The following is a 72,089-nucleotide window of genomic DNA, read 5'->3' as shown; positions in this document are numbered from 1 at the left end:
GTCTTTAAATATTCAGTTTCACTCTTTTTTTGATCTCTTCATTCTTTATAGTAAGGGGAATATCTCTCTTAGTGTTGGACTGCCTAGAGTTTAAGAGAGCTGTATTTACCTGCATTGTTGGGAATGTAAAGATAGTGTGATGGCTGGGTGGGCTCACTCCTGCTGTTGCCGCCACGACTGTCCTCAAACACTCCGGAGGGGCCTGCTGGGTGACAGGGAGATGTTCTTGTGGAGTCCACCTGTGAACAATCCCCTCCTTCCCTGTGAGCCTCAGCTCTCACCTGCAAGGGAAACCAACAACTGGGATGAAGAAAACTGAAAAACCTGGATTTGTCCATATGATAGAGACTTTTAAGGTAATTAGAAAATAAAACCAGTGCTGCAGTCCAGCTTCTTAAACGACATTTCATATTAAAATCAATCACTTTTTATTGCACACCAAATAGTCACTGCTCTGATTAACCCTCTTCCCATCAAATAACCCTGAAGTCTGCCAGCAAAGTGCAGCACCAAAGCTTGAACTACCTCTCCGTGAAACCATCTTACAATGAAAAATGAGACTTTTCCAGTTACCACGGCTGTGTAGCCTGCTTAATCACTAAGGTTTTCCAATAATCAAATATCCTCAACATCACTAATCTCAATCTGTAATTACACTGATGATTACTTATCCTCATCAGCAAGCATGCAGTATTTGATATTTCTAATTTAATGGTCTCCTGTCCTGAATTACTAAAATCTGATTGTGAAGGCAATGTTGCCCTGCAATCACATTACTGCACTGAACCAGAACAATAAAGCTGCTCCCAGTCAGTCCTTAGCAAAATGAAAAGAAGTGAATATTAAACACTTATGTCTATTCTTTTCTCTGAACATGAAAAAAAAATCAAATATGACCTCACCTTGTGACTTTTCTTGAACAGTTGTTTTTTCACCACTGCCTCGTCTTCTTTTCCTTCCTCTCTCTTCCTCTTCCTTTGCTCCTCAGGTTCCAAACTGGGCGATCCCTGCCCTTCAGGCACCTCATTGGGCTTCTCTAGTGGCCGGTACAGCATGACCAGCGAGGGCTGAGACAGACTTGGCAAATAGGCCAAGCAGTTGGGAGGGGAAGAAGAGGTGAGCAGGTACTCGGACTGGAGGGGGGGTGCCAGTGGGGTGGACTGCATGGAGGAAGGGGCCAGCTGGACCTGCATTGCTGTACTGGACTTTTTACTGGTGGGAAACAAGAACAGGCAAGATGCTGACGTTTTATTACAAAGAAATGTTTCATTCTGAGCTTGGACATAATTTGGAATAAATCTGTTTTTTTACCAACACTGACTGATTGATTTCCACATTAAATGCATTAAACACTGTGGTGGTTTGGGCTTGTGCCCTTTGTTTTTCTAATTTAAAACCCCAGCGGCTTCCTGCATGTTTAAACAATTGTGACTGGAGCTCTGTCTCCGCTTTAATTAAACAGTCATAACTAAATTCAGAGACTGAATTGAAAGGAAATTTTTGTTTTTGTTTTCCACCTCATCTGAAGTATAAGATTCTGCAAATCAGTCCAATAACAGATTAAATAGCAGCTGGAGAAACAATTTCTGCAACAACAGTCACCTTTCCTCTGTGTCCACTGTGGACACTGTGGTGTGGTGTGTTATTCAAGTGGTTCGATTCGAAAGAGATCATCTTTCTAACAAATTTCAATTTTCAACGAATACACTTAGCTATCTCACACCTCACCCAGTCTCTCTCTTCGTTCTCTTGTTTTTTTAAAAATGTAATCATAAGGAAAGTCTGACCCATAACTGATTCCAGTGGCACTTTGCGCTTCTCTATTGTGTGGATGATGCAAAATGTATGAGCTTTGAATTTTGGACCTGACCAGTTGGCATCATACAGCTCCACAAGTAGAGGAGTGTGAACTGAACTACATTTTGTCAGTCAGTCTCCAGTAGAAACACAAGTAAAGGTCCTGATCCCCTCTAAATGTTTCCATGATAGGCGTGTACAACCTAGAACCCTCCCTCCTCCCAATTTGTCTCGCTGATGTGCAGATTTCGAACTGCCTAAATCCCCCAAAATAAATCAACCTTGGGCAACCACTGCCCCCAGTGGATTTTTTTAAACAAAACTTTGCCATTAAAATATTCATTTTCAACACACACCGCCATGCCACATCATCTCACTCTCCCCCTGTGGAAATAATACAAACTGCTGTGTACTGTCCAAGAAGCCAACATATACATTCATGGAAGACAATAAGAGGTCACATCTGCCACAATCAGCTCCTGTTACATGCAGCCTAAAACACAACATTGGCAAGTGCAAATACTTGTACAGGGTGCTAAATATTATGTGTGATAATTACCCCCTCCCCCCAAAATGATTGAAAAACCATAGCATCTCACCAGGCTGCGAATTACTGGTGCGAAAACCCATCTAAATGCAAGAGTGGAGCCTCAGTTTGAAAGCAGATGTGTTTTGAGATGAACAGTTCCTCTACTATTTTTATCTACAAACATCTACAGCAGCATCTGTTCTTGTTACAGACAGGTGATGTGGCTTCTCTTCAGTCTCTCCTGACAAAAGTGCTACAGGGAGCAGTAAATTCTCTGGTAGTAAATCAGTGATGGATGAGATGCATCCAAACCAGGGTAAAGCTGCAGTGATTACAGAGCGGAGTGTGTGTGTGTGTGTGTGTGGGCACGCGTGTGGACTCACTCAGAGCTGTTTCCAAACTGAAGTCGACACACTGCATTGCTGCTTGGTGACTTTTTGGAATAATCCAAAGGCTGATTGGACAGACCTGAAGTGTGAAGCAGACACAGATGTTGAAATGTAAACAGATGTGCAGTTTAACTGACCGCGTACGTCATTGTGTAGTGTAAAATTCAAGTCTCTTACTCGCCAGATCTTTTCGTGGGCTGCTCGGGGCAGAGTTGACTTGCCGTTGGACAGCCACAGAAGTTGGTGTGATATTGAAGGAGGCGTGGCGTGCCATCTTGGCTTTTCCAAGATGATGGTCCACCATTGGCTGCATGGCTTCTGTTGGCATGACAGCAGCCACATTCACAGGATTTCCTACAGGTTGAGTTAAAATGATGTCATGTATTTTGCAAAGGGACAGTGGCTTATTTTGATTCGTTTGTTCTTACTGGCATTTCCAGAATTGTTGAACTCGACTGGGCCGAGCCACTTGAAGGCTGGTTTCCTGCCTCTCTCCTCCCGAACGTGCACTTTCTTGATGAGGTTCAGGCTGGTCAGAACGTTGGCAATGTCATATAGTCGCCGCACCTTGGCTGAGGACACAAAGATGCTTCATTTTAATGACACCAGATTTGTATTACAGGATGTACAATGGCCAATTTGGATACCTACAAAATGCAAGCAATGCTCCATTTAATCATATAGGGATAAGAATTTCAGGACATGCTTGTCTGTGGTTGTGCTGGATTTCTTACTTTTGTACTTGCTGTGACTTGATGAGTCCTGGCTCTCCTCGATGAGGATCTTTGCTGCTGCATCCAGGGTCACCGTCTGAGTTTTGGACACCAGGAACAGCATGACAAACTTCTGGCTCATGATGCGCAGAGATTTGTCTTTCCTGTTGCCACCAACTGCAAACACCATGGTTACATCAAATATGTTATCAGATATCTTTTAGTTTCAGGACTCTGTACAACATGTGTCAGATTGTGATCTCAATGCACCATAGAAACCGGAATCATTGCAGTAGCAGCAGCTGCTATAACTAAAGTCATGACTTTAGTTATAGCAAAAAAATGCTACAATTATAAAAGATGTCTGCTGTTTCTGCTTCTCCTATTTCAGTTCTGACTTCTTCAGAGGTTCTAAAAATATATCAGACACCAGAATTTGCTAACTTATAATAAAACTGAACACTGATATAATATTTTTCTGTCTCACAGGCAAGATAGCCCAGAAAGAGCGTTGATTACTTGAGGAATAAAAATACGAAATGTCAACATCTGACTTCTCATGGCATTCAGGGTAGCACAATTCATCCTGAAATTATGAGCTTGAGAAACTGTTTTATTAGGAAGATCAGAAGATCACTAATATTCTACCTGAGTATTTTCTAAAGGTAAGATTCTGTAATGAATCCAAATGATCCATCTGCAAATGAACTTGTCAGTAAAAGCCTATTGACACCTTTTCCCTTGCCAGTCAAGAGTTTGGCTTTTTGTTCAGACTGAGGACGCACCAAAGTCATCACATGCACTTACAAAGCATACACACAGAGGTAGTGGAGAAAGCCTGAGCTGCTAGCTACCATGCAGACTGATAAAACAGGTTGCACCAAACATTGAAAGGTTGGAAGTGAAGTGTCAGGGCCTCATGTTGAAGCACTGCAATCAGTGATTGTGTGTTATCAAACTTTATTCATTTCAGGGCCCCCGGCTGGGCTACGTATTTGTGGTTAAAAATTATGTTCGGCAAGTAACACATTTATTTACTTAAAGATGTTACAAAAGAATGATTTAACTCATGTCTGAATTTAAAACTATAGCTTTTCCCTCACTGACGAAAGCAAACCGTGGGTTGTTTGACAAGTGGATAAATTATCTATAGAAATGGATATTTGAAGCATCAGAATCAACTTTCCTACTGTGACAACAGTTTAGTGTAAAGTTGAATGTTTCTGCGCAGAAAGGGAGATCGTAGGTGTTTAAATATGCAGCTGGTGCCCCAATAACATCTTCTCTTCTGCAGGTTTTAGTATTCAAACTGTCTGAGGTTTGTGTGTGTGTGTGTGTGTAAGTACTAAACCTGAGACCCAGGCTTGTATTCACTTGATGGCAGCTGCTCATGAAACTAAACCTGCTCTTAGATTTTTGGATGGCAACTGGTGCTAAACCTTTTAGTGTCTTCCTTCTGGAGGGTGATTTGTAATTCTAAACGCGTTTTAGATTTTATGATTCTAATCATTACCGATGCCAGTGTCCCCCTCACCACCATCATCCTCGCGCGCCAGCCCGGCCTCTCGGGCTTCCACAACCAGGTCCATCTGAAGGTGATAACCCTGCTTGCGCCCCTCTTGTTGCAGCTTCTGCAACGTAGCCTCTAGCTGCTGTCGTCCATGCCAGGTGTAGCTGTTTTTGGCTATACGACCGACGATCATTAAAGACTCCAGCACGTTGACGATGTCATATATACGCCGCCGCTCGACTCCTAACAATGAGAGCGAGTTCATATCGATTACAAAGACATTCATCAGAAATACTTCAATAAAAACAAATCCAATAACCACTAACAATCTGTATAATGCTCATGAGATGGACAGAGGCTGTTTCCATCATCATCATGGGTGTTTACAATTATATCACTGACTGAGCTGGGACCAGCCACAGCTCTTTGTTCCAGTGTTACTGGTTCCTACCCAGATTGGTTGCCACCTCGTCCAGTGAGATCGAGATGGGAATGTGCAGTGGAGGGTAATCAGGGTAGAGGGCCAGGAACTTCTGGCACAGCAGACCCAGACTCTTCTGCTTCCTGCTTGGCTTTTTCTCCGTCTCATCCTCTTCATCAACAGCTTCAAACTGGGCACACAGATACATACACAAATCAGTAAATAATGGCTTCTTAGTTTGGTATTTTACCTGTAATTTAGAGTTGATATCAGTTTTTGTGGTGTCTTCTGCTTCACAATCAGCCACAGGAACACAGACTCATGAGCTGCTTCTACTTATGTCTTCAAGGCCACATATTTTAACTAAAGTAAAGATACTGCTTAAGATACAGTAAAGATACTGAGAATGGAAAGATATTCACATTGTTGGATCAAACAAACAAATATTCCAAAAACTTAATTTATGAAGAGTAATTGAGGGATTTCATTTGTGCTTTTTAAAATTCCCTATCTTGAGAGTTAGGCTTTAAACATGAATATAAGGTTTGGGTGAAATCTAATTATCCTGGGAACTTTAGAGACGGCAAAAATCCTGGGTCTGTCATAGGAATTTACTATAACTACAATCATAAGGCTTTTTTCCCTTGTAAATTTGACAATTGAAAGACGTTTAATGCCTTATTGACAACTTTATAGACCCATGGAAATGTTTTGAAACATATGTAGCTCTTAGCCTCTGTCACTATCACATACCTGACAAGACTCGTCCACCTCTGTTTCCTCTGTCACTGTATCCGGACTTGCTGGCTTTTCCTTCTCGTTCTCTATAGGTCTAAACAGCACCTTTTTCAGCTCCCGGTCTCTAATATCTGGACTTGCTGCGCTGATTAGCATCTTCAGATTGGCGGTGGGTGTCCAAGGCTCAGCCAGGGCCACCCGTTTGATGGGGGTGATGTGGCCCAGGTCGGAGGTGGCAGCTTTTCTGCTTATTTGCAAAGTAGAAATGGTGGGCTCTGCAGATTTCAGTGGCGTGGATTTTCTCCTCTCTGTGCATATGTTTTCCTGTGATGGAGACAGTTGTGGGATTTAAGATGGCATTGTGAGCAACTACAACACGTAACCCTGTTGAAATGTGTAATTTTAAACTTTTGTGTTGCAACCCGTATCTCCCCCACAGTCTGTGTAGGATGACTACTACAGAGAGACTTGATGTAGGTGTAGTAATTGCATAATAAATCAAGTACTACCAACAAACCCACTGGATTTTTTTACACCACCTTGAAGCCTTTATACCCCCACTCATAGACTACCCATCAGCTTACAACTTCATCACTTTTGAGATTCCACCACATTGCTCTGAACGTTTCTGCTCTTTCCAACCTAACTCTTCTTTAGTTGTATTATCAAATGGACTAAAAGTGACGATGCTAAGACCACACCTAAGATCATGCAGTGATCCACCTTACCTTTTGTTCACTTTGGCCCCCATTCTCCTCCGACCCCACCGTGAAACTTTTCCTTGGACTTGTGAGGTCTTTGAGTGCGAGACATTCAACTTCCATCAGGAAAAACTGTAATCCAGAAAAAGTGCAGATGTAGAGAGAATCATCAATGGATCACTTGACCTATACTTGAGCGGGGTGCGTGGGGAAGTTGAGGAAGTTACAGCCAATATAGAAAACTTGAGAGGAATGGGCAGCTGAATTTGGCGCAAAGAAAACCAGCTAATTAGCTCTTAGCAGGCTAACAACTCCAAACTTAGCAAACGAGCAATCTCCCTCTTCAGCTCTATATCTCTACCAACACCACATGGAGATGTTGTGAGATGGAGGCAAACCATTTTGTTTCAAGATGATGTTCGATCATAAGAGGATTAAACTAAGTAACACAACAGGTAGCTCCGCCGTTATAACTTCGTATCGGGAAAATTCACCCAAACCGCTCCGTATTTGCACATTAGCCGAGCCAGTTAAATGGGCCGAGCGTCTCGCTGTCATTCATTTGGAGTTATATATCGTTTTTAAGCAGCTAGTTCGCTAACGCCATTAGCTCAGCTCCCCGGCATTGCCACAAGTTAGTTTTACATCAAGCAGGAAACCGCTGGAGGGAAATCGCTCGGTTACTCCTCACCTTTCTCTGCTGTTGAATGAATGAAATGTTCCTATGTGGGTCCGTGTCCGGGACTGTACAAACTTGTCAGGGCGCAGTCTCTTCAGAACACCATAGCAGTGGATTTTCCCTCTTCAAAATAAGCGGGCAGGTCTGCTGAGCCTGGACCTCCGGTCGGGTACTGCTGTCCGGTTCGCGGACTCCCTATACTGTCCCGGGGACACCACGGCATCACCCGCTCAAGCTTGTTTTCTGGCGCTCTCGGACATCTGGATCACTCTAGCCAATCAGAGCGCGGGAGAACGGCGCGTCACTTAGCTCTGGCCAATCGGCGTTGTCATAACCGGGTACGCGCCTCGGCTTCTACCAATGGGCGTGAACAGTGACCACGCCCTCGGGAGTTATGTTGGCGGGGCAACCGGCGCGTTCTGTAGGGGACTCCTTGGGGAGTCAAAGGAAGTGCAAAGACAAGACAGAGGTCTCACTCTACCGTTTTCTAGAATACCGGAGAAGCAACGTGGACCGTAAATTAGGCTTGCAATCCTCGGTGGGTTGTTCAGGCAGACTGACTCATTTAGGAAAGGTACCTATTTAAATTGAAGAAATTAAACATCTGTTTATCATATCATGAAAAGTATAGGAAGTTTAATCAGCCCGATATTTGGCTTTATATTGTTTTAACATTTTAATATGATTACTTATATAAAATCCACTACCATTTTCCGATTAATGGCGTTTAACTCGCTTTAGGCGGCTTATGACAAGGGGAGAGAGATCAGTGTGTTGTACTTTGAAAAACCAATAACCCCTCTCATTTGCGTACTTTAATTTGGGTTAATAAGGAGGCTCTCTTCGTTTCTCGAGGCGATCTTGGGCTTTCAGCTGAGGGCTGTGGCTTGGATAGGTGACAACTGCGGCGGCGGCATCTACTGCTCAGCCCCGCACTGAGAAATCTGCCACTAATACCTCTAACCTAATCACCAGGCCTTTTGTCTCTGCAGCTGGCTGTGTGATTAGCTCTGCGGCCGCAACAGACTGATGGCGAAGGTGGGGGGCAGTGGCGCTAACATTACCTGCTCCACAGCGCGAATAGATGTGGGGGAAAAGGGGGGTTAAGCGCCCTGCAAGCACACACCCACACAGACTGACTGAGGAGTTTACATAATAGTCCTCTGCGCAAAATCTGCCGCCAAATCGCCGCTTATTCAAAGTGGCAAGTAGAGACGGATGTAAACACTGATTTGAAATCGAGATCACATTTGACATCATCAGTATAACATTTCATACCCTAGTAGTTAGGCTTGAGGTTACCAACACAGTGGTGAAGGGTCAACAGCCACAGGACCAATTGGAGGATACCCAAAATGGATACTTTTTACCTCTTTGTGTTCCTGAAAATCATTCAAATAAAAGTGAGAAGAAAATCGGTCACTCATCTGTGAAAGTCCTACTTCATGACATAGGGACAGATGCATTTTGTTATGAAAGTTGTTGCAGGGAGATCATTGGGATGTTGATCTGCCAAACTACACTCATCAAGATTTTTAGACCGAAAGGCGTCAGATTTTAAAATGGAGGTTATGACTGAGGAAAATGACTTCACCCAACACAAACCAAATGTGACCAGCTGGGTTTCCAGACTCATGAAAAACAACATGCCAGGAGTGGCCAAATTCCAGCTTCTGACACTGACTTGATGCGCCACTTGGAGAAGCTGATTCTTTACCTGATATCAGGCCTGGTCAGCACCCCAAAACACACCAAGCAGCTGCAACTATATGCAATTAGCACTTTACTTGTTTGCATGGGGAGAACAGTAAGAGTGGACATATATATATATGGATATGCATTACAGTTTTCATAGGTACTATTCAGCACTTGTAAGTTAGTAGCTGGATATCACACTGTTATGATTATCTCAGAGTGGAGCAGAGAGATACATGTTTGCATGTTCAGACACCAGCTATTAAATCAAAAGTTAATCTTTCTTTGCTGTCCCCCTTGCGGGCTCACAGAGCTGATTGAGTCATTCCAACCACCTCTCCCACTGAAATGAATGTACTAACAGGATTGTTTGTGGCCACAGCTGACCCCTTTCAGCAGAGCTCTGTTTTGCAATGACAGTTTTACTCCTGATTACCTTTGACCTGGTAAAGCTCTCATCTATTAGTCATTGTTAAGCACTTTTGAAGCTTCTCACTATAACAGATAAAGCGCAGGGATCACAAACCCCACAACCGGTCACATGAAGTGATTTCAAACATCATCAGTTGGTTTCATACCTCTTATGTGCTGCCACACATGTGAGAGCTGCAGCTGGTGAAGCTGCTTTAGCTCTTACTAACATTGAAAAAAACATGTTCTGATTCATTAATTTTCAATAACGTCCTTGAGTGAACTTTGGCTTGTAAGATGACACATATCTAATAAAATGGTTGCTGCTGGATGGAAATGGAAAAATTAGACTGATGCAGTGAGGTACAGCAATGCTTTCACTTTGCCTTTTATGAATGGAAGACACTATTATCAGCTTTTGTTTTCGGCAGATAAAGGCCCTAAAATCAGACATTTAAAAAATCTATCATTATGGCTTCATTGCTTTATACATAATAAATATTTAGCAAGCACAAGCAGTTGGGGAATTATTTTCAATAGCTTACATCAGTAAACTAGCTTGTCAGGAGGACCTGACCAAACTACATGCATACACAGTATAATTATACATAATATTTTTTATAACGCTGTGGTTCAATTTCCAATGCTTGGTTTTCCCCTGCTCTGCATGCTAAATGACCTCATTTAAATGCAAAATCTCCTCTTAAGCACAAAAAACTAAATCAGATGCTCATGAGTCAGAATACAATAAAACTAACCTGGATTCAATCCCAGCAAATATTTTGCTATCAGTTTTTAATGCAAATGTGAAAAACTGGGCTGCTGCAGTCTGACATCAAAGAAAGAAACAGAACAAAAAGGCTGCAGTTTATTTTCCTGTTATTACTGTTAAAATGCCAGAATGTGTTGAGTATCACACAGATCAGGCACTTTATTACAGCTCCGAATGTCAAAGCCATTCTTCATACCCTTTCAAATACTATGTTATGCAGAAGGACTTTTCCCTTCATTGCTACTTGTAATAAGCTGAGAAATCGCCACAAGATTTGATGGGCATTAGCTCAAAGTAATGATCATTTTACTTAACATGCTGCTAATAATAAATTAATAAAACTCAGTGACCACAAAATGGCTCTGAAAATCCTTTTGTGTAATGTGCTGGCTCATTTTAGGATTTAAGTCAGTAGTTGAATTGAAGCCAATGTGAAGACTGAGGTAGTCTAGTAAAAACACAGACCAACACTTTAATATTGATCCTATTCCTTCTGTTTGAATTCATTCTATGGTGCCTCAGCACTGTTGGTGGTTGGCTGGATGGCACAGCTGGGAAACCAGTCCAGGGTGTGTCTGTGGTGTTCCTGATGCAAGGGATTCTAGGAAACAAATGCAGACATGAAATAGCCTGAAGAGGGGTTATCCATTAATGATGAGGATGGTGATCATTTTGATATCTGTCTTCCTCTCACCACCTTCTCCGTAGCCTCTTTTTCATGTCCTCATGCACTTTTATCACCCTGACATGTCTTGCATTTGTACTGCTTGTTGTTCAGACTGATCCTCTTTCACACTGGTTCCCTTGGTAATTTTTAAAATTCACACTGAGCTCTGGGCAGACCATTTATCATGCTGTATGTCTGATAATGACTTTTCGGAAAGGCATCACAGCCTGCCCTGTCACGTGGCATTTCAGTTTCATGATTGCCTTTGCCAATCTTGTTCACTAATCCTCATGTTCATAGCATAATGTCCATGCCGCCATGTTTTTTGCTTTTTTTTTTTTTTTTTTTTTTCAAATTGAACAGATGAGTTAATGGAAGAGATTAAATTAAAACTGAAACACAACAATGTTGAAGAGACTCAAAGAAAGAAAATGGCAAAGATGGCCATACTGTTACATGTGCCTGCTGGTGTGTCATTAACTGGAATGAGCAACAACTGTGTTTATAAAAATAAAGCTAAAACCATTGTAAAAGAGACAAAACTTCAGGTTCGGGTTGATCAACCAGCGTGAAGAAAGAAGTGGGCAAAACCAACAGGCCGCACTTTATTTAAATAAATAAGTTAATTAAAAGAAAATTAAGACAGGGACAAAATTGGGGCCTTTGAGATTGGATAAGAGGAGGCTAATAGCCAGTTCAGCTAAAGGATAAAGCCATCTGTGGCTGGGTGTGGTCAACTCTCCTCTTGGGTGGGGGCAAAGCCAAAACTCACACACCAAGGAGCTGGGGTGCCGTTGCCGGTTGCTGCCTTAAGGGTGGTCAGTTTCATTGTCAGGCCGTATGTTCTGATTCTGCCAGCCAGCTACCGCTCTGCGTCATGCAACTTTCTGTCATCCCAGCAGTGTCTCGTTGGTGACCAGCAACAGCCTCTGCATGCCCACTGCACACAGGAAACAAAGTGGCTCGTTAACAATTTACAAAACTGCAGCAGCAGGACATGCAAACAATCCGGTGCTGTCTACACAAAGGAAAAGAGCTCAATCACAAAAAGGAGTCGAAGGCCGCACCTGCACACAGCAGGATCAAACAAAGTGGCTGCCTCTAGCGTGTGTGTGGCTGGTTAAGTACTGATGAGGGTTTACAGTCTACCCTGTTACACCATCTCACCAATTCTAAATATAGCAAACTCATTTCGCAAGAAATGTTTCAGGAAACACAGAAATCTGAAGTAAAAGTGAAGTATTAGAAATAAATGTGATGATACATGGAAATGAAATGACACATAATAGCGGTAGTACCTAAACACATTTCAGAGCTTACTAACACGCAATTATCGCCTCTCTAATGTGTACTTGACAGGTTTATTTTGAAAATAAAGTTTTGAACCTGATATAAGAAAGGATTTTCCTCAGCAGGATTGACAGACCTTTGTCCAACAAACAGCTGCTCTGATGCAAACAGTTCGAAGGTTACGCATTGGGGGTTGGGGGATCGTCTGTGAGACAAGTATATGTATATTTAGAAAACATCAGATAACTGGCCACTAACTGATTTCTGTATTTGTGGAGTATGCAAAACTATACTGAGAATTTGCGTTCTTGAAAGTGGATGATGGTCTGAGTGTGCCTTTGTGTGCACCTCTAAGCTCAGCGTAAGCGCTAGGGTCCGTAATTGTGTGCGTGTGTCTGTGCGCTGAGCTGGGCAAGTTGTAACTTGTCCGTATCAGGTTGGGTAACACTCAGCTGAAGCTGGGCACCAACAGTCAAAGGTGACTCACAACTCCAGCTCTCACTGGTCTCGAATATTTGAATGTCACAGCAAAAGCTTTGTTCAGTGCTCCGCTCTGATTGGCTGGTGCAAGCTTTGTGCGTCCTGAGATACCCATCTGTCAAACAAGGAGATTTAAGCGTTGTTTGATCTTGGCATGTATGGGGGCAGACCTCCAATGTCCTTCCAGGAATGCTGTGGAGCACGTTAAACTTTGTAAGTTAGAAAGTGGTTTTAATGAGGTCCAAGATTCCCATTTATTCCACTGCAGGATGAATGGTAGTCAGTCTTTGTGATGTCTCTGACCATGGCTCTACTCAAATCCTTCATGTTATAGTAATACTCAAGCACAAAATACTCGAGCCAGAAGTGAAACTCATGTAATAAAAATCTTAAATGTAAAGTATTTTTGGAATATCTGATTTTATGCTTCTCCCATGCTTTTATACTCTTCGATTATATTGTTTGAATTTAATGAACTGCTTATGATAACGTAGAGAGTGACACTCACATGAATAAAGTAACAACTGCACAATGTAATGAGTATATGATGCAACTGTGACCTTCGACTAATTGCTGACTGAATGAAGGAGATACACGGGGGTTGTGGGGATTGTAGTTTGGGTCTGTTATTCTTCTCTCTAATGATCCGAAGAAGACTACACCCACGTACCTAATTTCCTTTGTGTAACAATAACATAAGCTGGGCCAGGGCACGATCGAGCATCAGACTTCGTGAACTGACGCTGGAATTGTCAGCTGGTCAGGGAGACATAGTGTGGTCCAGAGCTCTGTGAATGATCTCTTTTCTATAGTCTATTTTGCTGTTAGATGTTAATAAAGCATGCAAAAATGATTTCGACGTCTCCTGCATCCTTCATCAAATGATAGCATTCTGACAGCAACGGTGAAAGAGACATGAATTCAGGGAGAGAGGGCTGATGACATGCAGCAAATGTCAGCAGTTCAGTTCCTAAAACAGGCCACAGTGGTAAGAATGTGACCGAATGAGCCACCAAAGCACCCCTGCCAGTACTGGTTGGGGGGGTTTGCATTGTAAGGAGCAAAATAACTACTATTCACACCTGAAAACTTGAAACAGTCAAATGTAATTGTGTCAGTATAATTCGTTACTTTCCACAACTGAAATGGGCTGTGATGAATCATCCTTGCCAATAGACAAGGTAGGGGTGAGACAGACAGCATTGTTGTGACACATTTTGTAATGACAAGCTGAGAAAATACAACTCTCTCACCCAGAGAGGTGACAATAAGTTGCTGCCTGAGGTGTATTCAAAGTCAAGGTGTGGTATATTATAATGGGTGTAATGGGTACCTGCAGTGCATCTTATAATTGTATGCCAACATACAGATTAAACACCAGAGTTGAGCATTAGCAGTGTTTCAGTGTTTCTGTACGATTTCAATAAGGTCATTTACCTCCACAATGAGTCATTGGTCATTCATGAAGTGTTGTTGGAAGATGGATATGCTGTTAGAGACTGACCCTGCTGTAAATTTCCAAGCCTGTGCAGCAATGTGACCGTGTTCATTTTCATCCCTTTACTTTGGCCTGTCTCCAGAAACTGTCTTCACATACTTAGACTCCATTTCAATTTTCCTAAATTGACATTATGTTCACCGGGCTGAAGGTTGGCAGTAAATCAGTCTGTTGAAAGTTTTTGAAGTGAATGTCTCTTCCACGTCTCTTCTTGATGAATGACACACATAACAGCGTGATTCTCCTGCCCCTTCCCTCCACTCCTTTGCTTTCTCTTACTCTCCAAAGCATTTCCTCATAAGCAGACAGAAGATTGATTGCTCTCTGGGACTTCTGATAATGCTTTGATGTGCTTATTTAGATTACTAGAAGACTGACATTTGATGAATTCACCTTGTTCTCCTGGTGAATTCATTTAAACAGAAAGAAAAGCATCTGTTCTTTTTCTTCAGTCACAAGGTTGTTAAAATATTAATAAATTAAATCATCACTATTATTGTGGCTATAAACAGTGTAGACGTGGCAGGTTTTTATGTTGTCCAGAAAAAGAGATCAAGATAAATGATCTCAGAACTTTTTTCACTTTTAATGTGGCCTATAAACTGTACAATAAACTGAAAAAGAGCACCTTTTTAAATCTTTTGAAAAATACCTAGCAAGCTAGAATAATTAATATACATATCCTTTTATAATTGAAAGTAGTGCCTGTGTTCAGAATGAATCATGTTTAATATCATGTTAAATAGTAGTTACAACACATTTAGCATGAGTTTAAACACAGCCATCATTTAATGTAACTCTGACTAACCCCAAATAAAGTTCAAATTTTCTTGCATTAGCTTATCTTCCAGTAAATGCCATGATCCATGAAGGCCTTTTTGAGTGTCATAGGGATCCCATAGTTGAAAGGCATCAATCAGGAGAAGGTCCAGAATCCAAGGTATTTGATACCATGGATGTTAGGCTTCAGCTTGGGGTGACTGAGACATACATGAAGGAGCCCCATCTCCTCCAAGATCCAAAACAGCCACCAGGATACACAGTTGGAAAATAAGGAAAAAATGTTTTATTTTTACAATACAAGAGCGATAATAAACTAAGATAGACTTCAGGGCGGACCCTGGACCAGGGTGGAATAAAAGCAATACTGCACATCACAAAAAGGACACCATACCCATGGTGAAGCATGATGGTGGCAGCATCGTACTTTGGGGGTGCTTTGGGCTGGAACTGGGGATTTGGAGATTAAAACTGTTTTGGCGACAAACCTTCAGAGCCCTGCAAAAAACTGAAGATGAAGTGGAATTTCACCTTTCAGCATGATAATGACCCAAATCAATGTAAGAATGATTCCTTTTGTTCCTCTTGTTTTGGACCTTTGCAATGGCCAAATCAGGGCCCAGAATGTTAGCCAAATAAAACCCCTTGGGCTGACCTAAATAGTGCTGTGCAGTCCCCTTGCTTTCTGACCAATTTGCTGTATGTGAGGAGAAGATGTGCCATGCTAATAGGACTCCTACTCAAACGAACGGAATAAAAAGGTGACTCAACAAAGCATTAAGGATGTGTACATTTATGCACCAATAACAGGGTTATTGTAAATGTTGTTATTTTCGCCTCAAAGAGATTTGTCTTACAGTTAAATTGTTATAGGTCACTATTAAAGTGAATGTGGTATTTCTGAATTTATTGATAATGGTCTTATTTTCTTTTACATCACTCAAACCTGGGATTTTAACAGTGTTGTGTAGAACTTTATATCCATGGTGTAGTCTTCAAAATGAGCTCTTGTTTTTTTTCTGCCATCGGGAGATTTTAAAATATTCTGATCATGTCAAACAGTTTCCAGATGGAGTCCATAGTGACGAGCTGTCCTCACCAGTTAGTGTAGGATACTGTAAATAATGATTGGCTCATTAACTAACTGACACAATAACACAGAAAACTTTTGAGGAATATAAATGACATTCACATAGCCATGGTTGATGATTGTCTGCCATACATTGATCCTGTTTGCTTTTGGGATAGTTTGAATTTTACTGTTAGAGCGATACCAGCAAATCTCACTACATTTTTCTATAGAGCCAGTACAACTCAAAATATTTATCTTTGGCAAATTGGTGAATATTCCATCTTTTCTCCCACCAGCACTCCTGATCCAACATTATGACCAGTGACAAGTGAAGTGATTAACAGCGATTATCATGGCACCTGTCAGTAGGATTTAAATTCAGGAACATTTCATCCTGAAGTTGATGCTGAAACAGAAAAATGGTGTGCGAGGATGAGAGAGACTTTGTAAAGAACCGTGATGTCTAGATGACTGAGTCAGAGCGTGTTCTCCACTGCAGCCCTTTGGGATGTTCCTGGTCTGAAGTGGTCAGGGCCTAACAAAAGTGCTCCAAGGACGGAGAACCACTGGACCACAGGCTTATTGATGGTCATGGAGAGTGAAGGCTGGACTGGTCTGATCCAACAACCACTCAGGGACGTAATTTGGGGGGCAGGGGGGACATGTCCCCTGCTGTTTTTGCCGTCCAAAAACAATGTTATGCTATATTAAATGCAGACGGGTCACGTACTAGGACCAATGGGAAAATGGCCACTCAAACTAAAGCTCCCCTTTAGATCACCGCCCTACCGTACTTAAGATAGCTGCGTCCCACCCACTTCTGACGTCAAAATTCTTTGTTCACCAACAAAAACTCCTGCACGTGGAAAACATAACTGGACCATAGAGCAACGGAAGAAGGTAGTCTGGTCTGATGGATCAGGCTTTCTTTTACATCATGGATGCTGTCAATGCGTTGACTTGGCTCCAAATTCCCCAGATCTCAAGCTAACCCAGCATCTGTGGGATATACTGGGCGAATAAGTCCGATCCGTGGAGGACTAGCCTGTCCATGGCTCTTACTCAAAACCGACACACTGGTCCTACTTCTGATATTAGTTAATTCAAAGAGAATGTAAATCTTGAGCTCTTTACATTGATGATTAAACATCTTCAACCAAACATGAGTATACTGAAGAATGGTGGAGGGATTAGCCCTGAGGTGTCGCTGCACTGTGAATTTGGAAAAAATCGCTATAGATATAGTGCTTTGTAAAAATGACAACACAGGGAGGCCAGAGGCTGTATTACTGAGATGATACATACACAACATGAATCATCACAGATAAATAGTGTGGATGGAAAAGAAACCTGTTTATGTCTGAAAGCCATTCTCTGTCAAATGCTTCCCTCTCATTGAACGGGACTGATATCACTGATGTGATATCCACCAACAATGCAAGAAGAAAGCTATTTGGTGCAGTTTGGGACAGTGGCGGCAGCGCCAGTTGCTGGTTAGGATTCACATGTGTGATATATTAGCTGATAAAGAAAGAAGGCCGACTGCAGTAGGTTGATCTCTGGGAATTTATCCCAATGCTACAATGGAATGGATCATCAGCTGAAGGCTTCATTTGTTGTGGAGTATAAACACTCTGGAGACAGGCAGTGTTTTACTTGCAGTCTTTGGCGAGGCTTTTACTTCATAACATCAACACAGTACAAGAACGCAGATGATAAAAGCCCAGCGTATAAAAATTTCCATCACTTTTATAATCTTGAATGTGTGTGTTTGTGTGCATGTATGTGTGTGTATGTGAAGTATATGCAAGTGCCAAATGTTCAAACTGGGAGATGGTTGTGTCAAATTGCAAACAAAATGATGTTCACTTCTCCAGTGACTCAACACATCTTTGCACGCCAAATTTCCGAATACCACAGAGGCAGTACATCTCCCCGAATTCTTCAACACATTCATTTATGAAAGTAATACTGTCCCATTAGTACAGTCACAACAGTCCAATATCCATACCTGACAATATCTGGGTAAGAGTGACCTGGACACGAATACTACTCATTACTTCTCACATTCATCTCTCAGTCCCAGGGATCAGCAGCTCCCGTAGTGTGATCTGGTTTTGCTGACATGGTTATACTGCCTCTTCCAAGGAGGTTATGTTTTCACCATTGTGTGTCTCTTTGTGTATTTGGCTGTAGGGTTTCACTAAAAGAATGGAACTGATTTGCATCAAAACTTGTTGAGGGATGGGGGATGAGCCAGGGAGGAACCCAACAGAGTTTGGGACGGAACCAAACCATTTACTGTGATTTTATTTCTCTGAAGGCTGATGTACGTTGCCTAACTTGAACTTTGTAGATGTCTGCGCTTTTCCTATACCCTTCTAGTCTTGATTTATGTTTCCCAATAATCTGTATTGTAAATGTGTTTTGTCAAACCCGTAGTGCTGACTGCTTGAGTCTTTGGGGAAAGTAAATCAAGAACTGTTGAGGGCTTCTTTTTTCCCCCACAGATGCTTACAATTTTTTGCCTTACTACATATGTATAAAGATAGACGATGTCTCCGATGTCTTCTTGATTATAAAACTCTAAAAGTTCTCTATTAATACTGTGAAAACATCAAGGGCTCAGTTCTCATCTGTGCTAGGCCAACTGGACCCACCCTCCAACCTTACAGTATTTGGTTTCTCTGATGTCATGATCATTCTGACAAGGCTCTGCAGTTCACAGCTTTTATGTGTATTTGAGCCCATTGTTGTGACTTTTCCAACCCACAGATTTACTATCTCATTTCACTCCCACCACGCTCGTATAAAGTTAGGCTAACCCTAACTCCTGAAACAGCAGATAGACAAACAACTTCCTTTCTGCCTCTATACTGTCAATTCTACAATAATAATCTACTGAAACCTTATCGTGACTTAAAGAGCAGCAAACAGTATTTTGTGATCCTTTTAATCATTATACTGTATTCTGAGTAGAAATAAGGCAGTGATATTTCACTCGTGTCTTAATCCCATCAATAAGATTTCAAGAAAATCAAGGAGGAATACAAAAAACAAAAACTTGTCACAGATTTGCCCATACAGTTTGTGACAGGAGATGGCACACTGTGCCCTCTGGTGATGTGACTCCAGCATTGACAGTAATGATGGCAGCCTTTTAAAATTGCCTTGATTTTACTTACCCAATACTTTAATATGCACAGCAGGTATCCAGAGTATGAGTTAACCTGACAGGAGTTGATTTAGGGCACAATTTATATTCTGATGCTGGAGGCAAGGGACGGTGGTGGTCTTTTTAAAGTTGCCTCTGTGTGTTTCTCTAATGTAGTGGTTTGCTGTGAGAAGACTCTTTAAACTCATTTCAAGGATGAAGGTGCCCCTCCCTCCCCGCGTTTGTTTTTCCAAACTTCTGTTTGATATTTCGCAGTATATGGGTGGTTAAAGAAACCCCCTTCTGCTTTTTTTCAACCACTTCTTCCTATTGCATCCAGCATCACTGTGGAGACTTTTGGATTTCCGTCTGAAATGTATGTCTGGAAAGGAACACCAACTTCAACTAAATTTGTTATCCTGTTCAATCAGTCTCAACATCATCATTAATATTAACATTGTCTTCATCTCTTACCACAACCAAGGTCATAGGAAACCTGCCATCTGACCATTTTTTCGTCAGTGTCTCAGACATTACTTTGCTCTTAACAAAATTACAGTTTTCCTTTTGATGTCAGTGAAATCCTCAGAGAGGTTCCAGAATGCAGCAGCCTGTCTAGTCTTCAATTAGCCCAAAAGGTCCCATGTCGCTCCACTTCTCTTCCACCTGGTCACCTGAATCAAGTTCAAGAGCGTCTTCTGGGTCTGCACCATCTACTAGCACTTAGCCCATGTTCTTTCTTGACCACTATGTTCCTCAAAGGAATGTAATCTTCTTCCTTGATGAAGCAGCAAGGTCCTGAATCCTGTCAGAGCAGGGTCCCTCTGTCTTCAAGAAGCTCTTGAAAACTCATCTCCTCAAAGAGAATCTCATTTTCTAAAACCCAACATGTTTAGCTGGCACCATGCTACACTTTCTTATTGAATGTTGCACTTTTTTATGCAAGTTTAGGCAACTTTTTACAATATACAATATTTAATAGGTTCACCAACGCCTTGAACTGTGCTGAAGATTTTGGGACATCCCTCAGTATACAAAACTTGATTAAGTCTGCCACATGAGTAAACGTGAATGTGTTTGGGCTCATATCTGCATATGTGCATTATGGCTATAATGGCAGATACTGTGCAGCGTTTAATTAGAAATTGATAACCTGTGCTTTGATGTGTAAAAAATAGCAATTGGTGTAGCTGAGTGGCTCTGTAAATTGGTTTTGTAGGTATGATACAAAGAGAGCAGATTACATTGAGCAGGATTGTACTTTGGACATTGCTTTTGCATGTTATTAATGCAAATTAAAGCAGACAGTGAACCACAGCGGAAGTGGAAGTCCTAAACAGGCTGTGTCATGAACCAGGCTGCACGACAAGGGCAAAGAGGGAGACGTGTAAACAGAAAGCCAATTAAAGATTTTGATTGATTAAAGAATAAACATGAGAAAAAGAACCTAACTAAACATGGTGTGTGTAATCAGTAAAGTCAGTGGTGTAAGTGAGTGCGTGTGTGATATTGTAAGGTGTAGAAACTAAGAGACAACCAAACCCCAAACCAAATGCTGCCTCAGGAAGAAGAAGAGAAAGAGCTGTGAGCAGCCAGAGCTCTGAAAGGCTCTGAGGATCCTCAGCCATACCCAACACCACCTGCACAGCAAGGGCTTCCTTTTCACCCACTGAGTAATTTAACTGATGTCAATTCAACTTTTTTGAAAAGGAAATAACTGCCCTGTCAACTCCCTGCTGATCTGCCTGCATCAACACAGCCCCTGCTCCTGCATGGCTCTCACCTGAAAGAGAAGGTTGTTCAAAACAGGGTGCAGCCAGCACCATCCCAAGAAACCTCATGAGTTCCTCTTTAGCGGTAGGCTGCGGAAACTGTTGAAATGACAAGACTTTAGCATGCACAGGAGCCACCCACCCCTGCTAGACTATAACCCAGCTGTGGTTTGTCATTTTATTTTACTGTATTAGTATTATTAGCATTATTTCTGTTTGTATTATTTGAATGATTTGAGTGTAACGCCCTTTAAGGGTTACGACATCACATGATGACATTTTTACGACATGTCATGTGATTTACGATAGTGCCCATAGTGACCCTCGCGGGCTCAGATGATTAAAACCAGACAGTCTATGTTAAAGACACATCTATGGTTAAAACTGCAACATGTGTGTCACCTTTCTGCTCATTTCATCGCGTTGTGTCATATTTCCCTGCTAGGTGAGCATTATTGTTAAATGTGCCATGTCGCCAGTATTGTAAGAATTGTTGTGTGCATCACGGTTAAGTTTTAATGACCGAGTTAATATGCAAACAGCTAATCATGCTAATCGCTAACTAGCCACCCTGCTAAGCGGAGTTTTTTTTTTTTTTTTTTAACTTTGGTTCAGATGTGATTATGAATTCAGTCACCTCATAGCAGTGTTATCCTGCATTACGTCGTTGAATTAATAATTTTTTTTGAATAATGTGTTTTGGTGTCTGTTTCCACGTACTGTATATTATGTTAAATACTATACTGTGTGAAGTAGTCATGTGATTTATGATAGTAACATTCACACATACACCCCCCCATGCTTTCACAAATTATACATACATATACAAATAGCGTTTTATAAAAATTTTACTCTCTCTTCCTGGCCAGTACTGATTTTTTTTTTTTTTGCTAAGGACAATTAAAGGACAGTTGTTATATTTTTTTAGGGGGACTGATGACCGTTTCAGGTTTTATTTTCATTTCATGGACTGAGAAAGGACTCTTAAGTAAAAAGGGCAAGTAATAACTTGTTATAACTCATAAGTGCACTTGAGCAGAACAATCAGTTCATTATCAAAAGAGAATATATTTCATGTTGACTGTGTGTTGCTTTTAAAGCCCAAAGGGTAAAATTTTAGTTGTACTTATACAGAGAACTTGTTACTATGTATTGATTAACGGAAGTGTAATTTTCTATGTTTAGACTTCCAGTGTTATTAGAAGGTTGCAGTGAGGTGCATTTCAGTTCAGAAAATTATGAATAAATCTGGATCGATAGTAAACTGCTATCCGGGCTCTGATTGAATTCTGCTTATTGGTTACACAACCACCTGACATCACTGTGGACCACTAAATAAGATGTAAACTGCACAACCAGATAGCCCAGACACCACACGGTTAATAAAACGCTTAAAGGTTGCCAGTGCATTTCTCAACCAAAATTATGGGAGTACAGACCAGATGGAGTAATAAATCTTGCTGTGCTCTTTGGGACAAGGGCAACCACTAGTAATCCCTCAGCAGATCGAACTTATTGATGTACATAGCTGCACCCACCTGGTCTACACAATCCTTCGTTTGAGGAGGATTGTGTAGTTCTGCACCTGAGGACTGAGTGGAGCTTTATTCCAGCAAAACCAAGTTAGACATGCCTATAAAGCCTCAAAAGGAAGCCATCCAGGAGGCATCCTCATCAGATATCCGAGCCGCCTCAGCTGGCTCCTTTCAATGTGAAGCAGCAGCAGAGGCTCTACTCTGAGCTCCTCTGGATGTCCAAGCTTCTAATTCTATCTCGAAGGCTAAGCCCAGCCATCCTGTGGAGGAAACATAGTTCGGACACCATCATTTCATTCTTTCAGTCACTATCCAAAGCTCATGACCATAGGTTAGGGTTGGAACAAAAGTTGAGCAGTAAATCAAGAGTATCCCACTCCAACTTAGCCTAAGAAACTCTTCTAGCCGTGCCATTGACGATCCTCTGGCCAGGAGCCTCACCTAGATGTTCCTTTTCCATCCTGCATTCGATTTACATTTAGACTGTGATGCCAGGTGACCTGTGCATAGCTGCTGTAAAGCAAAACTGAGACCAGCTTTGTGTTATATCTCTGAAAGAGTGACAGAACAGTATGAATCTGAACCTAAATGCACAACTCTCGATAAAAAGCAAATTAATTGTTCATTTACAAAGTTCAACTCAAAATCACTTTTCAAGGAAACAAACTGATACAAAATGAAAAGCAAAAGTAGCAACAAAAGATGCAAGCAAATTCATGGAAATCAGTATAGAAATAGAAACAAAAGATGCAAGACAATGGTTAGTTCAACAAGGTATCAACAGAAATCTCAAGGCTAAGCTTGACAAAAGATCAAAGTATCAACATAAATCAGGAAACTTGACAGTGAAATGGTTTAGTTCTACAGCACAAGACATGATGAACTAGCACAGGACAATGGAAGAGGTAACGGGGAGCAGGTGGACACAATCTGGGCGGGGAACGACCATCAGACTTGCACATCAGAAAGGGCAAACAAACTGAAACACAAGGAGAGTAGACAACTAGGCAACACTGACACAAGATGACCCAGCGTTTCGGTACATGAGAAGGTAATCTGCAGGCTTGCAGTGGAGGTTTGGGCACAGCCTAGTAAAGGAAAATAGGGAGATTAGATTTGTGAGCCCAACAGTGATTATTCTACTTTATCTCTGGAATTAACGTTTCAAAAGGAAGTGCAGAGTATCTCAGATTTTCTTTTTTTTTATTTATTTTTAAGCATCCAGCTAACAGATGTGCTCTGCGGTGTTCAGACGAATAGAAGCTGCTCTATATAAATATATAAATGATGTTCAGCTGTGGCTATCTGTGGTTAGAGCCCCGTCTCCATTCAATCACAATAGCTGAACGTTTCTTCATCAATATGGATAGATTGGCTAGATGTGAAGTTTAGATCAAGTGCTGATATTTGCTAGTTATTTCTTCTGTTATACTGAACTAATAAGAAACGGATCAATTCATGTAACATTACAAGCCACATTTTCCATGTACACAGTTGCATGATAAAGTGCTAACAGAGGATTAGTGTAAGATATAGCAAAGAAATATCTCACATTGTGGTGTGTAGAGCTTTGTGTGTGGGCCTAGTTAGATACTGTTAGACTTCTGCCAGTGTGATCAATGGTATCTTACATCAGAGAAAGGTTGGAGACTCATGGCTCATGGATGAACAGCCATTCGGGCATAAACCTGTACATGCTTGGCTCAAGTCGCAAAGGCACCTCCATCAGCCACTGCTCCCCTTTTCCCCTCAGAACAGTGGCATTCTCTGGGGCTTAGAAACGCTTTAGGTGTCTGCCACCTTTGGCCATTAGTGTTGAGCTGGGCTGTCACTCTGTAAGAGATCTGAATTACCTACCAGCTTCATGGAGAGAGGGCATTATAGACCCAGTTTCAGCCTATATGGATGTTTTGGAATTGTATAACTCAACACTGAAGCCCCAGAGCATCCTGCTAACTTATGGTCTCATTAAAATGCAGGAAAGTATCCTGGAGGATTTCTGTATTTACACCTGATGTGTCATACCTGCTCAGCAGTCTGTGAAAAGGCAGGATGTTAACCAATCAACAGGATGTAGCTCTGGCTTCTGGCTTTAGGATCAAAACAGCTCAGTTATAGAGAGAAAAACGGGGAAGGGTGAGAGGAGAGTAAATTGATGACAGGAAATTGGAGAGAGAGAAACATGACATCAGAGTTTTTGCTGTTTAAGTCTAATGTCATAGTAACACCATTAGTATATAAGCACTATCAATCTCTGCAACCTTTTGTATGACTGTTCCTATTAAATAGATCAGGCTTACAAATTTGGCAGCCATAAAAGCTGGCATCAAAATATACAAAGCCACTTTTTTATTTTCAGACAGCTATGTGTTTCCACTTTTCTGGCGTCAATTCAAATGAATATGAATTTCTAACTGTGTGGGTGTTGTTGTGTTTTTTCCCCTGGTTATGTGTGTTTATTTGAAAGGAATTTGTTTTGGTCCATTACCCTGACCTTCGGTACCTTCACTGCAGTACTTTGTAGTTCCAGATGGTGCAACAGCTCAGCTAGAAAAGATGATCATTTATATCCTTTTTTCTTAAACATGATAAATGTGTAAATATAAACCCTGTCAGTCCGACAGGGTTTATATTTGTGCTGTATATTTGTGGCCCTGAAAGCCTTGTATGAGATGGGAAGATTTACGGCTAACATTCTTTTTGGATTCATAACACACACTCAGGCTTTATTTTTTTAAACATGGATTTCATATTTTCTCACACATGAGTAATACAATTCATTTTTATATAGAGACATAAATTCTGAATGATTGTTCATTGTGCCAAACGCTCTTATATCTCATCATATCAAATGTCATCAGTCAGGTGTGTAGGAGCGATCTAAATACTGCCTTGTAGAAGTGCAACAGTCAAAGAGTTAAACTACTCTGGGACCTTTCCTCCATGTACGCCCCCACCTCTGTCCCCTTGAGACAGTGAACTCTCACTCACTGACGTGCTGTCTTCACCTAGCCCATAATAACCCTTTTGGCTTCTGTTGCTGATCCTGAGTTTTCGTCCTGTGTCCCGCTGTCATGTTTGTCTGTGGCTGTGTTTTCCCCTGTTGGATATTGCTGTTTCCCAGTCTTTGTGCTGCAGTTTAGTCCCATATGGCCCATTACAGTTCATTCATTCATTCATCTTCCCCGAGGGTGGGGTATACCCTGGACAGGTTGTCAGTTCATCGCAGCCTTTACAGTACAACCTGGCCAAAAAATATGGACCCAGTACACACAGGAAGGCCACAGGGGTGACTCTAAAGGACAAAACAAGGTCTTGTTTGGCTTGTGTGCTTCGGAGTCTTGTCAGTTGGCAGCGACTATTCAGCAAGCTGTAGCTACATTAACTGCCCAGGTCCAGCAACGGACAGCTGCCATGACACAGGTGGCTGCCTTGGCTGGACCTGCCACCCAGCCATCACCATGTGCTGCTTCTTCTAGAGCAGGGTCGGTGCCTCAAGTGGGCACCCCAGAGAGTTATGCTGGAGATCCAGAAGACTCCTTTCACAACAAACTGTTTCATCCTGTTCTCCCTTCGACCCCACACGTTTGTCACACATTTAAAAATCTGACATCCTGCAGTGTGCTTACTGCATGTTAAAACCGTGTTGTAAAGCTTAATTACTATATTTGAGCTCTCTAGTGATACTGCTTGTACCTTTTGAATTTGATCTGATTGATCGTATTGGATCAGATATGAGGAGAGATATTGCTTCACTTCAACATCGTACTAATGGATGAATACTCTGCTTTACAGAGGGCACACTGCTCTAGTTGATCAAACTGAGAGCCCTGCAGATCAGAATCTTACAGATTTTTTTTTTTTTCACAATGTCCAGCCACAATCTTTTACTATACAAGTTAGTTTTAACTTGGCAGTTTAATTGGACCTGAGTAAAATAAATGCACTATAGTTAGTCTATAATGCGCTGACTTTTAATTACATGTATCACTGATGTCTCTATTAACAGTTAATTAGTAAATATTAACAATCATTTGGAGCAACTTTTGCACCACCAACATGAATATGTGTCCAAAAATAAAATCTATGCATTCTCAAGGTGCATTCAGGTGCTCGACCTACAACCCAGGAGGGTAAACGTTGCAAGAGGCAGCTGTCACTTATCCTACCCAGGGTGCAGAAAGAGGGCAAGACAGGGCCACAGTCCAGCACCAAGCAAAGCTTGAGAGCCACTGCCTCCACCACTAGTCAAGGAAAGAATGGGTTGGAAAGCCCAGTATGATTTTATTAACAAGGAATGTGAGGCTGCAATGTGCTGCCAGCCAGTGACTTTGCTTCCTTAAGAGGTGGCTGTGCAGTCAGCACATTTTTTTGATGGCACACTGAAATTTCTTATATTAACAAATGCAGTTCGCTAGCTGTGAAAATGAGCGTAGAGGCATCAATATTAGGACTGTTACTGGCAGCAAAATGGCGGAGACATTGCCTTTGTTTATCTTGTGATATTACTTTCAGTGAAGTTTCTGATTTCACGGTGCAATACAGGCAGCCCAGAGCTGCAAAGACTAATTAATTACACAAGTCAGTCCAGTCAGCAACAGAATCGGTTATTACTTTGGTATAAATGTCACAGCAATTTAGAGAATTTTGAAGCCAAGAAGTGAAGCTTAAAGGGATAATTCACAGCGGTAAGGATTCGCTGAAGTAGAATGCTTCCTCTTGAGACATAGGAACTATGACCCAGATCTGAAATTACTATTACTAGCAGAGACAAATGTCACCATATGACTGCAAATGTTGTGCATGAGTTATTAATTGTGTATTGTTTTCTGTGGTTGTCTATATAGCACAAGCTTCCCTGTCCAAAACACCCTGAGGTCATCAATATCAGGCGATCCCAGCAGTTCTCTGTAAATCTGCAGTGTGGAGGTTTGTGCTGTTTGTATTTATATTGTTAAGAAGTGGGACAAAACAATATGCAGTGTATATAAAATGAAAGTTTCTATCTACACAAAAGATATTACATCTATGTACTTTGCATGTAGCTTGTAACATAATCACACTGAATAATTTTAACGGTTGAATGATCACCATGTATAGATAATTGTGTTATGTAATTGTGATTACACCTGTATCAATGTTGTGAGATGTTTGACAGTACTTGTGTTGATGAGGTGGCGAAGAGGCAGGACCTCTGCTCAAACATCGTAATCGTCCATGTTTGGGTCATGGAGGAAGGCTGCAGCGGGCTGCGCATCGGAAAATCAGCTTCCACGAGCATGATGGCAGCCTGACCTTGTACAAGGATGGTAAGTGTGTGCTTTGTATGTTGTCAAAATATGACTGCCATGGTGTGGTTGTGGCATAATGGGAAATAAACAGCAGTGCACAATGACATAATTCATTCATTCACTAATTCATCTTCTACCGCCTATCCATTTCCAGGTTGCAGAGGGTGCTGTAGCTAATCCCAGTTTACATTGGGTGAGGGCAGGGTCACCAGTCCATCACAGGGCCAACACACGGAGGCCAACAACCACTCAGACTCACACTCAGACCTACGGACAATTTAGAGTCACTAGTTCACCCAAATATGATGTCTTTAGATGGTGGGAGGAAACCCATGCAGACATGGGGAGAACATGTAAACTCTGCACAGAAAGGCCCCAGAACGACAAGGTTGCAATTTCTGTATGTTTTCTGTTTGTTTCTTCTCCTGTTCTTGTTCTCTCTCATCCCTCTCTCTGCCCCCCACCCCCCTCTTTCAACCCAACCAGTCGAGGCAGATTGCTGCCCCGATAGCCCGGTTCTGCCTCTAAAAGGAAGTTTTCCCTTCCCACTGTCACCAAGTGTTTGCCCTTGGAGGGATGCACTGTGATGCGCACTGTGTGTAAAGTGCCTTGATGTAACTTGGTTATGATTTGGCGCTATATAAATGGATTTGATTTGATTTGCCCACAATGGGTTGACTGTGGTTAGCAGCTCTAGTTCCATATGTTCTTTCTGGTCTTCATTTCAATTAGGAAAAACAATTGATTGCATTTACTTTGCCTGCCCTGACCAATTTGGTGCCCAAGGCAAGATTTTAGCGAAAAATATCAATAAAAATGTTCATACACTGACAGAAGCTGCATTGCCTTCCAATTTTAATTACTTGAAATTATTACTTTTTGGAATAACTGACATGAAACAAATTCTGAATATAATATAATTAGGATGAAATTATTTCACACATTAAAAATATTATCAGCAAATGCAGTGTGTATAATGTAGCTACATAATGTGTTCCGCAGGAAAGAAAAATAGAAAACAAGTTATATAATTGCACACAATAACCTTTTAAAAAAAAAAAAAAAAAAAGAAAGAATAAGAACCTCTAACATGTTTTTACTGCTTCTTATCTGGACGCCAACAGAGGGAGCTGTCTAACTTTAGGTCGAAGTGCCAACTACACCTCAACCAGCTCACGTCACCTTCCTGCAGCTCGACTCTTCTAGCCTTTCAGTTATAACCATCACCATGTGACAGCGATTTTGGAAGCAGGTGGTTTATGCTAATGGTTGAAAAATCCAAGCAAACATTTTTACATTTTTGCTCAGTGGATAAGTTTTAATGGGTTTGAGGTAAGAGAAGTTTATGTCAGCAGCAGCTAATCCAACAAGAAGAGTAGGAGGGGTGCGCTGAGCAACTCACCTCCAACAAGACTGCAAAGACACAGCAATGTGCATTAAAAATGCATAGTATATTAAAGATATTGGAATGCTAATTGAAGATTTCAGGCTAGTCCTGCATCATTACAAGGGAAAGAGCATGTCTAGATCTTTTGTTGTCAATTAGCCTTGAATCCAAAGTTGGAACAGCTGGGGAACAACACTGCCCCTAAATAGAGCTGGTCGGTGACTGATTCGAATCTTAGTACTGAATCTCGAATCACAAATCCAAGGTCGCCATTAACCTGGATCCTTTGAGACCTCTGGTTGGCTACTGCTAAATACACAAGGCGAGTTGGTGGACTCAATGGAAACGATTCTGAATCAGATTGTTCATCATGAATCTGAATAAGTTAAAAAAGAATCACACCAGTGTTTGTAATTTTCTGCATATTTTTATTATTATTTTCAGTAGCAGTGATATAGACATATAGATCGCAGTATATTTTATTGTAAGCAAAACAACAAACACTCTTACACTAACAGCTAACTTGTGTGTGTGTGTGTGTGTGTGTGGGTGACTCAAGCTAACCAGATCACTTTAGGGTTAGGGTTAGGGTTTTAGGGTTTTATAGACTGACTCAGGTCTATAAAAGGAACAGAGTTAACCACCACTACCCCTAAAAGGCGTACCGTCAGTCTTTACAACAAGGGACTTAAGATTTCTGTTGTCCCACCAATAGGAAGCATGAAACTAGTGAAACATTCTCTCCACATCACTTGTTTTGTTCTTAGGTTCACACAGCACTTCAAAGCGTTGTTAAGGTCTTGTCCACTTACAAGATAGTTATTTAAGAAAGTCTCTTGGGCTCTTGGGACGGCAGATGTGAATTGATCGTACCGTACTGGCTGCACACTGTAATGTTTGGGAACATTTGGTTTGTCCATTTGGAAAGGAGGTGGACATTTACTGTGGCAATCTTCTTCCAGACAAGAAGCGAAGATCTTTCTGCGATCTGTGACTCTCAATTCAAGAGCTGATGATTATATGTTGGGTTGATCTCCTTAATTTGAATTCTGCATACAGAGTGCACTTCTACCCTTAATGTAATGGAAAGCTGCCCTCCAGGTATTATTTCCATATTATTACTATGAATGCTTCTGACTGCATCTCTATTCACTGGATGAGAGCAACCGGCAATGCTCCAACCCAGATCAGTTCACTGTATATGGATAATTTTCCTCAACGCGCAGGATGGCTCTTGGAAGAAGAGCCCGTTGGCAGTGATAGCCAATCAGAAGTTAGAAAGCCAGTAGATGGCTCAGTGGAATCTTGTCTGCCAGTTTTCTGAATGAAACCATTTTAGAGCTGTTTCAGTAGTTGGACTAAAATGCTGTGGTGAAAAGCGGAAAGGGAAAGAGAAGGCCTCTTCATTCGCTGGTTTTGATGTGGTTATAGCCTATTGTCAGTTGTTGTTGTTATAGAATAAAGAAACATTGAAAGTGAAACATTTAAAAAATGTATATATAGTATAATTTGTCCTTCAGTGTTGCGCAGGGAAGTTGTTTCGATCCATTCCTCTTTTGGCCATATAAAATTTCAGTTTATTCTGAATTGTGTTTGTGAACTTTTAACTGCCTTACTGAGTTTAATGTCTGAAAAATTGACTGGATTGCTGAAATGAAGCTCCACTCAGTCCTAAGGTGCAGCTTATGGGTTGATGGCCCTGCTGCTTTTCCCAGTGTCACGTTTCTGTTTGCTGTTGCCTTTGAGTAATCTCACCAGTGTTCTCTCCAGCGTAGCTGTGAGGAAACATTAGAACCAGAAATCCTTTGGAGTGAAATTCTGCTGTTTGGTCGTTTATCTTCGAATAGCTCAGGAGTTGTGGAGTCTGATGGCGGTGTTAAAGAATGATTTTCCCTCTGTGTGCATCGCTCCCCGACAGCCCTCAGTCAGTCTAAACTTGTTCCAATCACAGAGTCAGCTCAGTCCACCAGTTTGTCCAGCCACCTCGCACCATTTTGTTTTCTGCTGCCTCCCCAGCAGGATGCAGCATGACTGGTAACTGCATATACCAAATTTGCCAATAAAAACTGCTTGCAGACAACTGGTTACCATCATACCATCATAAAAGATATCTGTCTGTGGTAGCTGCATCATTTCCTCTTCCTACATAGTGCTGGTGGCATGTTTATAAGTGCTAATCAGAGGCTTCATCATATAGACTAGCATGCTCCACAGCAAGGGAATTAAAAAAAAAACAAGAAGTGCTTGCATTAGTCGACTGACTTGAATGACAAAGTCAACACAATGATGTACAGGCGATATAGTAAATGTTACATAATTGATGCCTGGAAAAGCAGGTTTATCATGAAAGCAACAGTCGAAAATCTCTTCTTTGTGCTGCATCGTCACCTTTCTCCTTCGTGGATGAAACAAGGTATAAGATGGCTCCGAATGCGACGTGTGTCAAATGCACAGTGCTGAGGAATGAAATCACCTCTGTGGTAACCGTGACAATGCAGGAGATGGAGAGAACATGGGTATTCTGCAGTTGGGACACAAACAGCCTAAATATTTCTTAGGTCTCTGTTTCTCCAGAGAGATGCTATAATATAACTGATGACAGAACAGTAGAGACTGAGTCAAGTGCGCTGTGTCTGCGGCTGATAACTGCTCAAATATTCCCAGATTAATGCTTCAAATGAAGCTGCCCTTCTCTCTGCTGGCTCCGCTCCAATCTTTGTCAATGGGTCATTGACACGCCCATGAAAATTCCACAAACAATTGGAACAATTATTGGACTTGGATATTTTTAGGTTTGGCTGCTCCCAACAGTTGTCAGTAATCATGTTCACTGGCGGAAGTTCCTGTGTGTTCACTGAGTTCTATGACCAGCTCCAGTATTTATGAGCTCATAAAACTCGAACTAAGCGATGCATCATTTGATCCTTTTCGAAGAAGCAATTAGATGGTGTTCTGTTGTCTCGCCTCCACTCCTTCCTGTTACTTCCTTTGGCCTCCACTGGGTGTTCAAGTCATGAAAAGATGCTAAAATCTCAGAATGAAAAATAAAAAATGGGCTCAGTTGTCTGTGATAGAAGTCCGAAAGCTACACTTGAGTCCACATTTCTTTGATACACTGAGCCACCACGTCCTCCAGTTTGTACCGAGTTGGCCCTTCTTAATGTGTCCTTATCCCATCCCCTCACCACCAGAGTCCCCACGGATCAGTACCAGCAACCGTCCTCTTTGTACTATACACAACTTCCGAGGCCTGATTATCCACTCATATCTCTTCTCATAGCACCTCTGCCACTCGAATAAAAGCGTCGCTCCTCCTAACTCGCAATGTATTGATATTCACTACAAATCCTTTGATGTCTTCAAGATCATGACCTTATTCTCTCCCTCTGACTTCAGTGCAATCTGTATTGTAGAATTCAATCAATGTTTTCTTTCCTGTGTTGCCAAGGAGCACTGTGTGGCCATTTTCATGCAGGAAGCCAAGACACATATACTGCACAACCCCGGTTAAACAAGAACGTTCGCCACGTATAAATCATCAGAGGCCCTAAATAACAGTCATTACGGCTGGCACAGCTGGTGTATTTGTACATGAATTTTCCTCTTACAATACAAGCCGACCAGAAGTTCGATCGCTGACAGCTGATATAGGAAAAGGGTTTGGCTGTAAATTCAGCTAGTTTCTGTCTGAGAGAACTGATACTGATAGAAGAAAGCTATTTGGTTTGGTGTTAAACCGGTTATACCAGCTTCTGGCAATAATTTGTTTGTGATGGCGAGAGCAGTGAGCATGCAGGAGGCTGAACTCACTGATAACAAAATAAACCCAGGACTCCATCTGTTGACATATTGGACAACAAGTTCTCCATACTGAATCCCACACACCAGCACATAGTGCAGTTTGGGTCGGTGGTTTCAACAGTATTTTCATATATTCATCCTGCAGACAAGATCTGACAAACTAAAAAGAACCGAATATATTTTTATTTTTTTTCCCGACTTTTTCTAAATTAGTTGTCTGATGTTTGGAGTCTGGGTATCACTTTTCAAGGCTCCATTTTAGGTCTGATCCAACAGAAAGCTGAATTGACAGATACCCTACTGCTAGTTTTTCTGTAATGAGCAGTTAAAATTTGATGTCAAATCAGGTCCAATGCATCAGAACGCCCCTCAATCCCATAATGTTCTCTTAATCTGTCCTCCACCGAGATTGATAAATGCATGTTGAAAAGGTCAACTGTCGTATTATCAGTTGATATAAGGCTTTGTCTTCTTACTGGATATTCTTTCGCCTGGGACAGATGTCCAGAAGATACACTTTACTTTTTGTAGTTGACTTTAAAAGTTTTGTTTGTTTTTTTTTTCTTACATTTCCTTCACAAATCCTTTGATGAGATTGTCCCTCCACCTGACTGGTGTGGCCTATTAAGCAGCTGATAGCACTGCACAGGTGTGACTGCAGTACACAAAGAGAGGCCACTTTAAAACATTCACTTTTATCGCAGAATTCAAAACCACAGATGCTGTATGGTTTCGAGCAGGTGACACGCTCAATGTACGCCAGAGCTGTTAATTGTGAAAAAAATGTGTCAGAAGGCTTCAGGCCAGTTTTAAAGACAAATCTTTTATTTCAACAATGAAAATAGGAGTTAAAACTAAAGTGTTGAAAGCATACTTTTTTAAATGCATAATAAAGACAAGAGGGGGCCGTTATCAGAAGAACAATTACATTATCCAGGCACTGCAACTGAAAAAGGCAGCAGGTGGCAGCTTTTTATTTGTAGTTTGTGAATACTGACTGATACTAAGACCTTTGATACTTTCACTGCATTTATGTAGATCTGATTTATGATCAGACTTTAGATGGAAATCTCATGACATGTGATAGCTGGTCAAGTTGTGAAGTCTTCTGCGTCACGATTCTATTGATTTTTTTTTTTTTTTAGATGCAACATAGTTCCAATCTGCACCAGATTTTGGTGAACAGGGGCCAATTTTAATCATGGCTCTTATAACGTATTGATGCTCATTTTGAAGTAGCTGCAGAAGGGTTCAGTTAGCTTTTGATATTAAGATACCCGAATGTGCCCAATAAATAATTTGAACTCTTAATATCCATTGAAGGTTTTTTTTTTTTTTTTTTTTTTTTTATGCTCATCTCTGCTCAGTGAAAGCAGCTATATCAGCAGCTGAAACAGATAGTTCTTTCAAATAAAATGTGCAACATGAGATAATAACTCCAACATCCCTTCATGTGTCGCTATTAATACCCAGAAACGCCATGTCTGGTAAATGTCCACATCCAGTTTGTAACCGTGTTCCCTGGTATAAATATGTCTCCGACGTTGCTTCAATTACTCTGCAGCTCTGCAGAGATAAATGAGGCAGTGTACTAAGACCAAAGTTAATGAATTTCGTAACGGTCAGTTAGCAAGCTCGTTAGCACGGCTCAGTTTCTAATGGGGCCATCATTTTACAAAGTTCAAACGAAGAATTTGTGTAATCTGCTAATATCTCAAAACTGTCTGAAAATGATTTCTCTTTGGTATAGCAGTTTTTACCCGAGTGCAGGAGGATAAGTTGATGTGCATTATGTTTCTTCGATGGTCAGTGGTGGTGAAGGTCTCGTGGAGTGTTTGGTTTTTAATTACTGGCCTTTTAACCATCTCTCTGCCTCACCCTCAGCGTTCAGCGTTAACTGAATTTGGACTTTTTTGTTGTTTGCCTCAAAAAGTCAGGTAAGCAGCAGCAAATATGGTCACAGTCTCCCATCCTGAGTTAGCAGAAGCGAATGTTTTTGTAGAACATGATGGTGTCACAGTGATTTTGACCTTTTTCCTTTTATATAGATATATGCAACTGCTTACATTGCTTTATGTTTGCTACTTCAAAAGGGAGGTTTCTATCAAAGTCCAAATTATCTCTCTGCCCTGCTGCATGTACTAAAGTTCACCAGTTCTCACTCTCCCAGGTTGCTGACAATTGCAGCTGTCAAGTGTTACAACCAAGTGAGGAAATTTCAAAATATAAGCACAACAACATTCCCAGTATACAAAACAATGCAATAAAAATAATTATAAAAACACAAAAACGAAACTACACATCAAAATCACAGATGCTGCAAATTAAAAATACACTGAGAGGCTTAAACTCCCACATACCATCATCTTTTATTTATTTATTGTTTTTTTCACTGTGTGACAATAACATGAGGGCACAATCACGACACAGCCACCAGGTTTCTGCCAGCAGAGTAGTAACAGGATGTTGTGTAGGTGCCAACCAACACATGCCACCTCCCCAGCCAAACCTGTGCTTCCTGCCAGTCCACGGATTCTCACACAACACACAACACAACACATGGTGAAAAACTAGATGCAGACAACAACATGCCAGTAACACCTGTTAAAACTTTTCCTGGTTGAATTAGAAAATGCTGTTTTGTTGTTTATGCATTTCATAGGTATCTTCCTGGTTCTGATTTCTGTTCTGACCTTAATAACCACTCTCAACTCTCTCAGCTGTATTTTTAAAAACAAAACTCTTTTCTATTCTGTTATATGCAGTTTTTTTTCCATCTAGTTTGCTCCCTAGCGAAGTGAATAAACATCTGACCACTCGAATTTATTTTTTTGTGTGTTCTACATACTCTTATTTAAGCTTCTAATGGAAAACTGCTGCATAGAAAATTGGGATGCTTTACTTTCAGCTGTAAGAAACAAACGTTCTGTCAAACTGAACTGCAACACCTGGAGAAAATTCCCTGTGGGCGAATTCCTAGTAAACAAGTAAGCTTTTATCATTGTGCGCAGAACAGGAGCGAAACCATGAGAAATTAGTTTTTATGGATCAGACCCCATCACAAGGTCATCATGTGTGAAAAGGGGTCCACACACTGGTGGCAATGGGAAGAAAAGAAGCTGGATCTCTGGATGTGAAGACTAGGTAGATGCAATGGAGCAGCGATACAGATGTAACACTAGATTGGGCTCGACAGAGACAATGTGATTGTGATGAAATCTGAGCAGTTAGATGAAGGAGTATGGTGAAAGAGGGGGAGCATGAGAAAGACTCATTAATGAAAGAGGCCAAAAGTCTCCCTGACTGAATTTAACTTCCTGTGGAGAGAAACATGTCTTTACTGACGGAGGATTGGCTGGGTGAGACTGGTAAGGTAACAATGCAGTGACTGCTGGAAGCAGGATCAGAGAAACTGAGCTGGGATTCCTAAGATTCTCTCCCAGTTTTACCCGAGTCAACGGAAACAGCAAAAAGAGAATGGAATTGCATCTGTTCCATTTTTATGCCCTGACGTGACATTTACACCTGTCATATTTTCCAACACTGTGAAAGTCACTTAAATGTTCCCGTATCTACACAGTGCTTTGTCATCAGAAAAATGTTCCATGCCAACTTATTCCCTTTCAGGGAAATTAAAGTCATCCAAGGAGACCTTCAGATAACTGAAACACAAACTCTTGGCTTCATGTGATGGCGCAGGTCGTTTTTGCAGTGAAGTCTACTTATTGTAGCAGGAAGTCAAACTCAAAAGATTTCCCTCAGTTTTTCCTCTTTACTCTGGGATTCACCATTAGTGAAAAGAGATTAGTTGAATGATATCTCGTCCACAATCAACAAAAAATGAAGATAAATTAGCTGTCATTTGTGCAGGAAGATATAATTACTTTGGACACTGACGTGCAGACATGTCTGGGTCGGGGACGAGGCTTGAAGCAGCAAGTCTTCAGCCTCCATTCACACGACAGATAGGCCACATAGACAGATAGAGCAGATAGAGTCATCAGTTTCATGGCTCTTCGATGTAGAGCCACAGTGATTCCTGGATTCCCTGTAAAGCCTCAAATCACATATGCACCTCTGTCAGCGCCTGCCACCCAGGACAGTGGCCTCCCCTGGGGCTTAGGAGTGCTGGAAGCGCCTACCAGCTTGCTGGGCTGAAGCAGAGGAAGGATTCAACCTCTAGCTCGAGGAGGAGACTCTGAAAGCAACTTGACAACACGCAGGCAGTTTTGGAAATTCAACCATCATCTCACTAGCTTCAGTGAGAGAGGCTCACTCGCTTAGGATGTCTAACAATAATTGTCACTGCATTGAATGGCACAATGCATGTTGGGTCAAGTCAGAGAGATAGGAGGCGCTCAGTTATAGAGCCAGGAGAGAGAAAATAAACTGGAGGGCAGAGACTTTGTAGAAAATGTGACTAGTTGTATTTATCAGCTTTTAGCTTAACGAATCTTTTATTAGTTATTTAATGGTCTTCAAACACTCCTCATAAATTAAGCATAAAGTCAGAGCAGGGGAAATATTCCACTTTTCTCAATTGTTGATTCTCCAGTGTACAAGGAAAATGGAGGGCTAAAAGGTGAAGGTGAAAGTTTCATTGTGTCCATTTCTCTGTGGAGTCATTGAGAACCACCACAGCTATACCAGCTGATACAAGTCCAAACCCTCAAAATGATATCTAGAACAAATTTTTTGGGATGTGCAAGGCGATGGTATCAGCATTAGTTCTGTTTTTTTTTTTTTTTTTGCCCCTGTTTGTATTACGATGTGCACATACAGTGACTGTGTGCTGATAAAGAGTATAAAATATTTTCCTTTAATATTGCATCATCATACAGCCAGTGATTTGAACCATCAAGCCCAGACACAAGGACACAAATGCAACTGCAAATCAACCAGCACCGCGCAAAATGACGTAAGCTTAATTTCTTCCTCCTCATGGGCAATATTTCAAATGGACATGACACGCTTACAATGTGCGAGTGTTTTGTGTTTGTTTTCTCTCCTGGTAGTTTTTATGTATTTATGTACAGAGGACTTGGTCCATTAGGTCCATTACTCTGACCTTCAGTATCTTTCCATGAGGCTATATGATTTGCAGATGGTGTAACAGCTCAGCTATGACAGATAAGGTCATCAATTTGTATTGTGAGTTTGTGTGGATGTGTGTGTGTGCGCTTGCTTTTGTTTTGATTAAATATGTAAAATATCTGTAGAAATGAGTCTGATGGGAGTTCTGAGCCTGAATTCATGCTGCAGATGGATGCTGTTAGTTTTCTTGTCTTGGAAGCTTCAGTAATAGAATCTAGCATTCCTCTCCAGACATTTTTTGAAACATACTACTAAAGTATGAACAAAATCTTGTTCAATGTATTTTTCCCATAAAAACAAAAGAGAGAGAAAAAAAAAAGGTGAATTTAAGAACCTGGGCTGCAATCTCATCTACTCTGACAGGTGAGAGAGCAGAAAGGAGGAATATATCATCACATGATATGAAAACTTCAGACACACGGCAGCAAAACCATTAACGTGATATAACGTGATATCAAATTGTAAAAACTCAGTTAGGTTCAGCACACTGTCGACAGTGGCTAGTCCTGTGGGAAGAGGAGGGATGTGTTGGTCTAGTGGCTGTGTGATATCCTGCTCTAGTGAGGTTGTGATGCGTGTGACCTGTTGCTACCTCGATGATCTTAGCAGCAGTGTTGGTGATGGTGCGAGTGGACGAGTGACAGATATCTTGCAGAATATTTTTGGCGTCTTTTATCTTTACGTTTACCTCCATTAGAAAATCAAAAGGCAATACTTCAATAATGCCCCAGTGAATACTGAAACTCCTAAGAACACTGTCCTTTCCATCAGTTGCACATTTGCAGCCTTTCTTTTGCAGCGTTGTGTGTTTGTGCCAGAAAATATATTTCTCGGAGCGGAGAAGGTATTTTTTCACATTGCCACTAAGTCGCTGTGTGAAGGCAGTCAGCACATTGGGCACTGTGATCAGATGTGTGTCGCACCTTGAGTCATCCCATTTTATTATTTCTCGCTGAGAGCTTGCCCTGGAGCGTGGGTGGAGCATAGACCATTTGGCTTGGCTTGCAATTTCCTCAAACCGCTACAGACAAATGGGTGTGCGATTTCCTACCACCACAGACAAAGGCAGGTGTGTTATTTCCTGAGACCAACATGTGTCTAAGAGTTAAAGTTCCCTTTGACAGTGTGTAATGGCTGTAGCGATGTGCTGCTGACAGAAGACTTTGAGGCTCTTGCATGACGTGCTGCTAGCTGAGTAATTTCATGGCTTTCATGATCTCTTGCTTGAAGAGCTACAGTCACGGGTAAAAAGTCATCTTCCTAAAGCATGGAAATATTATCTTTTAAAAAACGCTAAATGTATTTTGTCATCTCTCCTTTTTACTATTTATTGACCATGATCATTTTCAATTGTTGCTCTGTAGCACTTTTGAGATTTTTCATTTTCATTTTTCATATATTGCAGTTATCTAATTATATTTAGCATTATGATCAATGATAAAACAGGAAATATCAATTAAATTCATATTTCACCTCACCAAACATGCATGGGCAGCAAAGATAGCTCCCAGACCCTGCAACCCCATAAAATGATTTAGCGTAAATCTTTAATTCCTTGGTTTAGTAGTGAACTTGGATGTTAACAGGATGTTAAGAAACGTTAATAACCATACTGAAAAGTATCCAAAGCATCTTGGTTATCCATTGACTCATTTCGGCGCAACAGTTTTTCTCGTGGCATCATGCTGAGAAGATGTACATGGATGGCCTTAGATGTTCATGGTGCAGAGAGAATGCCATGTAGAAATTCACGCAGTGAAGCTGAAGTCATGGGAGTGGCACAAGGAGCACAGCGAGTACTTTCCTTCCCTCAGTCCGTCGTTACTTTGGAGATCGTAAAGGAGCTCTGGGAGTGAGCTCTTTCTTGAGCAGTTTGCGTTCAGACTCACAGTCTGGATTCAGAAAAGCTGTCAGGACTTCTGAAACCTTGTGATGATACAACAGAGCAGTCATTGCCTCCAGCCATTTCCCAGTCAGTCTACACATCTATGTAAGGCCAACACAATCCCAACACTAAGGAGAGTTTACTGAGTGTTTAGGCCGTCAGCCTCTGCTATTGTCTTTCTCACAGGCATTCATTCATTTTCTATACTGCTTATCTGTCAGGGTCGCCAATCCCAGCTAAGCCAAAATTTAGAGACACACAACCACTCACACTCACAGCCACCATTTCACCTAACCTGCCACATGCAAACTCCCAGGCTCGGGACTGAAACCTTCTATTTGTGATGCAGAAGCACGAACTACCATTTCCCTGTGTCGCCTTCTCTCATAGACATTTGAGTCTGATATGCACTTTCTGTAAGCAGCCATTTCCACTGCTTTTAGAGTGAATTACCCGGTACCCTGGTGTGCCGTGCCCCTCGCCCTGAATGTTGGCCAGGATTGGCTACAGCAGCCCCGTGACCCGGAAACGGAAAAGTGGTAGAAGATGGATGGATGGATGGAAAACTGAATGGATTCAGACAAGTTCCATGAGCAACATTGAAGAACAATTCTATTTTCTTTACATGATACTTGACAAAGAATTTCCAATGAGAGATTTATTTTCTCATCTCAGCTAAGACAAACAAGCTCTTAAACAATATACTAAACCAGCATAAAGCAGCAAAGACAGGAAATGATGATTCTGTATTTCAAGTATTTAATCACAAATTTTGCTAAGATGTGTAAAATGGACTGACTTTCCAGCGTCTGTGTTTATAAAACTAAATATAAGGTCCCAGATGTTAGTGGTTTGTAGATTTCCTGTGATGATTTTGATGCATTTGCGCTGACTTTGAGAATAACAACTGTTAGTAAGTTAGTTTTAAAGAAACAAAAAAGACTGGCAGCCTCACAAGTTATCAAATAGATCAGGACAAAAGCAAAACCAACTTCCTATCCAGTCGGGGTTTTCTTGTAGCTTCAAGGTATTCCTTTTGCATTGCTTTGCTTTGCTTTTGAAGTTTCTAAATGGGAGGTACTGCTTCATAAAAGTTGTCAAACCAGGTTAGTATTTCAAACGAAAGGTCAACAAGTAATGAACTAAAAATTTCCTTCTACCTTCCGAGAACATCCCACAGAACCAGTTTTGATGGAGATTAGGCATTGGTCTTGAGTATATAAATTAATCACCAGATGGGATGAGAGGCAGCAGCTCCACAGAGGCAGACTCTGAAATCCACACAAAGATCGTCCAGACTCAAACAGAGAGACATCATGAAAGCTGTTGCAGCCTTCCTGTTGGTGCTTTGTTACCTGGCTGGAAGTCAGGGTAAGTCACTTTCACACACGTTTTTTGGACACAGTTGATGGTTGGAGTAGTTTAAAGAGAAATTAATTAACACCTCCCCCCATTTCAGCCTGGAGATGCAGTGAGGCTCCACGCCTGAGTAATACTATACAGATTGATGCTGGACTTGGAAAAGTGGTGGCAGTGACCAAGTATAATCGAGCATATTTTCTCACTGGAGGAAGATGGTACAGTCTGGGCACTACCGGGCTCAGGCATGTCTCAGTGGGACCAGCAGGAATGTGGGCAACTGGCACCTCAAACAGACTATACAAGTACATCGCCGGAAAATTTCAAGTAGCCAGTGGTAACTATTGTTATTGCTATTTCCACATGAATAAATTCAGTCAGAGTGAGCCCACTTGCTCAAAGTCATGCAATCTTATGACAGTATTCATGAACCCGTGTGACATTGTATTCTCCAGGTTTGTCTCTGCAGCAGGTGGACGCTGGTGGTGATGGTCAAGTTGTTGGAATTCAATCCGGCAACCTTCTTGCCCGGTGTCTGAGAGACAGCTCTGCTTTGGCCTACAAGGGAGTGGGCTCCCTGTACTGGACTTCCCTCTCAAGGACAATGAGATACTACAGCTGCAGTCCTAACAACGGCTGCTGGGGAGTGGACAGCAGCTACAGAGTCTACTTCACACAGGTTGGGCACTGGAAAATCTGTGAAATCCCTTCATGATTTTAATCTCATTTATTCCTGGATCACAACTATTAGGTCTTCTCAGAAATCAGGTGAGGACCTAAATGCAGAGCACAGACCAGTCAGGTTGGATTGAAGCAATCTTTATTGGAAACCAGGTGGTGAACAGGGTAAAGGGATGTAGACAGCAGGGCTGGAGTGGTATGCTGCAGGTGATGCAGGCAAACCAGAAAGCGATGATGCAGAGAGCAGGAGATCCAAGGCAAGGAGTTGAACAGGCTGGTGTGGGCAGGTAGAAAGCAGTGATCCTGGACACACGGAGAACTACTAAGTCGAACTACACAGAAGCAAAAGCATGCAGTCAGAAAACGAACAATCTGGAATAATCTAAAAATGGTGAGGAGAGCTGGGGTTCTCACCCAGCAGGGTGGGTGAGGTGATGAGAAAGTGCTTCCAGGGCTCTGCAGGATGGCTCCCCCACACCCAAAACAGACAAGATAGCCAGGGGGAGACAGAGGAACCACGAGGGAAGGGAAACACAGGGAAAACACTAGAGACTCACAGCAGTGGAGGGGATGACCATGACACACAACAACATCACAATCTGCTTGTTACTTATGACAGAGGATCACACCAAGCAGCTGTGGAACCAGTGGCTGGGTGAATGTGCCAGGCCACACCATGACGATGATTGAAGTGTCGACTGATGGAAGTGTTTTTGGAGTGAATAGAACAGGCCAGGTGTACCAAAGGTAAGCCAGGAATCCTTATAGTAAAGCAATGACAAGTAACCTCCATGTTTGTTTTTTTTTTTTTGTTTGTTTTTTTTTATTAGACTTTATTTAAATGAGAAATCGTAAGCTCTGTGAAAAGCTACTGTTAATGAAAACAGAACTGATCTCAGATTTCTCTGGTTTTCTCTGAACAGACTTGGAATCTCCCGTAGCCGCCCTCAAGGCACAGCTTGGCGACTTGTCTCAATGTGCATGTCCATCCGCCACGTGTCCTATGACCTGGGCCAACTTTGGGCCGTAACAACCTCTGGTTTGATCATGCAATGCACACACTAATGTCAGCTGTGTGGCAGATGTTTAATCATCTTGTAATGTTCTATTTCTTCGCTAGAGTTTTCGGTGCACAGAGTAAAGACATAACTGAATAATTATTGAAAAAACTGTGTAAGAAGAAATGTTGCAAGCTAAACTGCTTTCTATCAAGATCTGCGTTCTGTGATTGTGCGTTTCACTTTCATTTCTGTCGTGTCTCTACTTCTGCTGAAGTTAGCTTGTCAATACCAATTCATTGTTGCATTTAGGCTTCTGCTTGTCCAGAAGTTATATTGTGAAGAGGACATTTTGTGTTGTAACCACAACAATGAGTAATTCTTTGCAGGACTGGTAAGCAAGCTGTTCTTTCATCTGTAGCAATTGCAAAATGCACAAATAGCTCCCTTAAAATGAGAAAAAGCAAAGCAGGTCCTTCCAAACTTGAACTTTTATTTTCTGGTTCTGTGTGATTCAAATGTATCTACAACTGTAAGTTCAAATCAAGAAATACAATAAAGTCAAGGAACAATATCGTTTTCACTGAACATGTCTGATGTCTTTTGTCGTCAAAGGCTTTTGTGCTAATGACCGGAAAAAGAGAAATATGTGAAATCTGAACCCTGAACTCTATAATCTGTAAGACTTCAAGTAATGCCACCCAGTGTAAGCACGTTATGTATGGAAGTGTGTGTTACCGTGCACTTTGGCATGTTAAATTTGAGACTCGCTGGGCAGAAACCCAAACCTGGCTATGTGAAGTGGATGATCCATTGTTTAGAACAATCAGGGGAATTTGTCACCAGCTTCAGGAAAATTTGGGACTGTATTCAGGAAGAGCCAGACGAAAAGCATGTTTAGAAGTGCATCGGAAATTTAAATCAAAACCAGATTCAATTTTAAAATATATAATGTACCTTTTATTCTCAAGGACATGTCTGCAATCCAACAACTCAATGCAAATGAACTGTGCCCTGTATCAGATTTTAAACTAACCCTGATCCCAACCCATCGAAACTATGATCTTTTTTTACCATCAGTGCCTTTGCAAAACAAGAAACAATTGTGAAAGCAAAATTGCCAGAGTCAAACATTACAAAGTTAAGGTAATTCCATTCAACTTTCTCATTTTACGTTATTCTATGAGCTCACTATTAGTTGTTAATAGGATAAACATTTCAGAATATGTGGGTTACATTCGTCTGTAGCGAAAGTGGTAGTCATTATAACAGTTACAGTCCACGGGCTTGTAGTGTATGTGCTACAAACAACACTTTCCTTTTAACTCAAGATACAAAAGGGAGGGGGGAGTGGCAAAACTGAGAAAGCCAAAGACAAATTCAAGAAGTAATTGAGATAGTGTTGTGACACATTTGTAAGAGCAAGAGCAGGTTTTGAGTCAAATGAGAGCAGAATCATGCTTTTATAGTTTTTTGAAGGCTCTTCTTTGCAAACAACAGCTGAAAAACAATTTCCCCAGGAGCCTAAAGGGAAGTGATTCCTGGTTTGGTCCTTTGTGCACAACCATAAGTTGACTCCAGAAACACTGTTATGAGATTCGAGTCCTACGATAATTATTTGTATTCTGGGGAAGCATGAAACCTGACAGTGCAGGGTATCTGGCATCAAGTCGCAATAAAAGGATATGGTACGGCATCCTGTGTTTGTAACACAAACACAGCTGTCATCGTTTTGACACTGCTGGATTCCCATAATAGGCAAACAGTGGAATGTGGTTGGACCAGAGAGGTTCATACTAGTTTTGGTGAACCTTTCTTATCTATGTCAATATTTGAGTTCTAAAAATTCACCCTGTATAGTTCTCACGACAGAGGAAATAAACCGAAGAGACCAAAATGTGTTTTTGCAAAAGAAACTGTTCATTTCTACTCTAAAGTTGCAGATTTGAACATGTGAGCCTGTGGGGACTGACTCATCCTTGGAGTCCAGCTCTAAAAGTCATTAGCGGTATTGTGGTTTTCAGCAGTACCTCATCTTTCTATCTCAATTATTTAATTGGATTTAATTTGTTTCCATCTAATTTTAATATACTATACTTAAAATCAAGTATGTAGAGGAAAATTAGAGGAACACTTTAAATATTAATTCTGTTCTCCTGATTGGATACTAATCAACAGCATTATAAATTGTATCCTCTTATTCGTCTAGCGACCGTTTTTTTCCCCTCTTACTGATGTGAAAGCATGCTAGAGAGTGCAGTTAAAATCTTAATACTAATCACTTATCAAATTTGTCAAGCCTTGATTCAGGGTGTGGACCAAGTCTTGTTAAACTGCTACTTCACGTGTCAAGCCTGGACTATGTTGTCCCAGTAAGGCTAAAAATGGACAGCGCTGGACTCAGGTCCATCTCCAGATCCTGCATTAGGATATATATTGTTGGTGTTGGTTCCTTCATGGGTGGATAGGAGAGGAGGATCTACCAAAACTTTGGAAATGTTTCTGCGTGTCTGTGACCTCTGTATTCAGGTGCGGATGTTGTAGAAAATTTTGCACTGGCTCCATCAAAATTAGTTTCCCTGGAAACCACATGCAAGAACTAACACAAGCCAAGTCGAAGCCTCATTAGGTTGCTATTCTGAATTGTGAATTAAAAGCACAACCATGTCCTGCAAGTACACAGGTCCGTCATGCATATCATGCATCATGCTGTTGTCAGGATAGAATGACTCCCTTTATTCTCATCCATATCCTCTGAACACAGTTTAAGGATTGATTTGATGATTGTGGTTGACAGTAGTTGGAGTAATAGTCTGGCACTTATTTATTATTAAATAAATGTGCATCAAGAGGCAGTTGCTGATTATGTGGTTACATTAGCAGGAAGTAGTTGAAAATAGTAGTAACGTCTTATGTGTATTCACATATTTTGATTTTGTTGTCTAGGTTGTTAGCCCTGTTGATGAAAAGGAATCAAAAACGTTGTGCATTGATATGAATACAAAACAAAGAAACACATCTTGTTTTGTATTCCATTTCATTTATGCAAACAAACTTCATCATTGGAGAACTGTTCATTCACGATAACTCAAGCAGTCTATTCATACATTCCAGATGTTCATCACAATGAAAACCAGGATTAATGAGTCAGTGCTTGCTGAGGTAACTTTTGATGTGCACCTTCGTGAGATGTCTGAATAAAGAGAAACACAAATTTTCCACAAAAAACTGCATAAAAGTTTTTAAAAAGATCAGATGGAAAATCCAATTTTTGCATGAATAAGACAAAAGGACAGAACATGAGGCAAGAAAAGCATGTACCCAAATACAACAAAATAGAGAAAATGTCTAAATATATATATGTATATATATGACAATCATTTTCCTTCAGTTTTGTTATTGATGGATGGTAAATCCTCCTTGAGAAGCAAGAAATCATTTTAACATAGATTTTATTATGTGACGATTACCAATATTGAAATGGGTGAAGGTATGGATTTTTCGACTTGTGCCATGATGCAAATCTTTGCTGTATGTTGTGTAACTCAAACATTTTTATGGATAAGACTGTAATTTTGCTGATTTTTCCATTTCCATTTATATTAAATGGAAATAATTCATTGGAAAAGGAAAATGTACACTGTGCAATTTGCAATGTGCAAATGTACACTCTCATTCCCTTTGTGTGTGTGTGTATTGAAAGACTAAAATCTAGAGAAACGCCAAATACTTAGTGCTTTACGTGGTTAGATTTTTTTGTCACAAAAACGTATTCATCTGAATCTGCTTCTCCCCTTTTTTAGCGACTAAATGTATTATCAACAGTATTAACAGATTGACCATAATATCAAAGTGTTGTTTTGCTCTTTTTCATTTTGTAGTTTTCATCTTAAACAACCTTTATCATTTAATAGAGAGGGTGATGTGGAAAACTGAACTGGACTGTTGTTGCCTCCCTTTACTTTGGTTGTGACTGCTAACAGCTGTGCTATTGATCGACACACACATATGAGCCAAATGACCTCTCACAGATGAAGTGCACTACACTGAATGTGCAATAACTCAGACATTTTAACATTCCCACAGGCTAACGTTTAGTTGTATTCACAAAACACTAAGTTGCTCCAAAGAGTATTCAATCAGTTCACAGACCTGTCTTTGTTGGCACTGTCACACTTTGAAGGATGTGTGGGATCTCTTGGAAATGCAGTATTACTTCTACAGAACTACATTATTGCCATGACCAGATTTTTACAGAGAGCATTATTAGTTTTAATTGAAAATAGATTACACAGCTTAATCACACATGGTAATAAAAACTTAAAGGAATTTCAGACAATCCCAGCTGACATGGGGCAAAGTACACACAGCTATATCACAGGAACATGTAAAAAGAAAAACAGTAATGCACACAAGTGCAAGGACGTATAATCCTCTATGTGAATGTGGAAAGTGGAGCGCCTGCAGGTAACCCACACAGGTCCAGTGTTCATGCCCAGTTGCCACACCTTGCTGTGAACCAACATGCCTGTGATCACCCCAGAAGCACGGAGAAAGAAGGGGCCTGTGGGATGATCTAAAAACACAATGGTATGGAGCCTTTAGTGGTGGGATAAATGGTCAGTTATAGTGAAATGCGATTGGGGCAGGAGGTTGAGCCATGTGTAAGTGTTTATTCTGTGAGACAGACAAGGCAAGGCAAAATAATGACAAAATATTTTTTCATTTTATTGTTCTTTAATGATGATAAACAAATAAATAAATAACCTATACTTACCCAAGCCAAAACTGAGCCTAAAAATTCAGGAAGGCGCCTGGTCCTAGATTCTTCCAAATACAGGGCAACTGCATACCTCCCTGTACTTGTTCTTCTGGGTAGCGCATCAGGACACGCCTGAGATCGCCCGGTCTGATAGTGAGGCCCCCACCGAGAGCCGCCCACCGATGAGGAGGTCCCTCATTCACAGACAGCCATCAGTGACTCTCAGGTCCAGGGCTGTAGTCCGGCCCCCCGGAAAACCAGAGAACGAAGAGGAGAAAGCCCACAGCTCGTATTTACACTACATTGTTCAAGTCTCTGACTCACTAAATATAAGCACTGTACTAAATGGCTGCAGTTAAATGCAGCGCCTACGGGAGTGTTAATCATTCTGAGAAACTATGTACACGAGTCCACGAAATAATGAAAAAAAAAAAACAACAACAAAAAACAAAAAAACTAATGAATTAAAAGTAAACAAAGTAATCCAAAAATACATGCAATTACAGCAACAGCAGAGAGAAGTAAAGGAGTTTGCCACGTTGTCATAATGTGACAGTTTGTGCTTCAATTCATTTCCTTGTGTGATGACGTAGGATCCCGTGCTGCATCGACGAAATCATGCAGGTCACTGTTTTCAAATCTGTAGTGTGTTCGTGTTGGAATACATGGAGCGGCCTTAATTAGTATACAAAAAACGTAATTCTGTTAAAGTTACAAGAAAATTGATGCAATCAGGTTACAGATACATTCATTAAAAATGTGGATTATTAGCAGGATTACATTTTAAAATGAAGAACGACATACCATCGTGCACATGCGCGCACATCACAACACGAGCCTCACGTTTACCGAGTGAAGCCGCAGAGTTGCTAAGCTATTACCATGGCAGCGAGTGAAAAAAGCCCTCCAGCTGTGAAAATGCTGTCATTATCCAAGCACTCGACATCTAATTTAAAGAAACGTTTACAGGTAAGACCAGCTGCTAACGTTATCTACGCTAAAGTTCACGTTCGTTAGCCGGCTAACCTGTCAGTACCGTTGTACGTGCATCCAACCTACCGAACATCACAGCTAAGGTTAGCTTAGCTGAGATGTGCTCAGGAACACGCAGCTCAGCAGAGAGGATCGTGCTTTTTTTTTTTTTTTAGGCTCACACTTTACCTTTTTAATTTGTTGTTTTCTAATGTTGCAATGTTCTGTTCTCTTGCACTTAATTAAAGGTGACCCTTTGGATATTTCTTTTCTCTGGTCTTTATTTCCATATTTGGTGTTGAGGTAATCCAAAAGTAACGGAAAGTAATCCAAGTTACATTTCTTTAATATTGTGATACTTGGATTACGTTACCGATTCCATTTTTAAATATGGAAGTATAATTGTATCGGGCTAAAATTTTAAAGTAACCCCCCGAACCCATTCCAGCCATCATTCATTGTACCATGCATTCACCGCTGAGACAGTAAAAAAAAAAAAAAAAATTATATGTACTGCACAATAAGAGTCTGACTGAACACCTCCAGAATGGGAAGTCGCACTTAATCTTACTTTCATTCAAACACTGTAACAAAAAATAAAGTGACACAAAGCAGAAAGGAAGTCCTTGATTCACACAATGACACTAGTCACTTAATATTTGTGCTGAGGGAACAGGATAAAGATAAAACAGTAAATTATAAATAAAAAAAACATAGATCCATATGAAATAAAGTTAACAGAGTAAAAATATGATCATGGTTGTGAATGTGAGGTTTTTTTTTGTTTTTTTTTGGTACTCTCGGACCGTCTCCCTCACGCCTCCACCGCCGGAGATAGGGTGTCGGACAGCGCCACCTGGTGCCGGGCTGAGCCGCTGCTCTCTCCCCGCTGAGCGCTCAGACCGGCTCGGCGCTCTGAGGTCTGCAGGCTGCCGATGCCGCCTCCTCTCTCTCTCTCTCTCTCTCTCTCTCTCTCGCTCTTTCCTTCTCACTCAGCCTGATCGCAGCTTTTTCTCCCCGCAGATATCCGTCCTGACAGCCGACCCTCTCCGCTGTTCAGGAACATCTTTTAGGAGACCCCTCGGCAGCTTTCTCCCCCCCCCCCTCAGTTGCCGTAGAGGAAAAGGAGCAGCATTGGTGTGAATGAGGAGCTGCGGGTACAGACAGAGAGCCTCCCTTCCTCTGCTGCGAGACACCAGGTGAGACAATTTGTCATCAATTTGTCCTGAGAAACGTGTGATTATTTTTTGCCACTTGGTGATGTGTTGCCAGTTTGTTCGAGCTCAGAGAGGCTTGTGGGGAATGAACAAAAGGACAATATGGATTATTCCAGAGAGACTGTACTTGATCCAAATGAGTGTGGCGTGCTTGTTGGGTGTAAATATTATAAAACCACTTCAGCAAGGTGCTGTCAAATCAACAAGGCGGTTCACTAATCATTATTTATGAAGCCACGTTCAAATGCATCAGCCATGACTGACATGAGCAAGTGACACAGCTGAGAGTAAGACGGAAGCTTTAATAAGAGTTACAGTTGGTTATTATTATCATGCTTTCAGATACCTCATCTCATATCACATCCATCCACATGATGCCTCTCAGTGAGATGCCATCATTATCATCGTTCAAAGTGAAATCTGGTCCAAACTGATTCTGGAGGATATAACCCTCCACTGGGCGACATCAGCCTGTTTTTGGTCCCTGTCTGCTTTGACTGTAACAAACTTTACATGGAGCTCTTGCAAACATACACTCCTGGGCTCTCAGACAGTGCAGCTGCTCCTTCATTAATCACACTGCCCCCCCCCCCCCACTCCCTCCATATTTTCTGCAGGTCCACCTCTACAATGCTGACGCTCTTTTGGTTTCATCATTTATGCTGCTGAAAAATTACCTTAGGGAGACCATTGTCTAAAGTCTGTCTTTACGAGAAACAGACGTTGATTAGGGCTCATCCTAATCTATTTAATACCACTCTCTGCCTTGTCTCATGAATGCCTAGAACATTTTTAGATAGATAGTTAAAGATAGATGAGTAGTTCCACTAGTTTGCAGCATCTATTTTGTCTGTATGTCTAATAAGAAAACCACTTGGGGCATATTTTCCTTTACAAGAAAATCCAGAGTTGCCACATTGGAAATTTGAAAATTGACTGATTTTTTTGAATACTGAACCCTATCTTTTCCAATGGGGAGGGGACCATGCCTTAGAATCATGTGTGAAAAGAAACCTTGTGAAACTTGTGAAAAATTGTGATTTTTTTTTTTTTTTTTTTTTTTCCATTCAGGTTAAAATAAATCCAATTTGCCCATGGGCATATTCCTCAAGCTTTGATTTCATGGGCTCCAACGAAATCTCATGTGGCATCCTTTGTATTTGTTCCAGAGAATAATAACAACTTCTTTATCGCCTTTAATTGAATTACACGCCCAAGTCAGGCGCACCAATTATTTCCTTGATTGTGTAACAAGTATGATGCTCCCGCATCTGGTGTCACTATCCCATAGGACCAGTGTGAGGCCAGAGCTGGCTGTGGGCCCATTGATGGTGTTAACCCCCTCATTCATTCAACCAGAAGCTGTGGAATTGAGAAGGCTCAGGATTTCACCCCCAGGGAATACAAATAACCTTACCATAGAGATTTGACTAAGCCTGGCTCACCAGCAGCCTAGTAGGCAGGAGTGTTGGCGTGCCAGGACTCTGCAGTCATGTTGGGGGTATGTAGAGTCTGGTGGGGGTGAATGGTCCTGCTTAAGTAAGCACTTTAATTTGCCCGGGAGAAGTCATTAACTGGTGAATGTCTCTCTGAGGTCCAGCAGATAGGCTGTGTGGATGCCAAGCTAGTGCTTTTAACAGGGCCATATTTTGGTCCAGTGTGTTTGAACCAGACTTTGTCGTTCTAATTTGATGATTCAAATCTTGGTTTGTTTCTAAGCATTTTAATTACACATCATAGTTAAAATTTTTTTCACTGCTAGATTTAGTAGATCTATTTTATTATAGTTATATTACTGAATAACTTAGGATTTGAAACCTGGCATTAACAGTATCTGAGAGACAAAATAGCATCTGTTTCTTTTTCTGATTTGAAAATCATTGCTTGCGATATCGATTAATCCTTGTAGCTCTGTACATTGATCAGTACATTTTTCTGTCATATCTGTTGCAGGAATAGCGATGTGTGAACTGTTCAAAGTAACTACTGTTAAATACTGACAGCTATTTTTCAGCTCAAGTCTTGATGACCCTCTTACTTTTTAAAAGTTTGAGCAAATTGCAACTAATGAGTATTTTGTTCTCCTTTAAACAAACGTTTGCAATTTGTTCAAAATTGCTTTTGCAAACTGAAGCATTTTTTAATAAATTTCGATTTAGTCTCATGGCTGGATTAAAGCTTGATCATTCTTTTTTTAATATTTGAGGCGACACAAACAGTTTTTTTTATTGCCAATGCTGGTTTTGTATCAAGTTTTATTTGCTCTGGTTTCTGTCTCTGTCTCAGCCCTGTTTGGATGTGGTATTGGCTTTGAACTCCAATGGAGCAGCTTTTTGAATTGACTTGGATTTGACTTGGGTCATCTTCTCTGTTTCTGTGCCTTTTAGACACTTTTCATCTGTGTCAAATGTTTTTCTGTGTTCTGCTTTCTTATTTACATGTATTCAGTCTCAGGTATTCCTTTCAAAGTGCTAAGGCTATGTATTGAACTTCATTGCAGACTGAACCATGTCCAAAGGTCCCTCTCCTGAGGATTGCATACAAATGCCTTGTCAGAGACATCTTTACTTATTGTTTCATCAAATGTTTCAGAACTTTTATTCTTGCCAACATCTTGTACACAATCTGTGTTTTAGTATTTAAGAACCTTGACTTCCTTTTTTTGCAAAATATTTCCAGGCAATTTGCACTTGCAGTACTCATTCATTTTGCTTGATTGATAGGTGCACCTGGATATTTTGGACAAGCTTTGAGGTTATGGTATGTGGTATGTGTTGAGGTTATACAGTTCACTGAGGTTGATTGCGAGCACTCAGCTGTGCAGCAAGAAGCTGACAGAGATGGCTCTGGGTCCCGAAGGGCTCAACCTCCATCTCCAGCCTTGCCCCTTCTATTCAGCTCTCTATTACCACTGTCACTCCAGCCGTTTGCACCTTCCAGGTTTCTGCACAGCTCTGATTGTACTTCCATTCAATCTCTACTTTTTTCTTTTTCACCCATTTACTTCAGTGCTCTTTTTTACTCCATGAATTCAATGCCACATGGAGGTGTTAGACAAAACTTTTTCTTGTCTCCTATCTCCTCCAATCTGTCCCCATTCGCATGCTGTGCTTCTCTTTATTGCCACAACTTTCATTGTGCAACTTCTCCCTGTGCCCGTGGGTCGTGTCTGCTTTGGGTCATGAGGATAGTCTTTCATTGAGATCAATGACGGCTGACGATATTTCATTTAAAGTGTCAGATTAAATTAGGATGAACCTCTGCATATGAGGGTTTAACAGCCTTGATGGCGAGTAGCGACATGCTCTCACATCAGCATTGATTAGCTATATTGCCATTTTAGGTGGGAGACTCTTTTGATTAATTGAGCCCTAAGTAGTACCTGGAGGTTTGCCATCTGATCCTTTTAGAGATTAATAACTAGTTTTTCCTCAAGACTGACTAATCAATAGAACATTCTTCTGCTACGTCATACTGCTGTATCTGGGCTAACCCATAAGCATCTGCTGTGTTTGCTACTACTTGTGGATGCTCAAAGAGTTACCTGCAAAGCAGTTTTGACACTACAAAAGCCTTAAGTATTAAAGGCTGTTACAAAGAGGAGGACAGAAGATGAAATCATAGTCAAAACACAGAGACAAGAGTGCAGGAAAAAGTAGCTGTTTCATCTGCTTTCTGTAGAGGGGAAAGGCTCACTATCTCTCCACACATGGACAATAGGGAATAATGAGATGTAGAGAGGGGTTGTAGCTGAGGGGAGGTGGTTATTTGTCACCAGTGAGTGTTCAGGGCAGACAGCTTCATGACACTGATGGCCTGTGAAGCTGCTCTTTGAGGATGGTGAATAACCTTGTCATGACAGATAGTGCCCTGCCTCCCTGGGCAGCTCGGAGCTGTGGATAGATTCAGCTCTACAATGAGAAATCGTTAGAGGTAGAGGTCTAAAATGAAGATCTAGACTCTGAAATGAAGGCTCTCACCTAATTCTTCCATTGGGAAGGGCTCAGTGGAAAGAGCTAGCTGAGGGACACTACAGGTGGTTGAGATTAATAAAATTTGTCAAGCAGTTTCCTTGTCTCTGTAACCTTTAATGGTTAGTAGCAGCGTAGGTAGATTCACCAGTTTGGTACATGCTGAAATATCACAACTAACCCAGGAAATTTTGCAAAGGAAATTAATTTTCCCCAGAGGATCAGTCCTTCTCGTTTTAGTGACTTTTCTCATAGTGACAGGCCACCATGTGTTTAACATTTGTGGTTTTGAGTGAAACTCTCTATTTTCTATTGGATTGCTTACCATAAAATTTAGTGGAGGCCCTCATGTTCCCCTCAGGCTTAATGATAATATCTTTGGTGAGCTGGACTTTTCATCTGGCAGCATCATCAGGTAAAAATTTCACTTTGGTTTCTATAATATATTTGGAAAACTAATGATGCTCTAGCCATCCTCAGTTGTACTTCATGGATATTTGTATACGATCAGGCAGTGGGGTGCACAAGTCTGAGTCCCCTTTTGTTTTCACTTGAATTTCTTCACCTGACTTGACAGGGCGATCCAATATCCAGAGCTACCATGAATCTCTCTCAAAGGGACCCAGCTGTAACCCAGTCTTAACTTTTTCAAGTGCAGAACAGAAGCTGTATAAAAAGAATCTCAGACTGCGATTAATGAAGGACAGTGCACTCTGCTTGTTTGATACTGGTCTTCCTAACTGCTGCTCCAGCAACCTACACTGGCACCTTGTCAACACCTTACACAGGCCTACATTTTCCTGGCTGACTGTCTAATTTAACCTTTAATGGTCCAGAGAAAGTCAACAGAGTGCATATTTTTCTTTGTCAGCACCAACTTACTTCACCTTCACACAGTCTCAGATATTGGATCTTCCCTACTGTTATGGCCTCGTCTGTTGAATGTGGAGCTGTTGAGTGCTCTTTGACTATTGTCAAGGGGAGCTGAAAAGAGAGCTTAATTTGCTCTCTCTTATAACAAGGAGATGGGGTTTGAGTTCAGTCTTAGTTATGCTGTAGCTATAGTTCAGCAGCTGGAATTTCTTTCTTTTTGTTCAAATTTGAATTAATGTCCCGTATAAGGTTGAATCATAGTTGACTTTTTGGTTTTGAAAACAACCTGATAGCTGAGTGATAAGGACATATACCATGTGAGCCTCTACTACGCAGACATCCCCACCTCTCTGCCACCCCACCCCCCGTCTCCCTTTACTACACTATCAAATAACTTCAAAAATTTGATTTCAATTCCGTAAGATGAATCAATACTGCTTAACTGCATTCATACATCACGCAGAATTTCAACTTTCATTTATGAGACTTTTGCTACTTTTTATAACCATTGACATAAAATATTGCTTTAAGTTTAAATTTAAATTAAAGTTTAAATTTAATCGGCAACTAATAATTCATTAACATTTCAACATTGAAGGTCAGTCACATACTCACTGGGTTTATTTCATCTATTGATGCCAATTGAATGTTCTAAACACTTTGATCATTCAGTAGCAAGCTGCTGTTTTCATCCAAAATAGCTGATACCTGAATTAATCTGAGTGCAATTCATTGCTAATATTAAGGTGCTGACGAGAGGCTTCACATTATTTTGCAATTATCAGAGCTGAAAATAGGATCTGTACTTTAATGCTTCAAATATCAGACATGTTAAGACCAGAAAAAAACTACAGCTGAACAGCTCAAGAAAATAAAGGATGAAAATAGACTCAAGCTTGAACCTGCAGAGGAGGAAGAGATAACGGAGCCTGAATCGACTTCCTCTTGTGTGTTGTAAGTATATCAGTGGGCCAAATGGGCCTTTTTCAGCCCCGGCTCATGCTAATGTGTTAATATGACACATCGCTGCTGTGCAGTGCACAAATGGTATGAATCTGCATGTTTATGCCATTTGCTGCAAGATTGATAACCCATCAGGGTGAGCATGGCGGGCTGAGCGCTAGGTAAGGAAAAAATATTCGAGCTTGGTTCTTATTTACATCCGGCTCATTCATCTCTCTACTCATTTGAAGCTGAGTTTGACATTGAAATAGATGTGCATTAAACACTTATAGAGGAGTCTCAGAAATGTTTCATGCCATTTTTTTCCTCCCTCCTAGGAGTGAATTGGAAATGATTAATGTCGTAGCAGTTTAATGATGTTGTAGCAGACAGGTGATAGCTGAATCAGGCACATTGCATGCTAACTGCAGGAAGATGAAAACAGAAAGCTCCTACCTCAATTAAAAGAATGATCTGCCCATTTACGTGTTCTGATTCAGGAAAAGTTCCACTAATGCACTTATGGGGAGCCTGCACAACCACACACAAAACTACGTCTCCACCTGATTACATATATGTTATTCTTATTGTTTTGAGCGAATATACTGGCAGTTCAACACATTTGTTGTTGCTCCCGCAGGGTTTGTCACTCTCAACCTGCTGTCTAACATACATATGCCCTCACACACCTACTCAGGGAAATTAAAAAAGGTAATTTACATTTTATAGGGCTCTTTTTTGTTTTTGCAAGCCCCATGGCTTACTCTCCCCAGGCAAAACTGCTCAACATCGCAGTCTTACATGACACGTCAGCTGGGAGCTTCAGTGCCAATTAGAATTTGGATCTTGAGGTTGGTTGTTGGTTGCATTCAAAAGCCCTTGAACAGATTTCATTAACCTAGTTGCCTCCTTGGGCTTTCTGTCTGTCTGTCTGTCTGTCTGTCTGTCTGTCTCAGCTTGTAAAGGTAGCAAAGCCTGAAGATTTCTGGAAGCTCTAATCTGCTTCCACTTCATTTGTCTGCTGCACAATGCAACATGTTATTATAAAAGTATTAAATCTTTTCTGTGCCCCTGAGGAGCCCTTTGGGCTCAGGGTTTGGAATTGTATTTAGAATTGTTTTATGTGCAAAAATTAGTTTTTGAATTCTTTTCTGCTAAGGCAACTAGCTCTGTGTGTGTGTGTGTGTCAATGTACTTGTATAACCGGTAGTGGTGCATGTGTGTCTGCGTGTCTTGGCGAAGACTTGGCTATAGCGCCGGCCAGGGAATGTTGCTGACACAAAGGAAGGCAACCACTTTTTCTCCTCATACAACAATCAGCATGGCATCAATCGTACCATCAAAGCAGTCGTGGGCTAGCGCGAGGGGTTAGCTGCGGGTAAACTGAACAGGGCTTCTATGAGTCATGAGGTTTTGGGGGGTCACATGAGTTCACTTTAGCTTAGTAATGCCACATGTTAATGTTTCAGTATCCATTTCAAAGCATGAGCTGTGCTGTAGGTGCCATAGGATGCAAACTCTGCTCAATGTTCATTACGGATTGAAAGCTAGAAGCATAGACAGCTTCTGATCTCAGAGCATGTTACAAAGCCTCAGTGCTCTGATATATGTTGTTTTCTACAATCGCAGTGAAGACGGTGGCGTTCCTCCAGCGTTCCTCTCCTTATAGACTGTAGGGACCCTTTAAGCAGCTATATTGTCTTGGTTTGTTTATTTCTGAGTGAAACTGGATGTGTGTGTGGTGGAGCAACAACAGTGGTTGAAATCAGAATTCATAGGATTTGATTTGTATTTCTAAGTAGTAAGTATTGCTCAGTAAACACAGCCCCAGATATAAACTGTCAAAAATAGGGAGCCAGAGAGGGTAATGGTTTACTCAGAACATGGAACGAGAAAGAAATTAAATATGATTTCAGTCACATTCTTCAGAAATGCAAACCCTTTTCTGACTTTTGACTCTCTCATAACTAAAACCCACCAAAATTTGTGTTTTATAAATTGGAATTCTAGACTCTTTCAATGACCATCTACTCACTACATACAGTAAGCTGAGTTGTATCAGGATTTGTCTGATTCAGCTCAGCAGCTGATTGGTTGATCAGCATGTCACGTCTTGGAAAAAGAAGTGCTTCTGCAACAGCGATACACAACCACAGATTTGTCCCAAATTCTATAGCTCATATATGGTTGGCTGTGCTCACTCCATTAGGCAGTTTCCTGGGGGACATCCTGCACACTGAAACAAAGTCGTCATCTTAATAAATGTATTCAAAACCACAGCAAATGCAGAGGTATACACTGCCAGTCAAAAGTTTGGACACACTTTCCTCTTCACTTACATGGGAATGTGTGCCCAAACGGTAGTGCATGTTTTGGTGACATTGAATTTGGAACAGTGCGTATAGCTGCGTCCTTCCAAAGTTATCCAAACCGGTCCACTTGGGTAATGTGGCTATATTTGCTTAAAAGATGTGAAAATGGCACAGACACACTATTTCTATGAAGCCCAGGGGCAACAACTCATGCATACAGAATGAACTCTAGTTTGTTTATTATTTCCCCTCATTCTGCTGGCGTTGCTGCTAATATCCCCAGGGTTCAGATGACACTGCAAAGCCTCTAATCGCCAACACACAAATACATAGGCATCCATGCATGCTCATACACACATCGCACAGCAAACATTTCGTCTAATTACTAATGCAGCATCACTCATTTTCCAAGACTCTTTGTTTTTGTCTGAAGATACTCATTGAAATTGAGCTCCCCGGTATATGGCTTTAAGACAGGCAGATTTTGTGTTGACTGGTTAAGGTTGGCATGTTGGAAATGTCTTGTTGTGGCCAGATATTCTTAGATTTGTGTATTTGCTTTGATTTGTGGGATGTTAAATGCATTCTAATCAGCAGAGGAAGTTGGCTGACTGAACTGAAGTTCAGCTCTTTTGTAGCACATATTTTCGAAGCCACACGTCAAACATACTGACTAATGAAACTGGTGAAACATATGGCATAGTTATCTCATGAATATTTACAAAAAAGGAGAACACATCAATGTGAGGCAGGTGTGTTGGAACAGGATTAACAACGTAGCACCGAACCCTGTAGAGCAGGCTGGTCCATGACGGCACAGTACTAGAAAAGGAGCTCCAGTAAAAAAAAAAATAGGCAGCAAGGAAGAAGAGAACCACCACAAAAATTACCAGGACAGCCATCTACAAATGCCCTCATTGCCACAGATCCTGTGGCTTAAGGATTGGCCTCCACAGCCCTCTCAAGACCCACAAATGTCCTGACCTAACAAGAGAAAACATCATACTTGACCTCGAATGACTGCCAATGATGACATAGCAATTGATTAGCCATTGCTCGACCATTACAAGAGTTTGGAATGTTTCAACAGCATTGTCTATTGCAAATTTAACAGTGTGAAAGACTTTTTAAAATTGGTTATTTATGGCACCAACTTATTTCAATCATCTGCTCTCAAATTGTGGTGTGCAAAAGTTCATGGTCTAATATGTGTCAGGTAAGACATGTACGATATGAACACATTTGAGAACCAATGGTTCAATTGAATGCTGTTGTGTCATTGTTAGTTAAATGTGAATATGCACATCAGCACATGAGAACAATGATTAAATGGAAGAGTCATCCAAACTAATGTCATAAATTATGTGACAAAAGCCCCATTTAGATGGGATTAACATAACAGTAAGACGTGTGGACAAAATATTCACTGTGCTCCTGGGTAATTTAGCATATGTTCTGGATGTCATTCTAAGCATCACGGAATTACAGGATGTCTTCTGTAATAGACATGGATGTTACAGAGGACAAAGCCAAGAAGGAAAGCCTCCCCAGGGAGCCATGAGAAAGCTGAAGAGGAGGTAAGGATAAGGCAATGACTCAAAACCTGCACTGCAATTAAAATAACTGATCAGTTCAGGTAATGTTAAAATCACTCCTAATCCCTGAGGAATACGCTGTGTAACGGGAAAAGGACATGATTTTGTACACCGCTCTCTTGTATCCTCTGCAGAACATACACTTCTACAGCATCTAAAGGCAGCATTATATGAATCTTAAATTGAAAGAAAATTAAAGATTTATAAGAAGATAATATATGAACACATATGAGGAAATGCACAGTGCCCCCACGTTTCTGGTCCCTTTATTGCATCTGTTTGGATTTGTTTGGTTCTTGTTGATTCTGTGCGTGTTTAACAGCAGGGGGGAAATTACTGTGCGGTGACAGCACTGTAATGGAAAGCATCTCACTCAACCATGCTATTTAAAAAAAAAAAAGACGAAAAAAAGGGACAACTTAGAGGCAAGTGAGTGATTTCTGAAACCCACTAAAGACAGAACCACAGAGGCCTGCAGAGGCAGTGGGAGCTAAATGACATCAGCAACCAGCAGTGAAAGGAGCTTTCCATGTTACATTTACATTTTTATGTCCACACCGTCTGCGTGTCTGCGTGATTCACGGCTTGAAACGATTCAGTAGTCACTTGATTGCCAGTCACATTACTCTCAGTTGCTTGGATAAAATGTCTAATATAAAAAATATCTAATATTAGGTTGTAGCCGCCGTGTCTAACCAGTGCTTGTCGAAGCAAAGAGTGGATCTGAGCATTCAAAGATTTCACCCACCCATGCAAGTGTGTTTGGTCACGCACTAAAAAAACTGGAGAGGCAGAGAGCAGGAAGGTCTCAGATAGAGAGGAGAACATTACGTATAGTCTTGGTTAAAGGTTTTAATGAAAGAAAGGCACAGTACTAAATAGCAACCCTCTTAGTCCTTGCGGTATAAGCAATTAAAAAAAAAAAAAATCCATTAAAAGTTCAGATTGCTTGTTTTGTTTAACCAATAGTTCAAACCCCGAAGGTTTTTAAACTCGCAAGGATATAAACATCAGCAAAACATCAGCCATTTGAGGAATCTAAACCGTCATACAAATATTTGAGATGCCTGATACTGCCTGTATATTGTACATTTATCAGATATTGAGTCTATCTGATACCATGTAATTTATTCATAGAGCAAAGGTTTTTTCCCTGGAACAAACATTTCTTCATTGCTCTAAACCAGTTGCCCACGCAGGTTGACGTGCTGTGGTGGCCACTGGCAACTAGTGAAGCTTAGCGTTGTTTAATCAGAAAATCATTTTCCTCCTTTTTCACTACCCTCCTGACTTCACATGTTCAGCAACCAATCAGATGTTAACATGATGTGAACCAGCCACCTGCTATCAGCTGCCCTTTCAGTGCATTTTGCTGCTACCCTCCTCCACACCATCCACTTCCAGCCTCATATCCCGGACCAAGCCCGGCTCAATCAGAGTCCTCATCACATCCAGATCCTCAGCTTCTCTTCTTCTTCCATCGCGAAGACGACCACCAGTGTTTAGATCTCTGGGGGTTTTCCATACTTCAATCAGCTTCACCCCCTTTTCACAAATGATGGCTTCACGATGGGGAGTGTTCATGAAAGAGTTTCATCTCTTTTGTTTTTTTCACACGACAATAAAAGTTTAATGGAACTGTTATAGAGTAGTAAAGTGGTATTTATTTTCGGTGAATAATGTAATGCTAGATACTGCCTGGGGATTAGCTAAGTGGTAGAGCACATGTTTTGCATGCAGAGGCCCGGGTTCAAACTCTAGCCACTAGGCAAATGAGTGGTACTATAGGCTTGTGCCAGTCAAAGCCCAGATAAATGGGGAGGGTTGCGACAGAGTGGGCATCTGACGTTAAAAATGTGATCAAATCAATCATACAAGTCACAGACCTGACCTGCTGTGGCATCTCCAAATGAGGAAAAAGCCAAAAGAGAGAGAGAAAAAGCTATGTATTGTAATTATATCTGTTGTTTAATCTTACTTTTATTTATTTATTTTTAGTTAAATCAAATTAGGTCATAAAAGAGTAATTTTATGGCATTTGTGTATTTCTGCAACTGATACCCTTTAAAGTCAATGGTCCTTGTATCAACAAATTCATAGGCTCAAGTAGCTAACTAGTATGGGAGACCAGGTATGGTTGGAACACTTTTTTGCTTCAGTAACTGTAACTCACTGAATTTTTGAGCTATGGCTCTTAAATCTTTATGCGAAATACCCGCATAACCCTAACCCTTATTCAAAACCCTGCAAGAATATCATGGACTTCATGTGTTCATGTCAAATACTCAATACAACTCAGGTGGGTTGTAATACATGGACAAAAACAAATAACACAATGCACCTGTATGAAAATCACTCTTCCTTTGGCTTTGAGCAGTGTCTGCTCAGTCTTACATGGCAGACCATATGTTCCTTCAACACTCATCTGACTGACTTGCCCTTCCTTGTGACCTCATCAGATGCTTTTTTTAAAGCATCGGCAGGCACACCTCTCTCTGTCTGCCTAGGCATGCTGTAAAATGATTAAATTCAAGGAAGTCTTTTTAGTTAAAAATTTGTTTCTTTCTCAATAAAATGCATGCATCTTTTTCCAGCCTTCCAGCCTTGACAACCGCCAACCACCATGTGGGATTGGGAAAGAAGTGGGTAAATGCTAAAATAATCATATGACTTCTGTCTCTTTTCTAATCTGTTGGTGTTGTTACAACTCTCCCCACGTTACAACCTTACCCGCTCTCCCCTACATGGGAGTAAGAACATCTCTAGTATCCTTGACTTACAGAGTGTTTACATCCAATTTAATATCTGTTGCTGCTCTCCATGTCTTACTCTTTAATAAAGATGGTATTTATGGCTCTTTGAAGGGAGCTGGATCTTGAGGAGCCATTTCTTTCAAAGAGCTGTTCAAAAGACTGCCTTGTCGCTGTATTTATTGATTTATTAGAAGTCAACCACAGATAACGTTTTTTTTTTTTTTATTATCAAGGAAGCAGCAATTATAAGGTAGAATTTGGATCAGAGTAATTCAGTGGTGTCTGGCGGATTGTTAGGTGATGCTGGTGCTGAAGATTGAGTAATGGTCACCTGCACTATTACAATACCTGATGTGGAGGTAGAACTGGTTGAATCTGTGGAAGTCTAGAGGGTCTTTCAGTGAAGTGGTGCCGGAGCCTCACACCTGACCCTACTACTGTCAGGTGTTGAGTTTTTGTGGATCCAGACTTTTTTGAGATAAATTTTCCTGCAAATATTGGATTGTGCTTTCCCTTGCCAATTGTTCCCTTTGGCTCATTTTGGCAGTGTTTTGTTTTTTTTGCTGTTGTTTTTTTTTTTTTCCACTTGCCACTCGCCCCTAGAGTCCCTGAGCAAGTCTTACCTTTATGTCCACCCGATCACCAGGAAATTATACTCCATCTAAAAAGCAATTATTTACCTGATATATTTAACCACGTCACCAGATACAGTCAGCCTAACCAGGTCAGAGTTCTACCAATTAATAGGACTTAAGTAAAATATAGATAGATTGAGAGAGGAGGTAGGAAAGGGGTTAGTACGAGGATTTCATGACAGTTGGAGGTCTGCACCACTGTTTATCAGCTCTCTGACCAAAGAAACATATCAGTAGTCCAGATTGTTTAGTACTGGCTTGTACCCACTTGGCAGAGGCCTCGGCTACATCACCCCCCATTTCCCTCCCTCTGTTCTCTCTGTGGTCCTTAGTTAATTATATGGTGGTTTACAGGCAAACCGTGGTGTGTTAAGGAATCAGGCAGCTCATAATGGCTTCATTAACCATTGTTAGAGGCAATTATTATAAAGATATCAATCTAAGAGGTCTTTTGAAAAATATGAAAAACAAAGTATCAACGTAATGTGTGGTTAGTGATTCTGTTTTCTGTATAACATTGTTAAATGGCTTGAGTTTGGGGGTTACTTCTCAGACCACATTCGTTTTTCCGAAAGCACTTTTAAAAGGTAATTTTACATTGAGATCACACAAACACACACATATCTACACACAAGTCAAGTAAAGGTCAATGGAGTAATCCAATCCAGATATTTCTTTTTTTTATTTTGCCATCTCTAGGCGGGTAAAAGGTTAGCAGACTTGGTGATTGGTCAGGAGTTGATAATTGGCCTGCGAAAACAAACACATCCAAGTGGAAGGAGCAGGAAAAAATGTCGTACTGAAAAAGAAGGTGGCTTTGGGTGGTGTGCCATGGACTCAGAGATGCCAACTTTGACTACTGGGCTGGAGTGAGATGTTAATGCCTTGGACTTAATTACACGCATGTGCACTAAATCACGGGCACATAATTGGACTCAATTACCAGCCAATGGCTTAAAAAAGCTAGCACGCGTCATGTTTTTGGTCTTCCTCCCTTTGGTCTTTTCTCATCATCCCTCAGTGACAACATCTTTCAACAAGACCAATCCTTCTGTTCGTCTAATAGCACAGATTAAATGACATTTGTATCCAAGAGATCAGATGGATACCTCACAAACTTAATGTGAATTTACAATATAACTACTGCCATGTAGAACTCAGAGGGCAAGTCATTCACATGTGGTTGTCTGATATTTGTTGGCTATTTCAGTCAGGCTTTGTCAGTATTAGCAACTCAATCAGGGAAGACAAATGTTCGTGCTTAAGTTGATTTCCTCTGTAGACGCCAATAAAGACGCAATAACCTTATAAATCAGAGTGAAAACTTTACTTCCACCCATTGGAACAGAAAGTAATGGGTTCTAACATCTTCGTAAAGTAGTTGTCTCTGTTCTAGGACATTTTGCAAGTACCGCTGAATGAAGAAATAACATGTCGTCCTGCATGTGGATCATCCTTTAGGAAACCCCGTCATTTTGAAATGGTGGATGGATAATTATGCTGGAAAAATGCATTTTCACTAACCATGTAATTGCAGTGTTTACGCAGTTTACTGATACCAGGTTTGGCCCGGGGTGGGGAGTATCTGACCTAATATTTGCCTGGACATTCTTCTTCATCATGAATCATCATCACATGGATCTGTGGTGTACCGTCTCATCTCAGCAAAATATAAGAAAAACTGGGATTGAAAAGAATACCAAACACAACTAAAGAAAAGTTCTGGAGTCACACATGCTCAGAATAGAATAGAAAAAGGAACAAAATAAACCAAAAATCACTGGTCTCACCAGGAGGCACTATAAATACACAAACTAAAAATGCTGGTCCACAAACAAATTGAAAAACGACTGGGAAAATGAACAACCACAGGTAAGTAACAAAAACCACCTTTCCACTGAAAGGGTGAGAATTGGCACAAAAGACACACTGCAGAGAACACACGCAGCAACACACTGGCCGCGGGTGTTGCCTCTCTCCCCCTTTTACCCTCCCCAGCCACTGATCAGGTGAAGGCCGAGCAACTGTATTGTGGGGCGGAGCATCTACCTGGGCTGGAGAGAGAGAGAGACAGAGAACACCAGAGCCACACATACACACACATTTGGCAGCACTAGGGTCCTAACAGTCCCTCTGGACTTATTTACTCCTATGCAGCCTGGATCTTATATTCATTAGAACTGATTTGTATACACCCCTTAGGCTGTTTTGAAAAATTCCAAAAGATGTGGCAAAGCTTTCATCACTGACCCTGCAGGCCTTGTCGGGGACCTTGCCTGTTCTTAAACTTCCTATTGAACACAGCAGAGGAAAAACAGGGGATTGGATTTCTTTGATGCATAATGTATTAAAGTCAGAGCAGCTGCCAGTCAGATTAACTGTAGACTTCTTGTCCAGCTTTCATGTACTTTTAAATTTTTCATTTATAGCATTTAATTGATGCGCTTATCTGTGGAGAGGGCAAGCTGGTGGGATTTAAGTTAATTACCAAGGCTACTCATAGATGCAGACTGTTACAGCGATCAAATTTGTGACCTTTTAGCTGCAGGATGCTGTCCTTACTCTTTATCATATCTCGATGTGCATTTAGATTGGAATTGGTTAGTGATCTTCCTTCAAGAGAACATGTCTCTATTTGACGTCATTACACCTAACCAGACAAGCTGTAAATATAATGTTTATCAAAGTCAATTGGAAGAAAGAAACATTCAAAATATCTAGGAAACTGGTCAATAGTTAATGCTAAACACCTTTTACCCGTCCAAATGACGGTCCATAACAATTTCATCAACTTTAGGAATGAATCAATTGTTTAATATTACCCATAGCCTTTGCAAATATGGGCTCATTAAAAAATAACTGATCAATCAGTTAGTTGTAATAAGTAATCAAGGGCTGTAACTACTGATTACATTCATAGGTTACTTTTTTTTCCTCATAACAGAATAATTATTCTAAACTAAAAATTTTATTGGCATGTTGGGCTGGGCACCATATGTAACAGGATGCTTGTAATGGTGACTACAAAGCTCCTGTCAGGCATTTCTGGACACTATTTATAAGACAGGCCTGTCATTTGGAAGCATGTTGGGGGTAGTTGGCATCAAGGAGGGGAAAGATGAAGGTAATTTGTTCTGTTTCTGCTCACTCACCCCACTCAGGTTTTTTCCACTCTTGAAAAATGGGGCCAGCAGCCATCTCTTGTTAACAACCAGTCCAACCTAAGGCTGAAGGATCAGAGTTGTCCAAAGGGACAGCTTTGCTCTTAAGTTTTCAGTCCAAGTCCACTGTATTGTTGACACTTTGCTGCAGTGCCACAGTAAGACTCAAACAGGTACTTTCACCATCAGACGCCTGACCCGTTTCATTTGTAATGCTACGATACCTCAGAGAACCTTGGCAGCTTTCACTGCATATGTTTTTGCTATGTGCCCACCCTTCCCTCCTTGTGCACAGGAACTGACTGCTTCAATATGCTCTCTCCCCTGTGATGTGCGGCAAAGCTGAAGGAAATGTTGTAAAGCTTCCACAGCTAGTGTGCACCGATTTTCCCATCAAATGAGTAATAATGACGTGATCAACTGTCAGTCACAGTGAGGCTGCCATTCATTTTGTGGTTTCTCACAGCTCTTTGTATTGAGCTTTTCACTCTTAAATTGAGCTGGAAACGCCTGCCACATTAAGAGCACATTTTTTTTCTGTCAATTAGTGAGCCGGAGATATTGAAGTTGGCCGGCAAATTATTATAAGCACAAAGAAAATGTGTGCTACAATACAATGTGTTAGACTGTTGGAATTTTAAAGCATGGAAAAACAACATTTTTACTGTAGTGAGTGTTCCCGATTAGGTTTGGGTTTGCTGTTTGTGTGTGAGCATGTGTGGGTGTTTTACTTATATTTTAAGGATTTAAATGATTTGAAGAGTTAGGGATGAAATCACCAGCTTGGTGATAAACAGCTCTGTTTTCCTCTTTAAGATTTGTTAATTTGTCTTTATTAGAAAGCCTGTGAAACTAATTGTATATGACGTTCTGTTTGTTTCTGATGAATTTTTGAAAGTCTCAAGAAGTAATCCTTATACTGATAATCGTAGTGGTCAAAATTATTTCAGTTTGGGCTTTGAGAAGACAAATTTACAGCAGAAAGCCTGCATAACAAACTTCTGGCAGGTTTGCATAGAGACGTGCTCTTATATTTTCACTTCTGTAACTTGTAAAAAATCTCTATGGTCTGCAGTCAAAAAATATATCTCACAACATAGGTTTATTGTTGTTGAAGCTGTGCACTGTGTGCTATGAATTGCATGAATATAGGTGTAAAAAGGCTGCTAATTGATATTAAGTGGGCATAATCTTAATTCTCTTTAAGTATGTCAGCTCCGGCTCCCACATAGAAAAGAATTTGTCTCTGGACCCCCTGAGTGTGTACTTTATTTTCTCTAATTGTATAAACTGCATCATGTCTGTCACCCACAAAGATGCATTTGGTGGGTTTTTAGATTTCCAATTTAGTAATACTCTTCTGCATGCAAGCAGCGGTGTAAAAGCAATTATGTTTTTATGTCCTTTCCTTATTGTAAAAAGTCTTATATCTGTGATGCCAAATATGGCTGATGTTTAGAAACCTTTAAAAAAAAAAAAAAAAAAAAAAAAAAAAGTGCCCTCATTACTCACAGCAAAATTCCCTTTAAAAAAAAACAAACAAACTCTCAAACAGTTTAAAGCTGCAGTAAACTATATTTTAAATTCTTAGTGGATCAGCTATCTGGGTTTCATGTGCAGTTAGTTGGCTACAATGACATACTCACCAAGAATTATTACCAAACTTCACTGCACAACACGTTTTAGTGTCCTTCAGCTCATTGATTTGGTTTATGTTAGCAGCTGGTTGGTCAGCATGAGCATGATATTTTCATTGAAAGTTGGTGGAAAGCAAAGGCATTTTTTTGTTCACCTCTAAATATATTTATAGTCCAATAGGATTAGAGCTGGAAACACATGTCCATGCTGCACATAATCCCAGCAGGAAGGCTGGCCCAAGCTAACACTATCCAATTATATTTCCATTGCTACCATAAGGGGGAAAAAATATACAATCATAGCACAGTGTGACACTTTCAATAAGGATATCCACCACATGGCACAATGAGGATGTGTGGCTAGTGTCTGATCAGTCTTGCTGCTTGTAAATATGAGATTGTTGACAGGAGAAGGCAGAAGTCCTCCCTATATGTCTCAGGGCTTTGCTCAGCCTTTTCCTCTCAAGCACCTGCCAGCTGTAACCTTGATCCATGCATAAGGTTTTGTATTCAAGTCAATTTTTTTAATACCTGGCAGAAAGGCAGGTGTGCTCGGATTTATTCTGAGTCATGAAATGTTAATGAGGGAGGGAAAAGGTGTGTGTGTGCGCCTTTGGGCTCATAGCCCCAAGGTAAGCTTTTTCTAAGTCTGCGGCTTGCTATGATACACTGTGATGTAATTGCTACTTGTGAGTAATTTGCAGTGAATGGCAAATGGGAATGACTTCATCTGTGTCTTTTTGCACTGATTTGTGAGAGCTGGCTGGTACCACTGATGGCACAGAGACAGGAGTGCTTTTACTCAAGATACACATGGATAAAAAACGTAGTGCTGATGTTTCCAATTTTCAAACTGCAAACTGCTGAGCTCACCGATTGACTCTGTCGTATGGTGACTTCATGGTTTTGGAGAGATTCCCTCTGCCAGGGGACAACGATTTAAAAATGTAACTTTTATTTATTTATTTTGATATCCATAAGAAATTTCTTTCTTAACATGTCCTTTTCATACAATGCAAAACATATCTTGAGGGAAATAATCAGTCAACACCAACAATGAGTATTTCCACCTTAAACTAACATTCCCTTTAAAAATGATTCAGATACTCAGATTGACATGTCACAAACCTAAATAGCTAATCCTTTCACTTTGTGGGGTGGGGCTAAATCAACCTGAAATTAAGGCTTAGAATTCGTAAAAATAGTAACACTGCGTCACTGAGAGTTACAAGCTACCCATCTGATTCAGGTCTGAACAGACCTCTGATCTGAGTCTGGGTCTGATTGAAGGTCAAACATGTGGCCGAGTCTCTGATGTCTCCTCTTCTGATCATCTTGATACTCTGACTTTCTCACTCTCACCTGTTAGACTGGAGCAAGGTGGGTGATGATAAAGGTTTGACAATGTTATTGAGCTTCAGACCCAGATTCCCCTGAAGTTTCTGTCTCTGCCTGATCATGAGCCATCTTCATTCTTCTGAACAGTATTCAAAGTCTCTAATGCTAAAATTATCTTATTCCATATGTTTCTATCTTTATAACTTAACTACAATAAATTTGGACCAACTTCTCCTCACTTTTGAGGTCAGAAAATTACAATGTAAATTAATTTACATTATAATTCAATCAACTGACAACTATGCTTCTGAATGAGATCCTGATGGGCTGTCTGGAACCAAGAGGTGTGCCTAATATAGCAATGGGACTTAGAATCCATCGAAGAACACACAGAAGTAAAGCAGCAATATTCCAGTCAAAGGGTTAGACTGAGCCACACAGAAACACATTGCTGACAAGTAGAATTAAAGGGAAAGCACCAAATTTGCAGTTTGTAGTTTAAGGAGAGGGGCAGCATGGAGGCATATTGGTTAGCGCTGTTGCCCCACAAAGAAAGTTGTGGGTTTGGTTCCCGGCCTGTGGCCTTTCTGTGTGAAGTTTGCATGTATTGTCTGTAGGTCTGAGTGTGAGTGCGAGTGGTTGTTGGTCTCTGTCTGTCTCTGTGTGTTGTCCCTGTGATGGACTGGTGACCTGTCCAGGGTGTACCCCACCCTCCAGATTGACTCCAGCACCAACCGTGACCTGGAAACAAATAAGTGAGTGAGTGGGTGAGTTTAAGGAGAAAATCCACATCAGGTAGCTCAACCCATTATATCAAAATTTTTCTCAAAAGACATTATGATATTTGGATGCATTTACTAAAATATAAATTTTTCCATGTTCTAAAAACATCTCTGTAGAGAAATTAAAGGCTGACGATGTTGATATTTGTTTTCGCTCATCACTTCATCATTGCACCAACTGGTGACTACATGTGGTCTTCTGGTGGTGATGTTCTTTCTAAACCATGAAATTGTGATCATAAACCACAGTACTTTCTTTGGTTAGGAGTAGTGTTGACTTTGCTATGAAGCTATTTTAATACGCATCTCATTAATACCACGATCCATCTTAAGTAAAAACAATCAGTGTTTTTTTAAGAAGCCGATGGATAATAATATGTTGCATGTTTTTTTTTTTAACTTTCACAGTAATCAGTACGTGCAGAATTCTGAAGAACTTAAACACTCATTCAGAATGGCACTGTGGTTGAAAAGCTGAGCTATGTGGGGAAAGTCATACGAAATTGCTCATTGTGATGAGTAAGTAGTGAATTTCAGGTTTCTGTTAGTACAGTCGTGATTATAATTTTAACCTTGATCTTCAGGTTTAATGCTTCCTCCTGATGAAATGAATTGCTTGGATGAGTGCAATGCAGCCCGGTGGTATCTCGGCCCGCAGACTGTGGAGTCTCAGCATGCAGTGTGACATCACAGCGGCAGAGCTCGTTTACGCCGTCATGCTCCAGACATGTCATGGGATTATGAGTAATGTGAATTATTTAGCAATGATACTGTGCACTTGTGCTCCAGCAGTGAGCATTAATACACTGTAATTGCATTAAGTGCGATTTGCATTCCAAAAAACAGAAAGGATTATTTTTGCAATGATATATCTCCTCACGCAGTACTTCCCATGCATTCATTACAACATGGAGCCATTGTCAGACTTTATACTATTAATAGTTGCAGCTGCAATTACCTAATTTCTCCCAGTGGCTCCCCATGGGAAATTTATCTTTAACCAGGGATGCATTATATTACTGTATTATATTGTATCACTTTGTGGATTCACAGATAGAATTACAGACATTTTTAACATGATTCTAATGTTAAAATGTTAATTTTAACAATCGCACCTCGGGGTTGTGTCAGAGTGTATTGCAGCAATTTATGTCAAGTTTTGTATTAAGTATTGTAGAGCTGTGATAAAATGGACACTGTTTTTTACACTGCAGAAGTGTCAGACTCGTTTTCCTTCTAGAGGACTTTCTTCATTGTTTTGTTTAAACAGTCTGCCTCATTACCACTGTCACACTTTCCCATAATTTACTAATCTAAAGCATTTTATCCAGATTCTCCTTATCTAGTCCTATCAGCAGGGTTAGTGTGACGCATTTAACGGCTGCCTCAAAAGCAAACTGGACTCAGGCGTCCTCTAGCTGCATTTCCTTTAGTCTCTGTTTTTCCCAAGGACATTTACAGTCCATTGGGGGCTTTCCACTAAACATGACTAATCTCTGCAGCCACAGAGGAGATCTTAATGGATTTCTCAGCGCGCTTCTGCTACGAAACTAACACTGTGTTGGAAGTAATGTGCCATAAGAGCCTGGACGCTGGAATGAAATCCTCTGATCTAAGCGAAACATTTAGTTACACTCTAAGAAGGAATCATCTTTTAACAATGACCTGTAGTGTCTTTGTGTTCTACTCAAGGTGTAGGTTTTCAAGAAGTCGCACAAGAACTGTTGATTTTTCAAACAATAGATTCTGGTTTTCTTATATACCTGTAGATATGATGTAAGAACTCTCTTCCTCTCAAATTTCTAGAACCCAGCCTCCATGCTTGCCTCTGAAGATCCAGGTTGTAGCCACAACACACACAGACCCATAGATCCCTGAAGGCAGGCCCCTCCCTGCTATTAGATTAATAGCAAGGAGTGGCCAAATACAGTCACATTAGAAATGTGACTGTGTGTCACATTAGAAATGTGACTGTATTAGTGTCCATCAATGAACATTTCTGTGAATATACGTATGATTTTTGTGGGTTAGTATGTGCAG

At 40.8% G+C, this 72,089-nt stretch overlaps 2 protein-coding genes across 4 annotated transcripts in view; one reads left to right on the top strand and one right to left on the bottom strand.

Annotated features, from left to right (window-relative positions):
• The window catches only part of LOC115036997 (transcription factor E2F7-like), a 10,913-nt gene extending 3,245 nt beyond the window's left edge, over nt 1-7,668 (bottom strand). The window contains exons 1-11 of one of the 3 annotated variants that reach the window (XM_029495446.1): nt 7,490-7,668; nt 6,826-6,930; nt 6,113-6,421; nt 5,390-5,549; nt 4,942-5,181; nt 3,450-3,605; nt 3,144-3,287; nt 2,893-3,069; nt 2,710-2,794; nt 903-1,212; nt 110-281 (exon numbers count right to left, since the gene is read on the bottom strand). In XM_029495446.1, the coding sequence (XP_029351306.1) occupies nt 110-281; nt 903-1,212; nt 2,710-2,794; nt 2,893-3,069; nt 3,144-3,287; nt 3,450-3,605; nt 4,942-5,181; nt 5,390-5,549; nt 6,113-6,421; nt 6,826-6,921 (1,849 nt within the window). In that variant the 5' untranslated portion in view covers nt 6,922-6,930; nt 7,490-7,668. The remainder of the gene's footprint in view (nt 1-109; nt 282-902; nt 1,213-2,709; nt 2,795-2,892; nt 3,070-3,143; nt 3,288-3,449; nt 3,606-4,941; nt 5,182-5,389; nt 5,550-6,112; nt 6,422-6,825; nt 6,931-7,489) is intronic. The other 2 variants (XM_029495448.1, XM_029495447.1) reach the window with 2 other exon arrangements.
• A 33,608-nt stretch (nt 7,669-41,276) lies between these two features.
• Nucleotides 41,277-43,687, top strand: LOC115036897 (fish-egg lectin-like). Its single transcript, XM_029495297.1, has 5 exons — nt 41,277-41,432; nt 41,521-41,757; nt 41,876-42,099; nt 42,721-42,848; nt 43,025-43,687. The coding sequence occupies exons 1-5, from the start codon at nt 41,378-41,380 to the stop codon at nt 43,164-43,166; spliced, it is 786 nt and encodes a 261-aa protein (XP_029351157.1). The 5' UTR covers nt 41,277-41,377; the 3' UTR covers nt 43,167-43,687.
• The last annotated feature ends 28,402 nt before the right edge of the window (nt 43,688-72,089 follow it).

This window comes from Echeneis naucrates, chromosome 23 (genome assembly GCF_900963305.1).
Source record: "Echeneis naucrates chromosome 23, fEcheNa1.1, whole genome shotgun sequence".
NCBI lineage: Eukaryota > Metazoa > Chordata > Actinopteri > Carangiformes > Echeneidae > Echeneis > Echeneis naucrates.
Note: the sequence above shows the minus strand (reverse complement) of the source record. Positions and strands in the feature narration are given on the sequence as shown.

What these genes read in the sequence shown, in the direction of transcription:
- LOC115036897 (XM_029495297.1), top strand. Translation starts at nt 41,378, where the DNA reads ATGAAAGCTGTTGCAGCCTTCCTGTTGGTGCTTTGTTACCTGGCTGGA. An exon ending in TTACCTGGCTGGAAGTCAGG is followed by an intron (nt 41,433 to 41,520) that starts GTAAGTCACTTT and finishes CCCCCATTTCAG; the next exon opens with CCTGGAGATGCAGTGAGGCT. An exon ending in ACAGAGTCTACTTCACACAG is followed by an intron (nt 42,100 to 42,720) that starts GTTGGGCACTGG and finishes TACTTATGACAG; the next exon opens with AGGATCACACCAAGCAGCTG.